Here is a 60948-nt window from a genome sequence, read left to right on the forward strand (position 1 = left end):
ACCTCTGACTTTTTCTCCCAACCTGAGCTAACCCTCGAATGAATTTGTTCCTAATCCTATCCATCCTTGTCACACACAATTTAAACCTTAACATCTTTAACTCTGCCACTTTAAGCTCGGTCTCGTTTTTTGGGCAGTGCCACCATAAGTCTATACAAACCTATTAAATAGATATAACTAGTACTGGAATAGCCTCCTTATACACAATATCATGATTTAAGTCTCTAAAGAGGACTCCAGTAATAAGGTCAGATGACAGGAAAAACAAAAAATTCCGGTTAGGTTAGGAGGGGAACCTGCAGGAGTTCCAAGGCCAAAAGACCACCCAGTTCCCACTGGGCATTCTACCCAACATAAATCTTGTTAAATCATTTGTCTATTTCCAGGCTTCATATGAGAGGATTCAATGAAGTCTGTCTTGTGGACAGCTGGGGCACCTACTTTCATTCTAGCATAACAGGTGGCTGCACGCTGATCAGATGGTGATGGCGATACTGAAGTCCTAGAAAAGACAGGAGAAGAAAGTAGTGTTCACTATCAATGAGAACATTGAACAAGTCCATACCAAGATTCTGATGAAGATTTTGGGCCCCTGGTACATTTTCAGGCAATAGAAACGGGGGTCACTGTTTGCTGTTCTTTGGTGCAAATGGAGAGAAGGTGACCATGCTTACTCCTAGAAAACAACAAGAGAAAGTGAACGAGCAAGATCGATACATTACCACTATGACCACAGACACCACACGTTTCCACATGTGCACAACCCACCCAAACACACTTATACCAAAAGTACACTTAATTCACTTACCCGCATGTATACTGATGGCCAATGAATTGTTCCTCCTAAACCACTTCCACCTAGAGGTCCTCCCTTGGGTGTCTGTGATAATTCTGAAGGCTTTTATCTTTTGTGGGTCTGTGATACCCAGGAAGCTTAATTTCTTACCGAGGGACTTACCAGCAAATTCCCCTGCATCACACTTTAATAAGCAGGCACTGTGCATGCCCCCTAACTGTGGCTTTCTTTTACCAATTTCTGGTACCTTGTTCTTTTTCTCTCAAAGGCATCCTCCATCCATTCTCCCCCGAGTTCTGTGAACTCTTAACAAAACTCTTGGTGCTTCGGACAGCAGGCCGTTGTCTGTTGAGTGTGTTGTGCTGGTGATACAGTCTGATGCCCTCCAGAGGATTTTTGCTGTTACCTTTGATTATGGCTTCTTCCCAGGCCTAATAAAGCTTACACATGGTTGCCCTGGGTGGTGGTACCTATACTGGGAAACATCATTTAAACTGCATGTTCTGTTTCAGTTAATGCATTATGGAAACAGGCCACCATGACCGTTTTTGTGTTATTATACTGCTTCCCCAATTAAAAATCACATTATGGTTTAACATGTTGACTGCTAAATACAATTCAACTCATAGTAAGAAATCTATACATGGGACACCACCTGTTAGTTATCCTGTAAACTGTCTTTAGGACTGTAGTTCCAAACGCAAGCATATTCATGTAAATAGAAGATGGTGGTTGTCTGAAATAAGAAAAATAAATGTATCATCAGGTCAGGGACCATGTACTGGAACAGAATGCAGCCGTACCCATCACACGACGAAACAGCTCAGGATGCTGGTTGGCAACCACCAGGCAGACATGTGATCCAGTCCCAGCCTATGGAAATGATCATCTGTTAAGTGGGCGTCCCCTTGGCCTGGTAAAGCCGCTAGGGTCCTCAACGAGGATCCTGTTAGCCAGATTACCCTCCGGTGACATGACTGCAGTGTGGTAACCGACGCTCCCTACAAACGTAGGCAATGTGTCACATTCAGGACTCAATGAGCAACTCCAAGTCTCACAAACATATAGCAAAACAGGGAGCACCAGGACCTTCATCCTTTTGCACAAATATCAGGAGCGCCACACACCACTTTCCAGCGACCTCATGAACGCTCTCCCAATCCATCTACTGACTACATAGGAAGAGTCACCGCCAAGGTAAGTAAGCCTGTCGACGTGGTCGACACTCTCTTAAATACCTGGATCTTAGTGTAGCATCACAGAACATATTTCACTTTCCGTTTTTTTCTTATTTGCCTTTACTTTAGATATTTTTCAAAAAAAGAAATTTCCATATGTAGAACCACAACCTTCTGGATCTCTTACCAATTAGCATCTCACCACTACAAAGTTGAAATGGAAGCCGCGAGATTCAATTGCAATGAATTGTGCAAGATCCAACTTATTGGACACAGTAAGTAATCACGGACCTGAAATGCACAGATGTCCAACCCATGCAACAACTACGAGAAGTCCAGTAGACTTTTTAGACAGATTTAAAAAAAAAAAAAAAAGGTTTGCGAGTTTTGTTTCAGTAACAAAATGGATCTAATCCACCTTAATAAAGGGGTGTTTGTGTATCCTCCCGGTTTCTATGTCTCTGTCATTCTAAAGGCACCACAGACCTTTTTAAAATCAATAAAATGCATTGCATTTGCAATCTCAACAGATGGCAAATCTTAAACATTAACATTACTACTACGAATCCCATACCAAAAGGCATATAAAAAGACACAAGGCTAGCATGGCATACTGCAAAAAGTAAAGCGGAGGTCTGCGTTGGATTATTTACATTTCAATCTGTCATAGACAGTCAGCACTGCTGATTTTAGACTGGCGTCAGGAACAAATTTATTTTTCACTGTGGAAGTTAACCTATTACTTGGAATATAATTTTTATTCTGAAGGGCCGGTTTATTTTTGTCACACCTGTTGTGCCTCATGAACTTATTTGTTAGGCTATTACACAGTACCTATTAAAAGTATTCATCCCTTGGAAGCTTTTACATTTTGTTATGTTAAATTGAATCTCAGTTAATTTACTTTGGACTTTTTTGGTACAGATAAACAGAAAAAGACCTTTAATGTCAAAGTAAAACTGACCTGTGCAAAGTGATCTAAATTACAAATATGAAGCAAAAATTGATGGCTTATGTACGTTTTTAAATGTATAGTATTGCAATATTCTGAGCACATACTCTGTACTTGCTCTTAAGAAAAAAAATAATAAAAAATAAGCTGTGATTGGTAAGCTTAGAGCACATACTGGGAACACGCTTGAGTGTTGTTAACAAAAAAAAGCAAGGAGATATGGGAAGAACTGAGAAACACAGACACAAAAGTTTAGGAAATAAGGCCCTGGATTGGTTGGGTGGACACAGCAGAAAAGGAAGGTTCTAGTAAAGTTAAAAGCCCACATTCAAACAGGAGATGGGTCATCTTTATCCTCTTTACAGATACAGCAACAGAATTAAGATTAAAACAAATCTGTCCACAAGAGGAGGAATAGAGGTTATAACCAAAAATTAAAGAAGCTAAAAGAAAACTGGAAGAGCTTAAAAAATGAAATACCAGAAATAATGTGAGGAGTATGGAGGACAAGTTCTTCCCATCTTGCAGAAATAAGGTAGGCATAAGTTACAAGGTAAGGTTGTCTCATTAATCATGGTGCCTGAGTGTGGGGACACGTTCCATACAAGTTATTCCATGCAAATGAGAATTTCACTGGATTCTGTACATGCGACAAAAATGATCCTGTAAAAAAATAAATACTGTAAAATTTAAAAGACCCGTGAGAGCAGATTCAGTTGGTTATGGAGAGGAGAGGAATGCAGAAGTAGAAAGGTTGACCTTTAACAAAGACATCAACTAAGAGGAGCAAAGAGCTCATTCCAGATGGATGTGTATTGGTGGCATTGTAATCTTGAGAAAGTTTATAAGGAATACTGAGAAGAAACCATTTTACAATAGGGGACAGAACAGTAAAAACAGACCATATTTCACTTTCTTGGTACACAAGGAATACAAACAATGAGGAAGAAGAAATTCCAAATTTGAATAGATAATAAGAGCTCTGACAGTTGAAAGTATCCATTAAGAGAAGGACCAGCAGTCATTGTGGACTCATCACTATCTACATCCAGAAAGTGTACAGTAAAGTAGTGATTTATAAGGTTAATAGGATGTTTGGGTTATACAAAATGGCATGGAGTACTAGAGTTTCATTTAATTAAGCCCCATATTTTTAAAATTATCATTACGTTTTGGATACACAATGGGAGGTCTAAAGCTTGACAGAACCCCTCAGGAAAAACCATTATGTACATCAACACAGTGGACAGAAACAATCAAGTAAACTACTGTTAGGTTTTATATCACAATGTGTGAGGTACAAGCCGAGAGGTAATGTTTAAGTTAAACAACAAGACTTAGCTGAAGTACTACATTTCATTTTGGTTTCTATATTACAAAAAAAGAAAGCAGTGCTAGAGAAAGACCAGAGAACAGCAACTATGTTGATTCCAGGACTGAGAGACATGAACTATTGAGGAAAAATTGAAGAAGCTGAACCTTTTCAGTTTAAGTAAAAAGAAATCAGGCGGTGACATGATTGAAGTACCTAAAATTATGACAGAAATTAGTACAAAGGATCTCAGCAATTTATTATGAAATAAATTCTTCAACAAGAGCACAGGGAGACAGTTGGAAACTTGCTAGGAGGCAGATTTCTCCCTTTTATTACAAAGTTTCTCTTACACCAAATACATGGAACAAATGATCAAGTAGTGTATTGAAGATAAGGACTTCAAATCTGAACTTGGTCATTTCAGAGAATCAAATGATTAGGATCTTTTTGAGATGAATGCTCTGTTCTCATCACAACTGTTTTAATGTTCTAAAAACCGAGTGTGAAACCCAACCCCACTTTCTTCAGAGACTATTTTAAGTTAAGGGCAGAAATAAAGAGTCACCGACAGCAGGGAGTGTAAAAGGCAAATGTAAAATTGTCAGAGGACGACAAAGTGATGTTGAAGTGAAGTGCATGAAGAGTGGGAGAGCATAAAAGACTGCAGGGAAATTGGAGGTAAGAGTGGGCAGTGACAAAGGAGAAAACAAAAGCATTCTTTTCAGAAAGCAGGGAAACAATGTGGGAGGAGGGACAGCTCAGCAGCAGACAAAGCTGGAATGAGCTCCTAGTGTGGAAAGACAGAGGAAATTAAAAATAAAGAACATATGGAGAAGTGGTTTGATAAGGAGGAAGAGACAGTAATCGTCAGGAGTGAAGTGAAAGAAGTCGTAACCAATGAGAAGTGCACCAGTTAAAAAAAAAAAAAAAAAAAAAAATTTATATAGTATAAATAAATAAATAAAAAATATATATATTTTGTGTGTGTGTATGTATATATATGTGTGCATGTGTGTGTGTGTATATACAAACCGGATTCCAAAAAAGTTGGGACACTAAACAAATTGTGAATAAAAACTGAATGCAATGATGTGGAGATGGCAAATGTCAATATTTTATTTGTAATAGAACGTAGATGACAGATCAAACGTTTAATCCGAGTAAATGTATCATTTTAAAGGAAAAATGTTGATTCAAAATTTCACGGTGTCAACAAATCCCAAAAAAGTTGGGACAAGTAGCAATAAGAGGCTGGAAAAAGTAAATTTGAGCATAACGAAGAGCTGGAAGACCAATAAACACTAATTAGGTCAATTGGCAACATGATTGGGTATAAAAAGAGCTTCTCAGAGTGGCAGTGTCTCTCAGAAGCCAAGATGGGTAGAGGATCACCAATTCCCACAATGTTGCGCAGAAAGATAGTGGAGCAATATCAGAAAGGTGTTACCCAGCTTAAAAATTGCAAAGACTTTGCATCTATCATCATCAACTGTGCATAACATCATCCGAAGATTCAGAGAATCTGGAACAATCTCTGTGCGTAAGGGTCAAGGCCATAAAACCATACTGGATGCCCGTGATCTCCGGGCCCTTAAACGACACCGCACCACAAACAGGAATGCTACTGTAAAGGAAATCACAGAATGGGCTCAGGAATACTTCCAGAAACCATTGTCAGTGAACACAATCCACCGTGCCATCCGCCGTTGCCAGCTGAAACTCTACAGTGCAAAGAAGAAGCCATTTCTAAGCAAGATCCACAAGCTCAGGCGTTGTCACTGGGCCAGGGATCATTTAAAATGGAGTGTGGCAAAATGGAAGACTGTTCTGTGGTCAGACGACTCACGATTCGAAGTTCTTTTTGGAAATCTGGGACGCCATGTCATCCGGACCAAAGAGGACAAGGACAACCCAAATTGTTATCAACGCTCAGTTCAGAAGCCTGCATCTCTGATGGTATGGGGTTGCATGAGTGCGTGTGGCATGGGCAGCTTGCATGTCTGGAAAGGCACCATCAATGCAGAAAAATATATTCAGGTTCTAGAACAACATATGCTCCCATCCAGACGTCATCTCTTTCAGGGAAGACCCTGCATTTTTCAACAAGATAATGCCAGACCACATTCTGCATCAATCACAACATCATGGCTGCGTAGGAGAAGGATCCGGGTACTGAAATGGCCAGTCTGCAGTCCAGATCTTTCACCTATAGAGAACATTTGGCGCATCATAAAGAGGAAGGTGCGACAAAGAAGGCCCAAGACGATTGAACAGTTAGAGGCCTTTATTAGACAAGAATGGGAGAGCATTCCTATTTCTAAACTTGTGAAACTGGTCTATTCGGTCCCCAGACGTTTTTTGAGTGTTGTAAGAAGGGGAAATGCCACACAGTGGTGAAAATGGCCTTGTCCCAACTTTTTTGGGATTTGTTGACACCATGAAATTCTGAATCAACATATTTTTCCCTTAAAATGATACATTTTCTCAGTTTAAACTTTTGTTCCGTGATTTCTGTTCTATTCTGAATAAAATATTAGAAGTTGGCACCTCCACATCATTGCATTCAGTTTTTATTCACGATTTGTATAGCGTCCCAACTTTTTTGGAATCCGACACATACACATACACAGAAAGAAAAGGGAAACAATACAGGATGAAATGAAACTAGGAAAAATAGAATTCTATCATACATGTACTATGAAGGGTAGGGCAGGGCAATATGGCCAAAAATATTTATCACGATATATATTTGCACATTTGAGATAACGATATAACTGATGATATGATTGATGCGAGACAAAATACTTTACAACTCCACAACGTTTAGTGCAAAAAAATCCCTTCAATTTATTTTCACTTAAACAAATAGCTATTTTTATGTGCATTAAAGCTATATAAAAATTAAACAGTGCAAATGTAGTACTAGGGTGTTGTACTGTGTACTTCTTCACAAGGGGCCTTAGTTGCCTCGAAAGCTTGCATATTGTAATCTTTTTAGTTAGCCAATAAAAGGTGTCATTTTGCTTGGCTTTTCTCTACAGTGCAAATTCCTTGCTGACAGTTTAACCAAAAGGCATTTCCAGTGGAAATGGGCTGACATATCCTGAGCATAACCATGTATAATATCCACAAAACTTAGAGTTGCTTTGCAACATAAAACATAACATAAAATGCAAGCCTAGAGTGTTCATAGTCTCACTCAGTGTGTTGGTTATAGTCTCCACTATGCAGTCAATCATATTACGGGTTGATACAAAACTAACTCTGACCTCTTTAGTGACCTAACAAACATTTAATGTAAACAATTGTTTTACATCTGAGATCTGTGCTTTCGTCACACAAAATACTGAAAAACTTGTGTATATTTTTCAGTATGTTAGATTTTATTTCTGATGCTAAGACACCCAGCAGCTCTTGCATTATTCTTTCAGGGGTGTACATTTTTACCAACATTAAGACTTTTGAGTGGGAAAGGGGGAGCCTGTTGGATATTCAGTTCACACTTGCACTACGGCAGGTACTCATTCTCGACATTTCCACTTTAATCTCGACATTTCTACATTATTCTCGCCGTTTATCTCGAGATTAAATTCGACGTGTTGACTTTATTCTCGTAGTTTGTCATTGAAGTAGATCATAAACTAAACCATCTTAAAATGAATGTTTCATTTACTAGATTTTCTCAAACCCCCGTCAAATTATGTAGTAACATGTCGACTTTATTTTCGTCATTAAGCGTCAAGATTAAAGTGGGAATGTCGAGAATAAAGTCAACATCTCAACTTTATTCTCGACATATAGTTTTTTTTTCTTCACTTTGTCCGTATTTTTTTTTTTCCTTCACTGTGGCCCTAATACGCTTCCGTACAAAACCCTCAGCAATTTAGTGACAAAACTTTTGCTCAGGACACTCTGTGCTGCAGGGGTTTCTGCATACTTTTTGCAATATGAACGCAGGTCCAAATATGAGCAAATATAAGAATGGCAGATGGGGTCACTTTAAACAGGAACCACAGTGAGTGCTACAAGGATTTTTTCACACAGAACACACCTAATGCTTAAACAACTGTATGTGTATATATTGGTTTGCTATGTACTTTACAAGAAGAGAGCTGCTGTATGCTCAGCTGCACGATACAGACTGCACTGACGCTGAGAACAGAGATATCACTTCCTGACGCCTTAACCCCCCCCGATATCTGACAGGCTGGTTTCACTAGACTTATTTTATCAGACCTCCTCTTGCCCGCCCACCTCCACATCCTCTTTGCTTGTAAACTGGCGCTTCGCTCCCGCTATTAGCATGTACAGCCCCCTCTCGCCCGCCCTCCTCTCCATACTCCTTGCAATTGTATTAAGCTGCTACACCCCCGCTATTACCATGTACAGCCCGCTCTCGAAACTCCTCCTCCCTATAGTCTTTGCTTGTGAACTCTGCTCTGCCTTGACACCCACTATTAGCTTTAGCAGTATTTGCCCACCCGCCCGCTCGTCCCTTGCCATCTCTGCAGATCATTAGATCTGCCTGTGCCTGCAGATCTTCGGTTGTCATCAAGATGACAGCCGGGCGCTGAACTAAATTAGTTAAAACACTGCGTTATAATTTACTTACCTATTGCAATGTGCAGGCGATGTCTGAAGCATGAAAGTCTGGTCCAGCTGTTGAGTGCGACGGCTTTCACAACGTTGGCCCTGTTGTCGGTCGTCACACACACTTGTTTTTCCTCCTGAAGATTCCATGAACTGAGGAACTCTTAAGCCTTTGGCTATATTTTCCCCCGTATGGTCCTCCGGGGGTCGGGGGGAACTTGTTTCAAGGCACTTGTTTTGTAGCTTCCAGTCTTTGTCCACGTAGTGTATTGTGAGGCTCATGTGGGGATCTGATATTCGGCTTGACTATATGTCCATGGTGGACGCAAAAAACTCCATCGAAGATAATGCATTAGACACCTCAGTGCGGACCTCTTCATATAAAGCAGGCAAGGCAACTTTAGAGAAGTATTTCTTGGTGGGCAGCTTGTAGCGTGGATCGAACTTAAGCATCTTTGTGAAACCTTCTCTTTCCACACTCTGAATGGGCATCATATCCCTGGCTAAACAATGCGTCACTGCATTAGTTAGTTCCCCCCAGCGTTTGCTACTTTTGTCATAAGTCATGCAGCTATTTAAAGCCATGCCGACTGTTTGTTGAGACAGCTTCTTTGGTTTCACCACCACGCTAGTTGAAGCGGACACCTCTTCACGTGCTTTAACAGCTTTGTTGTACTCCAAGTGCTTCTGCTTCAAATGATGAAATAGGTTTGTGGTGTTTCCTCCCTTCACCACGACGGCCCGCATGCATGTTCTACAAAAAACTGTGCTTTGTTGGGTATCTGATGGGCGAAAACCAAACCAGTTCCACACCAGTGAAGTTGCACCATTTTTACAAACCAATTCTGGTTCATCTGTGTTAATCAATGATCCACTTTCGCCCTTCTCATTCTCCATCGCCGCCATGTTTTTTTCCGCCATGCGCATATGAAAACAAAGGCACTGCGCATGCGCATTTTACCCAAATTCTATCGCGATATTTCATTTTCTTATCATTGTCTAACATTGTACCGGTATTACCGTGAAAGGTATAATATGTCCCAGCCCTAATGAAGGGCACAGGAGGCTACACCACAAGGATAATTTAAAAGAGATTTAAGCGAAGATGTGCCGATGGACAAAATAAGGTTTTTAAACATGTTTTGGGAACCATTAAAACTGGTCTTCAAGAAAAAACAAACCAAAGCAGCAACACCTTCTTCAAGTGTCTCCCAGATAATTAGAGAACCAATGTTTTATCCTTTAAGGTCCTTTTTACATTGGTGGTCACGTTAATATTGTAAATGTCTAAATTAGCATTTTGTGTACATTATGCAGTACTTGCCTATTTAACATTCACTGAGTCATGTCTCAAGCACAAGAGTGGCCAAGGACCTGTCTGTACACCTGCTGGGTTACAGATAGATCTGTCTGCTCTTCAATCAATTCTCTTGATAGGGGATACAAATCAGAATACTTTATGAAAGTCCTGTAGCCCTTTCAAAAGGCCGCTAAAAGAAGCAAAGGCCTTGCCTGAAAGCCTCCCCTTCCCAAATTGTCAGTATGCACTCTAATCACTACCTCTGCAAAATCTAAACTAGACTTTAATTGTTAGTTATAATCATCAAAATTAAAAGAAATAAACATTTGAAATACATCAGTCTGTGTGTAATGAATGAATCTAATATATACAAGTTTCACTTTTTGAATGAATTAAATAAATCTACTTTGTCATGATATTCTAAATTTTATGACCGGCACCTACCCATACATACATATACACATACATATATATACATATATACACACACACACACACACTTATGTTCCCAAATTTCTTCAGTATTTTTGCATGCATTTCAAACTCTTATTGTATCTTCTGAAAAACATCCTACTAGTCATTAGCTCTGCAGCTCCCTTCTGATCTATGTACAAATGCTAGCTTCCGATAGGAGTACTGGGCACACACTTCATTCACTTAAAAGCTACATCTATTCAAATAATCCTATACAAAACATTAAAACACCACACAAATTAAATATTCAGTGGTGTAATTGGCAAACTGTAAATTTGTATCCTTGTTACAACCCCTTTTGACATTTTAAGTTATGTATATAACCCTTTTCACATGAAGGTAATAAAGGAATAGCACGAACACTATTACTTTATCTAAAGTAGAGCAATTACTGTATTACTTCATTCAAAACAAATACATGTATACTATATTTTATACATTAAATTGATACATTAATATTAAAAATGTGTTTACATTTATAAAAAATATGAAATGGAATTGCTTGGGTTGTGATGAAATTAGTATCCAGACATCCCATGAATACGTTTGTCATTTTTAGACACTAGTGCAGCTCCACATCAAGTCATTTTTCTTTTGTTTCATGCCAACAGTACAGAAAGTCCAACTTTGCTCAAATGTAAGAAACGGAAGATAAAGGACAGCTTTATCCATTACACTCAAAAAGAGAATGTTTAAATGAAAACAGTATGGGAAGACAAGGCTGTTCTTTAAATTGACATTGTTTATTTGGAGTCTCAAAACCATTTAGAAATGAGATTTAAAAAAAATCCACACTAATAAAAAATGGAGCAAAATAATCCCTAAACAATGAAATGTTTGAATGAGTGTGGGAAACCGAGGAAAGAAAAAAAACAAACACATATGGAATGAAAAAGAATATACATGAATAAAAAGTGCTGGAAATTAAACTTGAAACACAATGGCTGTAACAAAACACAAACATAAGGGGATGGAAGTTGTTTAAACCATGGACTAGAAAAACAAATAATGGCTCCCAGTGGAATTAAATTTAGTAGTAATTGCAAATAAATACTATATAGTGTTTTTATTAACAGCAACCTATGAAATGAGTAGAAGAGGGCATTAAGCACACAAATACACACACACAGTACATGCATACACGTACACCTACAAATACACACATACATACATACATATAAACTTGTGAGAGAGAAGCAACTTGGTTTGGGGATCTTAGTGCAATGAAAAAACAAAATGAAAAATGTCTAACTGGAAAAAGAACAAAACAAGGATGCCTGAGACAGCTGGAGAAAAGTTACAAAAAGAAATGCAGGCAGCATCTATAAAACATTTTTTACTTTTAAACACATTTGCAAAGATACAGGGTATGAGGCAGTAACAGAAGTGAAGTTAAAAAGGAGCACAAAGATAAGGTGGAGGAGCATACAAGCGGCACTGCCAGCTCACTTAGTGTTACGCAAGAGAAGGCCTATCAGGCGCTCTCTGCCCTAAAGAGGAAGAGTCAGCAGAACAGTTCTTCTCGGAGTGTACAAGTACTAGCAACAAAATGTGACAGAGAAATTAGTACTACCAAAAAAAAAAAAAAAAAAAAGACCCACACTGACAAAGTAAAACTTAAGGGAAATTAAAAGAAAACCCGTATATCACTTTTTTTTCACATTTTAAAAACTGTATACATTCTGCAGTAAACGTAGATTCGTAAACTGCATGGCCTGTGCCAAGTTAATTGCACACAGACTTTTAGATGCATTTGAGATTGTTTTGTTGTGGATACTTTGGTTTCCCATCAAACTGTGACTGTCTCTATTTGTTGCTCCTTCCACCTCTTGACAGTATTTCAACTTGATGTCAACCTTCCTCATTCTTGCCAAGAGCAGGCAATGTCTCACCTATCCTTCCTGAATTAATCAGTTTGCCAAAACCTCCTTCCAGACACCTGAAAATCTTTCTTCATTGCATTATAAACAGCCCCCCCCACTGCAGCTGGCCCTGACAGCATAGTTCATCTATGCACTAACAGCCTCTCATTTTAAAGCAATGCTGTGAATTAAAAATGCAATACATTTTTTAGCCTCTCCAATTTTGAAAACATTCCAAGGGTAAACAAATTTATAGTTCAAGGCTCATGACAGCCCTGCAATATAATCATGCTTACCAGTACATACAAGTCCTTCTCCAAAGTGAATCACAATCTTTTGAAGGCATTAAAACCCTAGAGCTTCACAAATAGAGGCAGAATATTTTACACACACAAAATAAATCGGTATATTTTAGATGCAATTAGTTTTCATTTTACATTTACCACATGCACAGAACTTGCTTGAACAGGACTCTGTGTTGTAGCAAATTGTATTACAGGTTGAGCATCCTTAATCTGAAATGTAAGACCGTGATAGTATGATATCCTGAGGATGGAACCCAAGCCTAAACATGAAAATTTGCTTCACAGACACCTTATACAAATAACCTGAAGATAATTTTTCTCAACATTTAATACATTTTTCAGAACAGCATCAGCCAAAATATTTCAGTTTCTACCTATGAGGTGTTTTGAGTAAAACGTTACTGTAAACGGAGAACAGTAAAAATGTACATACAAGTAGGTCTGGTGGTGTTATGTTCCTGCAAGTGGTGTATGTGCATGGCCACACACCTTTTGTCCGTATGCTGCTTACTCCTCCTCACGTGCAACAGCTTTAAAGTGCTGAGGAGCTGTACATGTGTTGGTGCTTCCTGGCACGCTATACTATACTTCGAGGGGAACCTGCTTGTGTGGTGATGCTTCATGCCACTACAAACTCAAAGGAGAATTGAAGATATCAGTCATAAACCACAGGAAACAGCTAAAGTGTTATTCATACCTTGTCAGCGGTTTTGCTCCATATGGGCAAGCGAGGTCAGGTGTGGAATTTGCCACTTGTCACATCTAGATGCCACTCAACATTTAGGATTTTGGATTAGGGAGTCTCAAACTGTACGGAGAACTAATTTTTATGCACATACAAGACTTTAGTCTCGCATCACACAAGACTGGTTGTATTCAAGAATTTTGATTAAGCCTGTTTTATGCTTTACTTTTTTGGTACATCACTTGTACTGTATATGAAACTTTTTTTTTTTTTTTTTTAAGTGTGCTATATTGCCTTGGCCAACATGTACAGCATTTATATTTCCACAGATGTTCCTTAAAGAAGCTCAGAATACTATAGGAAGAAAATGATTTTCCGTAATACTGCTATTCATTTATTTGTAGATTACTTTGAACATGTACAACAAAACCCTTGAAGAATTTTACTTTATAAAAGTAACAAGATGTTTGATTTTGTAGCCAAGTGCTTCGTTTTACTATGGCTTAGTGTTTAAAAAGGCAAGAACTCCAGAGAGGATACCCATACCCATTAAGACCTTTAAAGTACTTTTAAGTTCAGAAAATGTCCAAGATTAAGTGCTACTTGGCCACAAGATTCCAGACTGTCCAACTTTTTTTAGAAGTAGAAATTAGTGCAATTTTTCAAACTTTGCTAAGTATTTCATATTTTATAATGTAACTACATTTATTCTCCACGTTGGCAAATGAAGTATTAAAATTCAGTCAGGTGGACGGAGACAATACCCAAAAACTTTAAATCTCCATTAAAGCATTATATTTAAAAGGACCTTCAAAAGAGGCTTTTCTCTTGTCATTGAACTGAAATCCAGTACTTAAACAAAACTGAGTCAATATAGATTTAATTTATAATAAACTTTATTATTAGGTTGTTAAGAACATTATCTACAGTATACAGGAATTTAAAATATTTGAAAGTATTAGCCTGAATTGACAAACGACAGATTGGAAAACAAGCATACACTGCTAAAATAAAACTGCCAAATGACAAGGAATTTTAGATTGTGGAAGGTTCATTATACAAACCAGGATTCAAATATTTTCAGTCTGCATATCTAAATCCAATTGTAGGCAAATGCTTTAAATATTTCATGGACAAATCAGGTACCTGCAGCAGCTCAGTTGTGTATATTTGAGTTTCACCTTGTAGCCCAAAATCCATCAGCAGTACATTTGCATGAACATGTACAGTTTATGAAATGTAACAAACCATTATACAGAGTATATAAAGTTCCTGAGAGAGGAGATTTTACAGTCTACAACCTTGCCATCAAGATGCAATTAGTGTTCCAGTTCAACACAAACTAGATCTAATCAGAGTAAAAACAATCCTTAAATTTGGTTTGGAGAGGCACTTAATTCTTTGAAGCTTATAACACAAGGTTCCTCTTTCTTAATGCTTCAAGTTTAAAAAAAAAAAATTGAATAAAGCGGACCCTACCACATAAATACCAAAAATTACTTTTGACAATATTGTAAAACTTCAGGAACAATGCCTAGGACAAAAACTCTACAAATAAAACCTTCTGTTTAAATGTACTGGTGAGCATAATGATGCTATACAAAAAGAATGATCATTTGCAATTAATTGTTTACTGTAGGTTTATGAACACAAGCAGTAAATTTCCTTCAAATACAGTCTTAACTAAGTAGGCAAATAAAAAAAAGGATTCTCTCTCTACGGAGAACATGAGCTTGTGAGTCTTGAGGCTTATTAATTTTATTTTATTTATTTTTTTAAAAAGGTGTCTACAGTAAAAAAAAAACCTGACAATGTGAGGCTTAGTGCAACACTGCTCAGATACAGCCGTTCTTCCCTGCAGTAACCCAATTTAGAATACAGACAAAAAATAAAAACTGTCTTAAAGATTTTTAGATAATTTAAAATGACAAGTTGTAATACCAAATTAAACAAGCAACATTTGCATTGTACACACACACACGAGATGTGGTGTGATTTGCTAGTTTAAATGTTGAGGACCACTAGATTTTTGGGGGCCAAATACAGCTTCAAGACTGTGCATAAAGAAAAAACAAAAGGATGCAAGGTAAGAAGGGGAAGACAAATCTCAGGCTCCTTTACCCCAAACATTCAAGTCCACCAGAATAGGCAACATCACTGATAAAGTAGGTAGTTCTTAAGTGAAGCTGGAAGGGGCAGGGAGTGGATTTCATCCAAGCGTTCCTTCCCTAAGGCAACCCGAACTGCACGCCGACACAAGTCCATCAACGGGAGAGGTTCAGCTGCAGAGAGAAAAAGGAAAATTAGTGACTCATATTACTACTGTATTGAAAGGAGTAAATCTGACTACTATACTATACTGCTGTAGAGTCCCTAGATGCAATTCATAAAACTTCAAATCAAAAGAATGATGAACAGATGTTAATACGTTCTTGATGTTGTATTGGATGTATTTTTTCTAAAGACTTAATTCTGTAAATGGCCACATTAAAACTCAGAAATCTAAATCTACACAGCTTTAGTTTTAAGTCAACATTAGTAAAATTAGACAAGCATTTCACTCAGCCTGTAAACAAAAAACTTACAAAAATATATAGGTAACCCTAGTGTAAAATTTGACTCTGAGCAAAACAGATTGGAATCACCTAGAGATGCCCTATTTTAGGCACATCTTAAATGCCACTTTTAGAGAGACTTGAATGTAGCTCATTAATTGGAGCTCATAATCCTAGGGGTCTGTGTTAAAAGGATTACAATTTGTAGCAGGAATGAAAAATCTCAAGGCTGTTGCATAGGTGGTAACACGACCTTCTTGTTCTTTAGAAACAATCTCTAACCTGCTCTGCATAAGTATAGTGCCAACGTCCGGATTGGACGTGCTTCCCCCGCATTCCACTTGTTCCGGGCTGATAATTACTTTCCTTATTTGCACCTAGATTTTCTTCTTTTGTCTCTCCAATGCTTGAGTCTTTCCTCCGTGCTGCTTTCTTCTTCGCTTAGTCGTCTACGTTTCATTTATAATGCATTGTCCTAATACGCTTTATATGCGCCGAGAGCCCTGGATCCGTGTGCGCTCAAAGCCAAAACAACACAACTGAGTGTTGCTGCCTGTGCTTTTATTTGGTTGCAAGTAAGGCGTGTCTTGTAAGAATCTCATGTTATATGTCATCGTGAGATGGTCCTGGGTCAATCTCTTGGCACTAGGTCTGATGTTCAAGGTCCCCACAAGATGCTCCGGGGCAAATCTCTTTAGTCTCTTCTGTGATCATATCTATCTACATACATACCTATGATTAATTCTGTAAGAGTAAAATTCATTTATCATTCAAGCTTTTAGCTTTATGTAACAGTAAATGTATCATTCAGAACTTGTTCTTTACTGTAAAATGAGCATGCAGATTTGAGCATGTTCCATGTTGGCCATACATGCACAAAAGTTTCATTGAACTGTATGTATGTAGATACATATACACACACACATATAATGTGTGTGTGTATATATATGAGACAGTATATAATGAGACATTGCATTCAGCTAAAGTACAACCAAATATGCCTATGGCATGCAGGCTATATTGTAGTTTGCTATATCATATACTAAGAAACCTTGGGAACTAACTGCACAGGTTCCTACAAGGTAACAAGTGTATCTCTAACATTTCTATCTACTATGGGTTGCAAGAGAGTAGTGTAAACAGACTGGTACAAGAGCTAAACACTTCAAGATAATCTAAAAACCCAACACTGCGGTCTGTTAAAAGAGCTTTCTTTAATAAATCCCCATACAACAGAAAAGATACAAACCAAGACAAGAAACTACACAATTAGGGGGTTTAAAACTGCATACAGGAATACTGTAGTAACCAATTGAAAAGCACACCAAATATGCTTAATAGGTTTAAAATGGAAAATTCCAGAAAAACCCTGCAACTATCACACGTAGAGAGTTCAATGAAACTTATGTGCATGTATGGCCAACATGGAACATGCTCAAATCTGCATGGTCACTGCTAAATAGTTCTCATTTTACAGCAAAGAACAACTTCTGAATGATACATTTACTGTTACATAAAGCTAAAAGCTTGAATGATAAATGAATTTTACTCTTACAGAATTAATCATTAAAAGAAAAAAATAATCCCAGCTCACCTGGGAAAAAATGTCAGTCAGTTGCAAGTAAAGATGTTTAAGCATTTAATTTGTCACCAAGTAGCAGAGGACAAGTATTTTGTGAATTTTGGATGGGAGAAGGGGGTTGTTGAAGGCTAAAGGACTGGATAATGAATTATGTAGAATCAGCCAAATTGGACAAAAAGCTCCAGGATACTAAACTTCTCCATGCCATTCTACAGCTCTCATTGGCAGCAAATAGCATTAGATGCAATCCTTAAAGTATTCAAGCAAAACCTAAAAAATACATTCTATCAAACAGCTATTGCCAGACACCAGGGGCTTGTACAAAACTATGCAAACCATGTTATATGGAAGCCCTACACCAGTTAAAATAATTTGTTAACAGCAAAACTTCTTTAATATTTCAGACTTGCTTTCCATATAGCTTGTCTTCTTCGTCCTCTATCTGCCTAAACAATAAAACCATGCAATGCTGAAAAACAGGTTTCAAGACTCCTTGTAGGTTCCAAACAAATATTCATATTATATGGACTGAAGCAAGCATTAAATTGCTGTAGCAGAATGAAGAATCCATAATGTTTGTACACATCTGCACAAATCTGTTAAATGTTAATCAATTATAACTTAAGTCTGTTAAAAGGGAATACATAAACACCAGAGAATATACAATAATCTGCTGTGAAGCTTTATCATCAGTTACTGCTTCCATGCAAGAAAGAGGTGTTGTACAGTTTTCTTCTAGGGGAAGGGGGAGAAAAAAAACACCCAGACATACACTAGCTTTTTTGTTTTGTCTAGGTGGAAAGGAGAACGGGGGTTCAAGTCCTACAGCATCCCTGCATGGAATTTAAATGTTCTCCTCGTGTCTGTGGGTTTCCTCTTGGTACTCTGGCTTACTCCCACAGTTTAGACATGTAGTTTGCTGGCTGTCACCTCCAGTTCACCCTCGTGTTTTTATTTATTTAAATTGTTCGAGAGAAACAATTAAAAAAACAACGTTAAAAATAAAGAAACAGACTCACTAATGTTGTCTTGCAGTCTTGTATGTATGTTATCTAGTTGACACTCTGAACTGGCCAACTCTAATTTGAAAAGCAACAGGGGCGTGGTGCTGCTCAAAAATAAAGAATGCTGGCAGTTGCCTGGTATACAGTAATCCCTTCTTGATCGCGGGGGTTGCGTTCCAGAACTCTCGCAATAGGTGAAAATCCGCAAAGTACAAACCATATGTATGGTTATATATTTTAAGCCCTTATAAAACTCCCACACTTATTAGAGCCCTCTAGACATAAATTAACACCCTTTACTCAAAAGTTTAAACTGTGCTCCATGACAAAACAGATGACAGTTCTTTCTCACAATTAAAAGAATGCAAACATATCTTCCTCTTCAAAGGAATGCGTGTCAGGAGGAGAGAGAGAGAGAGAGAGAGAGAGAGAGAGAGAGAGAGAGAGAGAGAGAGAGAGAGAGAGAAGCAATGTGAAGGTAGTCTTTCTGCATTTTTTAGAGGAACGTCCGTATCTTCTGTGCAAACAGCCCCTCTGCAACCCCCAACCGTCAGGTGCAGAGAATGTCAGAGAGTGAGAGAGACAGTAAAGCAAACAAACAATCAAGCACCGAGCGGGAAGCATATCGTATATCATTGAGTTTTATTTAATACATAATACATGCTCCGATTGGGTGGCTTCTAAGCCATCCACCAATAGTGTCCCTTGTATGAAATCAACTGGGCAAACAAACTGAGGAAGCATGTACCATAAATTAAAAGACCCATTGTCCGCAGAAATCCGCGATCCAGCGAAAAATCCGTGATATATATTTAGAAATGCTTACATTTAAAATCCGCGATGGAGTGAAGCCGCGAAAGTCGAAGCGCAATATAGCGAGGGATCACTGCATACTAACTGTGTAAGCCCGTACTGTTAAAAACACAGGATCCTACAAAGAATTTAAATCGTTAGAACTACTGTGGGCATCTCTCTGCTAGAAGGATGCATGTTGCCAAAGTGCTTGCATCATTTGTACATTAGCAGCTAAGCGACTTTCTTAGGAGGTTTCCTTTTGCTGGTGTACTGAGCTCACTTACATATCCTCTGATCTGGAGCCCTCACCCCAACTCTACGTCTCACTTCCGGGCCGGACTGACAGACACACACTTCCACGCATAGAACTCTACTTAATTTCAAAAGCAACAGGGGTGCAGTGGCACTCAGAGAATGCTGGCAGTTGCCTCCAGTTTGCCCTCTGGTGGTCGTTCCAAGTGTCAACTGGATGATAACATGCTTATACACACACACACACACAAAAAACACACACATATATATATTATAGAGAGAAGATGATTGTATAACAAAAAGTTCTGTTTTACAAGTTTCTGCAATTTCTTCAGAAGAATCCATATACAATGTATAAAGCCAGCTACGGTAGAAGCTTTTGACCTGGAAAATCCTTTTTGGATAACAAGATTTTACTGTTGAAATTGAGTCTCCTGAATTAAGCTTAAATTATACACATTTCTAAAAATCTACTTTTGTGACACTAAGAGTTCTATAGGCGTTTAAAATCATTAGTTCCTGTTCAGTGTTTCCATATTCATATACTAAAAATAGGTTGAAACAACCCTTTATCTAAACTGCATTTTATTTAGTAAAAATGCTTTCTAGAGTCTTACGTAGTTAAGTTCAACTTAACTGTGAGATCAAAGTTTCTTCAAATAAAAACTACAAGTTGACATCACTGTTGCCTTGTGAAACAACTACCGAGTTATACTTAATCATTCAAGCAGCTTGTCAGACGATACTTTGAAGCCATGGGTACCATTTAATGTAAAACACATACCCTTGAAAATTGTTTTAAAGCTCAAGTTAACACAGGGTTTTCATACTTTATCCTTCTTGCATTTTACTTAGCAAATACTACCTGCAGGTGCTGTTTAGCAGAGGCGAACCACAAAAAAAAGGTCAAAACAGATACCTTACCCTTGAACTTTCATTGTACTTCCTTGGGCTCTGCATAGTCTCTTACAGCAACAGTCTACACTGACAAGCAAAAACGCAACCAACCATCAATTATGTGAATGGCATGACCTTGCAACTTTTATATCTGCACTGGCTATTATGCAACTTGAACCAACACCACAAATCAAGTCAAACCAACTTTGATTTAAAAAATGAGTTCCTTAAGGGGAGGAAAAAAAAACACAACAACATACTATAAATATGTCAAACAGTCAGATTGTTACTATACAATACAAAGGACTGTTGGTGACCACAAAACAAACTTCCTTTTTACTGACCTTGATGCATAATTTATACATTTATTTTTTCTAAAAGCTCCCATGTTAACAAATTCAAAATAAAAATAAAATGTAGAAGTTTAAGTTTGGAGGTGTGGAATTACCACCAACGTATTTGGGAATTAATTCTGCTCACGGGCTAACCGGTACAGAAAAGTGCCTGAAAACATGCAGCTATTGCATGGTAGCGCAAAAAAAAAAAAAAAAATCCCATTCACAAATAGATGCCACACAATCTGTTTCTTTGGAAACCATACTCAAATTGCAATGACTAAGCTTTTCCTCACAACAGTAATATCAAATACACTAAGAATTTTAGCCCTTCACACTTTCATGAATAGCTAGGCTAGCTAGCAGTATTGTTGACAATTCTTCAAGATGGTAACTGTTAGCTATTTATGGCAATTGTTTTCTAATCAAGTTACTACTGTTTAAAGAATTCTTTAAAAAAAAATAAAGTATTCAAACACAGGAGGATATCATTATAGGCTTGATAACAATCCAGAGTCTGCCCTGGTAGGAAACAAGGATATCTCCTAAAAATGTGCATATTTGGTTAAAACTGATCCAGTATGGGAAAGTAAAAGGGAGTGCATCAGAGTGCTCAATGGCAAATCAACATCCAACACATCAAAAGTTTGTAACATTCACCTGCTACAACAATCACGCTAGGATCATAAGAAGCTTAAAGCATAAAAGGGCAGGATATTTAAAACAGAGGAGGAAAAGTGAAAAAGCTGTAAGAGTGGTGCTTACGGGGCAGTTAACAGAATTTTTAAAGCAGTATAAATTAAAACATCTAACATTTTATAGCTGGGGAGTAGGATTACACTTAATTTTTTTGTAAAACAAAAAGCACTGTTTCACATTTCTTGAAACAAAATATGCACCTAAAATATCTGGCTTTTCCATATTGCACTTGCTTTCAATTTCAGGACATCTCAAAATTAGAATGATTACAGTCACTTCAGATAGGCACTCAGATTATTCTGAGCTGCAAGAGGCTTCCAGAGAGGTTAATTATTTATTGAATTGTGGGAGTAAGCAGGCTACACATTAAAATTTAACTATTCTAAATGTTGTGATAAAAAAAAAAAAAACACACAAACACACACACACACACACACACCATACATAAGTCAAAGAACATATCTAAAACCTATTATACAAATACTTCTCTGTATGGACTCAAACTTTTGTAAGGACCCTTATGACTTACCATTATAAAAAAAATACAGAAGAGCCTAAAAGACGACGACACTTCATATTGTCTGCAGTTTTCCAAGATCAGCTTACAGTAGTATTACGTTAATATTCAATTCATAAATGTATTAAAAACAATGCTGCTTGAGCTAACTGTACAAGATTCAGGGTAAAAGAAAAAACAATGTAAGCCAGTAAGAAAGGTTATTGGAAAAACACTTAGTTTTAAATATTTTCATAAACAAGTTTGAATACAAATATGCAGTACATTAAGCAATCTCAACACAACAGCAAAAAGCTTTCTCCTATACTACTTTATATCCTTAAATATACCAAAACTGAGCTTCCGTCAAGGCAAGAACAAGGCATACAAACTGCATCCTAAAAGGCCAAGTTTTCATAAAACCTAAAGATTTAAAAAGCAATCAAAAAATAAACTTCATTGTAAGAAAGCAACTTCATCAACTGATACGTCTGAGGCCAATGTTACACTGAAACATTCATCCACAATCCCCTTCCACATCAAGATATAACCAGCTTTATTTGTATTAAAACAACAATTTAATCTCTTAAGTGTAGTGAGCTCTTAATATTAACAGCTCGAAACACTTAGTTTTTACAGAAGTTCCCATATTTGACAGAATACTAAATAAAGGTACATTGCTCAAAAACAAAAATTAAGGGGACACTTAAATCACATCAGATCTTGATGAATGAACTATTCAAGTGTAAAATCTTTACTGAGTGACACTAATTCATTGAGAACAAAATGTAACAGTCAATGAAAACCAAAATCACCAATCCACTGAGGGCTGGATTCAACATCACAATGAAAAACAAAGTCGAAAATTGAAATCACAGGCTGGTTCAACTTGTATGAATTTCAGCATGGCAACTCAATGGATTTGGTACTGTGCATTCCCAACAATGTCTGAGCATGTTACTTATGAGATTGCGCATGGTATCCTGGAGGACCTCCTCCCAGACATGAATCAGAACATCAGTGAGCTACTGGACAGGCTGTGGTGCTACTTGGGGGTGTCGGAAGCACCTATACATAACGTCCCAAAGGTTTTAAATTAGATTCAGGTCTGGGGAATGTGCCAGCCAGTCAATGGCATCAATGCCTCAGTCATCCAGAAACTGCCTACACACTCTGGCCACATGAGGCTGGGTATTGTCCTGGTGGAGCCTTGGGCCAGTGCACTGCACCACCACAAAATCTGACAATGGCTCGGACAATTTTATCCTGGTACCAAAACAGCAGTCAGGACACTGTTGCCTAAGACTTGGAAGTCTGTGCAACCCTCCAAGGATATGCTTCTCCAGACCATCATGCAAAAACAGTCATGCTGGATGATGTTGCAGGCAGCATAATGTTCACCATGGCATCTTCCATTTCTTTCCCCATGTGCTCAGTAAGTCATCTCAGTACAGAGAATAGAATGCCAGTGACAGAGGTGCCAATTGTGGTATTCTCTTGCAAATGCAAATCGAGCTGTACGGGGATGGGCTGTGAGCACAGGTCCCACTAAAGGACATTGGGCTCTCATGCCAGGTTGGAACCATGCACACTAGTAGCCAGCTAGAGGTTATTTTGTAGGGCTCTGGCAGTGCTCCTCCTGTTCCTCCTCACACAAAGGAGCGGATACTGGTCCTGTTGCTGGGTTGAAGCCCTTCTTTGGCCCTGCCAAGCTCTCCTTGTGTAGCTGCCCATCTACTGGAGACACAGAAAACCTTGTGACAGTACTTATGAATGTGCCATCCTGGAGCAGCTAGACTGCCCGTGCAGCCTGAATTGGCTCCACATACCACCTCATGCTGCCAGCAGTGACAAGGGCACTAATAAAATTGAAGAATCAGTTAGGAAGGATAAGGAGAGTGTACCTTGTTGTTCAACACAGAAGCAAATTTCTATTCTGCACAGCACTGAATAATTGGCAAAAAACCATCACATTTTAAGTGCATGTTGCAATGACTACACTAATAAAATAGCTACATTATAAAGAGATAAATGACATTTTCTTTCAGTCCCAAAGGCCAATAACAAATGGCCATTTCACCCACAGAGGATATAAGTCAAATGTAAGTCACGTCACCATTCTGGGAATAACGGTGACTAGGCTAAGACTTAATATGTGAAGTAACCGAGAACTAGGCTGTTAATTTAGTACCTACTCACTTCACATTGCCATGATTTTTCATTTAAAAAAAAAACACCCTCGAGGCCAGCAATTTTATTGTCCGGTAAACCTATCCGGCCACTAAAAATGCTCAACTATTAGGGCTAATTTTTTTTGTTAGTTTTTTCTTCCAGAGTTGAATTTTTTCAAAAGCACACTTTTTTTTTTTTTAATATAAAAACACAAAGCAATGTTTTAACATATTAACTCAACAAAAAAATATTTGACAAATGTTACTGTCTTGCATGTTGTATGAGCCTGCATACTATATGATTTCACATACATGTTATACAGCAAAGTCCTGCAAAGGATGATAATCGCTCAAAGCAGCCAATTGCATGCATTACCACATTGTACTGCTTACAATATGTGTTGCACTAGCGTCTCCTTTCTTAACTGTCTGTTTCTGCACACAACAGTCAGGTTTGTATTTTGTCCTCATTTGTTGCAGGAAAATGGTGCTCAGTCAGCCGGTCTGGCACTGTTCTTTGTGATGTCCTTTCCGCCAGCATGAAAACTACATTGTCACCACTTTTCATTTTCAGCCTGTCTGGCTTCAACTGTGAAGGAATGTGTCTCCTGTTCGCCCTCACTGTGCCACAAACTCCAATTCCCTGCTCTGTAGCTCCACAAACAATTCTGGTGATGTATAAAAATTGTCCATGTGCACAACATGATCCAAAAGTTCATAGCCCAGAAGCAGCGCCAGCACAGCCCGACTTGTCAAGGGACAGTTTTCTCTTTGAAAGGAATACTTTCCTGTATATGCAATTACTTTCAGGCAGTAACCAGTGTTTGCTTCTAGCAGTAGAAAATCCTTTATGCCATACTTTGTGGGCTTGTCTGGCATATACTGGTGAAAAAAAATAGGTGTCCCTTGTATTTTCTCATTTATTCATCCACAGACAAATCACGGCCAGGCTGATAAAATTGTTTATATGTTGGTTCCACAATGTCAAGCAGGGGCTGAACTTTATACATGGGGTTATAGCCTGACTCGCACCTTGGGATTTGCTTCAGTTTATCACAGAAGTGAATAAAACTTTGCAGGAGCATGTACCTATCGCGCAGCATAACCTGTCCAAAGCCACCAGGGGACAAAGTACGTTTGGACCAATGCACCCTGAAGTTGCATCGCCAATCTACTCCCATCTCTCTTTGTAATGCCATAAAGCCTTTCATCTTGTGTGGGTTTCCACTTTGGGAAAAAAAAAAAAACACAAGAGGCCGGTGCAAGCGCAGCCTGCGATTCAAAAGCATACGTATTTGTCTCGTCTGACAGTAGCTGAAAGGCAGTCTCAGAAAAGAGCAGCCTGAAGTAGTCCAGCGGCTGGTAATGTGTTGTGTCCAACAGCAAGCCATGCCGTCTTGTAAAGTCCGGTACCCAGTTTGGCTCCCACAGATCAATGTCTGGGTATTCCTGCCACACGGACCTTGCCATAGGTGCATTGGCTGTGCGAATGCGCTCAGCTGGCAGCTGATCAACTGGGCCAGCATCGGCTGTTGTCCGATAGCGGATGCCAGTTCCTCACTCTTGCTTGATCTTCCGATCATTCTCAACAAAATCAGAGTCCAAGTCAGTGATGATGCGCAAAACATTGTCGGCCGAGTATTTTGTTTTCTGTACTCGCTTCACTCCCTTGTGAGATGTTGATGCCTTTGTTTACATTTCATAACTCACACACACGTAAGGATTAGATGCCGAGTCAATGAGTAACATTCCTCATAAATAGGGAATGCCTTTAACGTAAAAGTGAGTTTTGTCGCCATTAACGGCTGATTGTCACCCTCTATCCCTGGATGTCGACATGCACCCTAAACCCCTCCTGACAACAAAAGTCAACATCAACCCAAAGAGTTAAAAAGTGTTACTCATTGATTCACTGCTAGGCAGGCACCAATAGCCATTTTGACTGCTGTACTGATATGGAGTACTAACTAAACAGCACATACCGATAAAAGTACTCTTTCAGTATTCTCAATCAGAAAAGACGCTACCTTTTGAAAAGTGTAATTTAAGAAGCCACAGTGAATAAAACACTAATATTTATTAAAACAGTAACTCTTGTAAATGTATAACATTAAGCCAACAATTGAAAAACAAAAAACACGTAGCTTAACTGAAATTCTTGACATCTGACAAATATCTGGCTCAACTGAGCTTTCAATCGTTAACAGGTTTTTTAAAAATCTGCCCTATTGCAGATTCTTTTTGTTCTCTTACCTACAACTGATAGCTGAACTAAAAGGCATTCAGTTTTTAAATCTGGTACAAAGAGCTTTCATTCAAGGAAGCTAGTCTGATTGTAGTGCTTGGTCTGGGAACAAGCTCGACTGTTTAGCCAATGGTTAATCTGTTCTAGTATCTTTTCAAGATAGTTCTTAAAAGGTTGTTGTGGTTTCAGCTTCAACTACTTGGCTCATAGTTTTGTTTGAGATTCCCACACCCCTTCACATGAACAAGTGCTTTCTGGCTTCAGCCCCAAATGTACTTCCCCTCAAAATTCCACTGACTTAAAAAGGCGACTCATGTTCTTGAGTATTCTTGATTCTGCTGGATCTACATTATCAATACTCTTCCTCAGTTTCAAAAGTCAACTTTTAAAAACATACAAATGATGCATTGGCAAAGCTGCTTTTTTTCCAATGCCAATTGGTAGGATTGTAGGAGCCAGCACATTACTCTGAGCAATATTCCTAAAAGGTGTATACACTGTTCAAAACAGACTCAAGTACAAAATTACCCTTTAATATACCAACATAAAAATTGCATTTCCCACATGCAAATTCAGGTTGTGATAGGACATATTTTACATTTAAAAGGTTTTTGCAAATTTACCATTTTTATCATAATAGTGGAAGACAAAGATGCAAACAAACATTGCAACTGCCGTGTAATACAGCTGTCAAACTGAACTTCGCCATTTAAATTTAATTGGAATGCATTTTAAAAAGGCCTTCATTGAAGGCAAAAGCGGACATTCAATTGTATGAGAACAGTGGTTTGTGTTACTGGGACTAACTTTGGCATCAAGTTACTCAAGACAAACTATGCAATAAGGCTCAGCCAATAGTCGATGAGATAATCCATTGATGTAAAAAAAAAAAAAATAGAAATTTCAGAAATTTAGTGGCAAACTGTAGCTTTTTCTTCTCTTTTTTTAAATCTTGCACACCTCAAGAAAGATGACAGGGTTCCTGTGCTAAGCTAGTATAGCTAGATTAACTCCTTGTTGTGCAAGGGAAAGCAGCATGATTAATAGTACAATCGCGCACACACACAGCACAAATGGGAAGTGCGCACATGTGTAGCATCACACCACGGCACTGCTTGTAGACCCAAGTGCCTATGGTTTCTCACACTTCACACAACATTTACGTGATTCAAAATTCTTCAAATGAATGTGGCCACACAAGTTGAAATTCTCTTGCAACTTCAGCAAGTTTGCCCATTTTAAAGGATCTCCTGAAGACACTCATTTGTGCAATATAATGTCAGTTCATATTGCGAGTGACTGATACCCAGGCTAACACAACTTGTCACAACGTTAGAATATTTCATTCACCATCCGTTTTCGTTGGACAGGGTCATAGAGGAGCTGGAGCCTCTCTGTGTAGAATTATATTTTACACAAGTTATGCAGTGAGATTCAAGACCAGACAAGGAAAGTGGAACCATGGTGGTGGCATATATACAGAAAAGTACTTACAGTACCATTGGTTAATTGGAAATATCAGAAGTACTAAGGCCCATTAACTCAGAAAGTTTTCTGGGTAAAGGCAGGTAACACAGCTAGTCACAATCTATACTTGACATAATATCAAAGATTTTTGTGCATTTTCCATTGCCCCATGCGTCTAAATTACTCTTCATTGTTGCTTTAAACTAACAATTCCTAACCCATAAAGAAAGCGTCTTTTTTTCACCCACTCGATATTCTGTAATTAGTTGTCAAACTTTAGTTAAGGTGAGTCTCGTTTAAAGTTACTTGTAACTTTCTCCTTGAAAAGCACAAATGTTTATGCATATCTTTGCAGTATTTTTGTACATGAATTAACAAAAACACACACTGTAGATACTGAGGATATGTTGTATACACACAGCTCACTGAAATTTCTTCTTAACAACCTCTCCAGATAAATCTTTAAAGGTAAAATTAAAAAAAAAAAAAATACTTCGAACAGGAGGTACAAAACATAAAACAAAAACAGTCAACCCAAAAATCTGGCAGTCCTTGGAAATCCTAGAGAGCATATTCTGTAACTATACCTCACTCAAGGCGAGACAGCTAATACTCAAGTCTAGACTGTGGCTTCACCTTTCCATGAGGAAAGCAAGCTAAAGGGCTGTGGCAACCTCTCCAAAGCTTATTATAGTATAGGTCAAGGCCACACAAGTAACTGTTTTTCACTCAGAATCGTAGAGGAACTGAAAATGAAACAACTTGTTTGTGAAAGATTTCCCAGGCACTTGGGTTTGACCTTATAAGTATATACCAGCAAACATTTAAGAAATAAAAGCCTAGAACACTAAAATATTAAAGGCGGCTACTGCATTTGTACTGCTGGTACAAAATTACTACAGAAGCCAAACGAAACATTATAGTTGAATGTCTAACCTGATCTATAAACAAACTAACCAAGATCAAAATACTCAGGGCAAACAAAAAAAATATTTAAATCTGCAGTACTTTATAAAGTTAAATTCAGAATAAATATCTGATCTTCAAAAGTAAACAAGCCACAGTGAAAAGAATGGTTGCGGCACAGTGGTTCGGTTGTCAGAGCTGTTGCCTTAAAGCTCCAGATTCCTGTGACTGAATCTTGGCCTGGCATCAACTGTATGGAGTCTGCACACTCTCCTAGTTTGCGCTGGGTTTTTGTAAAGCATGCCAGTTTTCCAAGCATTCCAAAGACTATTGGAATAGTCACAGATTATGTTAACTGGCTACTCTAAATTGACTATATGAGAAGGTATTAAGAATATGCATATTAATGCTCCATGGACTGGCACACTTTCTAAATCCTGCCTTGCGTCTAATGCTGACAAGATGGGTATTAGCCTTCTCCAACTTGAAGTGAATTTTGCAGGACTGATATTTATGGAATAATCAAGTACTATACTTTGATCTCATGTACTCCAAAAATTGCCACTTGATCATGTTAATATAGGCTTATTAAGGGGAGAAAGCTTATTTTCCAATAAAATTGTCAGTCACACTTACAGTATACAGTTTTAAAATTTGAAATTAAAAAAGTTATTTTTATTCAGCTTTACATTATGACAATATTTTTACTGTTGCCAGACTGCAAATCTAAGAGATTAAAGTCATATCTATCTCCTTTGCTCCACCACTGCAGGATATTACTACTGTATGTTTTACCAATTTTAAGTGTCCCATTGACTAATGTCAGATTTAGAAACAGAGTTGGAGTTCATATAAACAAGGGGTGGGGTTGCACAAAACCCCATAAATGTGTGAAGCTGGCACAGTGATCACTACAAAATTATTCTATGTAATATTGCAGCTTTTTTTTGCACATCAATTATAAAGATCAGCTTTTGGATTATTGAATTTTTAGTTTCTTAATTAGTAAAGCTAACAGCCACACCCCATCACACCATAGTTTGGGTGATTTTTCGGACCCCACTGTTCTTAAACAGAACATTAACTTCTGTCATGAATTCAAAAGGAAAGTAACTGACCTAAATCTGATTTTCTCTTTATTACGATTTAAACCTCCACTTTCTTGCCAACACAAAAGCTTTTTACATTTAGCTACATCCACAAGCATGCAGTGTCATAATTGGTCTCAATCTTACGTGGCTGCTGGCTTGATCCATAATTCATCAGAGCAATGCATAATTCATACATTTAGGCCACCATCAGTACATTATTGCTTCATCTGTTTTAAGAGACACCCCCCACCCCATTTAGTTTAATCCACCTATTATGGTTCACTATCCTGAAATGGCCGATTATGTAGCCATTCGTTCAAGACCAAAAAAAACAAAAAACACACACACACACACACACACGACAGCCATGAAGATGCTTCCTTTATAGGTTACATCTACTGTACATGGGATTTTAAATGCTGTTATATTGACATAACAGTTGCTAACTAGAGCTATTTTTTCTGATGGCCTGAATTGTGTTCCTGTTCATGTTACTGCCATTGCCAATATTTCTGTGCAAGTATAATAAATGTGTAACACACAGAATAGTTAACCTTCCCTACATATAACTAGTCAAAATATTTACAAATCTTTAAATTTATATTCAATCCTTACTTCTGGCCAATTTCAAACTATTAAATATACGCAATCTAATCTACATGCTAGAGATACTTTGCACTGCCAATAAAGAACACAAAAGAGCTCATAACTGTTCAAATACATTAACATTGCTTCTGATAGCTAAGCTTTCTTTTGCCCCTAGGTGGTCAGAAGCGAAAGGATTCCCCATCTCTTGTTAATCTGAGGCACCGCGAGGCTGCACATTTCAAAAATGAAATAAGTACTTAATGTTAATGGTCTAAGTATTTATGGCACATTTAAGCAAAGCTTACAAAGTTTATTAAAAAAATAAAAAAATTGAGTGTTTCAGACTAATGGCTACCTTACACAATAGTGAACACAACTGTAAACAAAAGTATGAGAAGCTGCCTAGGTTGTAGACCTGGTGAACACAGTTTGATACTTCAGAAGGGAAGACAAGTTTAGTACTACAGGCGGGAGCAATCAGTCAAAGAATACATTTTTCTCCTTTACAGTTGCAGCAAAATTGTAATGAGGGCAACCAAATTTGCTTAATTATGCCACTACATTTTAAACCAAGTAAAGCGGTGTTACCTGTGGTGGCTAAATAAGCATTGCTGACATTAAAAAGGCTCTTTAAAAAGGATTTTTATAAAAAAAAAAAAAACCTGAAATATGATCTTCATTTTCCAGTGTCATTAAAGAAGGAAACTACCGTTTGCTGGATATAATGGATCCTTAATAGTTCAAGCATCAGTAAGACAGGAATGTCAGGTACAGGAGTGAATCTGAACGGAATCACTAGCTAAAGGTTTAATAGTACTGGGAAGTTTTTAGAAATCTGCTCATAATACTAATGTATTTTCAAGAGCAGCATAGTGAGGAGTAAAAAACTGCATTTTGAAGGGATGTATTTAAAAAACCGAAATCTGTTTTATGAATGACACCACCACTTAAACTAAAAAAAGGGACAGTCAATCAGAAAGCCTCAATGTCAATAGAAGTAGAAAGGATATTAAAAGGAATTGGGGTGAGAGCACACAAAATAAAACACAGTTCGGGCATGGTAAAGACAGCTATCAAATTCTAGAGTATGAAGTGCTATCTTAAACAAAATTTGATAATTTAAGTTAAACGAGCAAATACAACTTACTCTAACCTATGTAGCAGTTCAGGTCTAACTGCATGTTCTCAACATGCAGTGGGGATATTGAACTTATTATACAAGAGAACAAGCATTCAATTAAAAGCATGGCTCCATTACACAAAGATCACTATATAAAACAGCATGTGCAAAAATACTTCTAAATGTTTGTGAAATTATGTCCAACAACAAATATTGTACAGTCTTACTCCAAGAATATAGCTATCTGCTGTATGAAACAATTTAAAAATAAAAATGCACTCATGTACTGGTAGACCAATAAGGATTTCCTTTTCTTGCTTAACACTAGAATTACCAGAGCCTACGAAAAAACTCGTAGATCCATTCCACCTTAAATCGCTTCTTAAAACCGTTCTCACCTCTCCACCAGCTACTTTTGTTAATCTAAATGTGCTGATAAAATCAGGCTGCAAGCAGCTGGCTATTCCATCCCCCACTGACTTAAAACGTGCACAAACTTTTCCCAGCTCATGCCTTGATTGATTATCTGGGAGTGAAGTGGAGTTTTAGAGAGGAAATAATAGATCATCATCATTTGGAATACACGCATTTCAGTAATCCGTGTAAACACATTTTTAAAACAATTTTCACATTGTAGTAGTAAATGACAAAATGTAGGCATAAACTATATAATGTATGAAGCCTGAAGTCCAAATATCAAAGAAACACTTTCACAAAAAGGTACAAATATAACAGAACAAGTATGCTTTTATTCAAAAATATAACTGCAGAAAAAAAAGCCGCCTTAGCATGCCACATTGACACATTCTTAATACAACTGCCATGGTAGCGTAATAGTATCAGTTGCGGACTAGTAATCAAAAGTTCACGAGTTTGATCCTGCACGACTCAGTTTTGAGAAGTAAACTGCTCTTATTCTTACCATTTTAGAATAAAAACATACTTTTGATTTCAGTGTGTAACAGCCAGTGTAATTTATGATACTTGTAAAGGTTTTTTTTTTTTCCCCCCCTGACAATGCTGTTTTCACATAAAGAAGCGCTATAGCTCTGCAGCGTACTTGTGACTGCATTCTCGTACCAATGCTTGCGAACTGAAGTGCCTGCGTGCACTTTTTGTGGCATTACACGTCTATTTTTTGAGGATGCCCGTGTTGCTCAAACACAGGAACATATGTTGGTATACAAGTATAACAAAACAAATGCACTTTTATTCTAGACTATAAGTGAAGAAAAAATAAAGTTACAGTAGGGGGTTGATATGACAGCTTGCGTGATGCAATGCTAAGAACTGCCAATTTCCGATCCATGCTATATAAAATCACCACATTCAAATATTAACAATTCCCACACACCCTTCCTACATTTACGACGTGTACTTGTTGCAGTGTACACATCTCTCTGTGCTATGGTTTCTATTACACTTAATGAGCACATGACACTGTACTTTCTTCCCTATATAAATAACATTCGAGCTATAGCGCGTCTCCAAATAACTCACATTTCAGCTATAGCGCGTCTATCTGAAAACAGCAGTGTCAAATGGGGAGGGTGGGATTGCGAACGTGACAGAGAATGGAACCGAATAAAAAAAAAAAAAAAGCTAACCTTTACAATCATGATGCATTTACACTGGCTCTTACAGACTGACTGAAATCAAATGTATGTTTTTATTCTAAAACAGAACAGTACATACAATATTTGAAAACGAACAGAGACAGATCGGGCTTGAATACACGCCGACGCTGTTACAGAAGGCGTCAGATTATTCAGTGCAGCAGTTTCAACGCACAGTACATGCAATTATTATTTGAAAACGAACAGCGTCAGATCGGCCGCATATTCAAACACGATCTGACGCTGTTCATTTTCAAATAATATTGCATTAGTGTGATGTTTTTACATATATTGTCTCTTTCATTAATCTTGCGGTTTGTAATCAGTGACCACATGTTTTTATCCCCGATCTTGGCAGTTCGCACATGTTGCTGTATGGTGGTGTTTCTTTTGTACTCCAGGACATGCAGAGGACAGAATAGTACAAAGCAGTAAGTTCAACGCTATATGCAATCAGACAGAGACAGGCAGAGAAGGCACTAGATATATAAACCGGGAAGGCACTGTATAATACATATATAAAAAAACAGCTAAGGGGATAGATATATAGATAGATAGGAAGGAAAGGCACTATATGATAGGCAGACAGGGAAGCTTCTATATAATAATAAAAATTACTGTTATTACTATATAGATAGACAGGGAGTTCAGGTAGGCAGAACGGCAAAGGTTAAAAATAAATAAATTTTCCCAACTCTGATCTCTTGAGGTACACCAAGTCTGCTGCACTCTAAGTGTCGAAATTTTACCAGTACGCCACGGAAGCGGTTGTAAAACTTTGGCCTTCAGGCTTCACACATTTTATAGTTTATGTCTACATTTTGTAACATTTATTACTAAAATATAAAAAAGTTTCTGTTTTAACTTTGTGTTCACACAGATTACTGTAGAAACGGAACACACATGAAATGCGTGTGTTCCAAATAATCGATTATTTCTACTCTAAAACTCCACTTCACTCCCAGATAATCGAGGCATGAGCTAGGAGAAGTTCGTGCACGTTCTAAGTCGGTGGGGGAGTGGAATAGCCGGCTGCATGCAGGTTTTTTTTTATAAAATCGGCACATTTACAGGACAAAGGAGGCAGGTGGTGAGGTGAGAACAGTTTTAAGAAGCGATTTAAGGTGGGACTGATCTACGAGTTTTCGTAGACAAATGCAGACAGCAAACTATCACTCATCTCAGCTTTACAATTACTTGATGGAAAGAGAACTGAGGAGTGACATTAAAACTAAAACATTAACACCTTGTCAAACAACAAAAACACCCACACATTTTGTTTCTGATCATAATTCAATTAGCTGCTTTCTTGATTGCCATCCTGGAAGAGTAAAACGCAGAATATTTGAAATCCTTTGTTTTGTATTTAGCTTCACTATTCTTAAACTTCTCAATGCAATGTGCAGTTTGTCATATATAATACAGCAAACTGTCATTGGACATTCCCAGTTTTAAAATGTAGAAAAGAAATTGAGAAATTCTAAACAAAAACAATACTTACGATCAAGTCCATTGATATATCGGATACGAATTTCACAGTGTCCCCAGACAGCACTGACTACAGGATGAAGTTTTTTGCCTTTCAAACCCCTAAATGCTACTCCCAAATACTGTCCATCAACAATAAAGCTCAGGGTTCCTTCATCCATGTCCAAAACTACAAATAAAGAGTCTGGTACTATAAATGTTTCATCTGGCTCCAAGAAAGCTGGATAGGTCCTACTGGGCTGATTTTTCCCATCGTGATAAAGTTTGTTCCGTCCAAGGTCCCAGCCCCAAGATTCATGGTTATTTCCAACTAAGGCAGTATATCCTACAGAATGTAAAGGAGCATCTGCTGTCGCAACACCTACAACTGCATGTGTTCCTCTCTGCCGCATGGCCCAGCTGATCTCCCAAACATGGAGTCCACGGGTATATCCTACTTTACCTCTAATTGCATCTGTGCTCTGTGCCACCGGATGCCGGTGAAATATTAACTTATTGTCATCTTTAACAAAAATGTTTAATGAACGGTCATCATTGTTCCAAGAATGTTGTATCTGGATTTCATATGGTGCAGGCGGCATGTCTAAAAGCATGTCCAACCGGGCAGGTTTACTGCTATCCAGAGCTTGTAGCTCATATTTCAGCGGTCTAAAAGCAGGGTCTCTCATATCAACTGTTTTTATCCCACCAGGAACTTTCTGTCCCATGTTGAATTCTTCAGTGGTTAAAGTTAAAAAAAAAATATATATATCCAACTCCGCCTTTACTGTACCACCAATTAATGAAATTCTTGGAATAGGCAGCTAGGATTCAAGGTTAACATCTGCACCAATCAAAGGAACCTAAAAAACAAAACAAAAAAAAAAAGTAATTATTAAGCTAATAACCATGATCTTTAAACTTTGCATATAGATAAGACCTTGGTTGGGGGGTTTCAGGAGTTATCAGGCAGGGAATGAATTAAATCTAGAGGACACCAACATTTCATAAATTCATTCATTTTTTGAGAACATTTTCTAAAGAAATACAGCGATACTTGAAAGTTAGTGAACTCTCTACAGAGGGCATTAACAGATATCACATATTAGGAATTACCATTAAAGTCTTAATGAATAGAATTATCCTAAATAATGGAATTTGAACACTTAGACCAATATTAGACTCTAAAGCCATTGAAGCAATAATTTCAACGTCACCTTCCAAGACCAGTTATCACTTGGACATCTTGATGGAAGTCACACAAAAAAAAAAAAAAAAAGACCTGAAAGTAGCACCACGTCATTGAAACAGAATTTAGGTCAGGGCTTTGTCTTGGCTATTCAAGGACAATTAACCTCTTATTTTCTAAGCCAGTCTTGACTTAAATGTTTAGGACTGTAGTCTTGCTGAAAGCACCAACCTTGTGCCCAGATTAAAATTTTCAAACTCAGGGCCCGACAGTGAAGATTTCCTTGATTTCTCAGAATTCACAACTCCCTCAACAAGGCCAATATAAAGGATAGTTAGACAAATAACTGTAATCATGTTGATAAAGAGGATAAATGTGAATCATCTGTTCCTTTATAATCCCAACTGTATATTGTGCTGTACTGTATTAAAGAGAATCTCACTCACACTAATAATCACAATATTGCACTCTCAAAGCATGCATTAATCATGTATTAATTTTATAACCAATTATATAATGGCATAGAGGTAGCAATGCTGTACACTTCTTGACTTGAAAGAGCTGCAGGACATCCCCACTTTACCAAGTTAAATAATCCATCCATTTTCTAAACACCTTTTTACCCTGAGCAGGGTTGCAGGGAAGCAGGAGTCTATCCCAGCAAGCACATGGCTTAAGACCGTGACGATCTGATAGGGTGCCATCCCATCACAGAGCGAGCATTCAGACACACACAGACCAATTTAGCATTGCAAATCCCACTAACTAGACTGTGGAAGGAAACACGTGTAGTCACAGAAAGAACATGGAGACTCCATGCGCCACCCCAATAGTTTAACTGGAAGGCAATTCTTACCAATAATGAAACTTGCAAGTGATTGTTTTTGCCTTGTTCAAATGATGTGCAAAACTGGAGAAAGTTAGTAATAGGTTGTTACTTTGTCTTCCTTTTCTTTCTAATTTATTAAACCAGATACCATTTGTTTATATAGCGCCTTTCCCTTGCTCAAGGCACTTACAGAATATAAGAAAGAACGGCAGGGTATATAGTATATAGCATTGTACAAACCAAATGAAGATTAAGACAGTAAATTCAGAGAAAGCCTAACAGACAACAAATGGTCTAGCACACACATACAGGTTACACGAGCATCTTGACAGAGAGGTAAACAGAGAAGGGTAATAAAGTCAAGTAGAGCTAAAAGCCTTCCTGAACAGATGAGTTTTGAGTTGTTTTTTAAAAGAATTCATGGAGTCAGCTGACTGGATTAATTTTGGTAGGTCATTCCAGAGTCTGGGTGCTATACAGCTGAAGGCCCTGTCACCCATGGAGTGTAGATTAGTGTGGGCACAACAAGATTGCCAGAATCAGAGAACCTTAGTGGGCAGGCAGGCACATAGTGATGAAGATCACTGATGTAGTTTGGTGCAAGGTTATTTAAGGCTTTGTAGGTTATTAGTAGGATTTTACATTCGATTCTGTAAGAGAAAGGGAGCCAGTGAAGGTGGAGCAGGATGGGTGTGATGTGCTCGCTGCTGCTGGTTTGAGTAAGGACTCTTGCAGCTGAGTTCTGAATAAGCTGGAGCTGTGATATAAAATTAGAAGGGGCACCTGCCAGCAGTGAGTTACAACAATAGATGCAGGATGCGATAAAAGCATGGACAAGTTTCTCAGCATTAGAAAAGGAGAGGAAGGAGCGAACACGGAATATGTTATGGAGTTGAAAGAAAGAATCTATCTTAATGTGGTTTATGTGGGTGGAATAAGAGGGAGTAATCAAAAATGACACCAAGATTCTTTGCAGGAGAGGCAGGTCTGATGAGATCACCGCCAAGATCGACTGGGAAGGAGCTCATTTTATTAAGTTGCATTTAGTCCCAATTTGCATTTTCTCTTACTAATTTCTCACTGTTTACTTAGCTGACCTTTTTCTCTTCCGAGATGCGCTCAAAATAGCACAGTATCGGAATACTTATCTTTGTATTTTTACCATAGTCTTAAATGCTAAACATTTGCCCACCCTTTGAAAACCACTGAAACTCTCTAAATTAGGTTTCCTAACTATTGTAGCAAACAGCCAGCCTGTTAGTTACCTAAATTAATGAGACCAACCAGGATTTTTAAAAGTGTGTTCACTGTCCTTCATGAAGTCACCAGCAGCACTGATACTATTGTGACAATATTCTTATATTGAATGTATTGAAAGGTTTAACATGTATAATTTCGGGGTCATTATTGTCCCTGGCTTATGGATATTTCCAATTCAGCATAAATGACTGAAATTAATAAATAATTGCCAATACTGAAAAAATAATATTTTAAAAAATAAACCATAGTATGCATACCACTCAAAGCTTTAAATGTGTATCCTGTTAAATGCTTACAGCGAAGATAAAACTTAATGTTTTGTCTGGATATTAAATAATTAACAATAAAATAAAAAAAAAACCTACCAAAATCATTAAGTGGAGATATTTGCTCAGTGATATTTGGGGACAAAATGTACTTTGTTAAACCATGCAAAACAACTAAAATATGAGCATCCACAATTGTTTTTCCAATTTTTGTATCACCACATTTAATTACCACCACCCTCCAATAAAGCTTTTACCACTCTTTTACCTAACTGGTCTAAATCATACCATCTTGATAATTTTAGATGCAACATAAATTGTCATGGTTTTACAGAAGCAATTTGACTACAGGAAACCCAACTACAAATGAAAAATAACTAGTACAGTAATTGAGCAAAAGCAATCAAACTGCACACTAGCCCAGAAGTTATGAAATTCTATTTGTATCGCTAGATTAAGATATCAAATAATTGACTACAGAACCAGGATTTTCTCTAATAATGTCTAAGATTGTTTTTAATACCTTCTGAGCACTTAGACTCATACCTTCTTGCTGTTGGTTTTGAAGCCATGTTGCCCAGATAAACAGATGCACAACAGATCATTCTCTTCCCACTCACTACAGAGGGAAAACTTGCATTTACTTATTTGAAACATGCATTAAAAGAGGGGAAAACTGATCTTTTAAACTGATCAATTTTCCGAGTGTATTACATCTAATTTCATGACCACAAGCTGCAGCACCAGACAATACAAATTTACTCTAGACACCTGTGCACTTAAAGACACACTTTCAGAAGGTATGAATGACTGTTAAGAGCCAAAATATGTTAAACCCACCCTTACTGGTTTTGGGGCTGGGAGGGGAGTGCCATGGGTAGGAAAAAGTGGAAGGGATTTGCAATGCAAGCCCTCAGTAAAAGACAAATTAATAAATGTTTAATGTAAATATGGCTTCAAATGGTGAAAAGAAAAAAAATCATAAATTACATAAGTCATGTAAGTTTAAAAATAAAACATTAAACAAGGTTTTACTGAAAAATGGCTATATTTTTAATGACTTTAACAGTGGTACTTTGCCATATGGTACTTTTAAAGGCAATTGCAATTTACAGTATTTCAACATGCTTTGTCCAGCTGGTTTGAAGACATTTAAATTATGCATCTTTTTCACAACTAGTACTGTATACTCTACACACTTAAGTTTAACAACTGGGTTGAGAAAAGCAAAGCCAAGACACAGGACGTTAAACGTTGGGGAGAGAAAAAAAAAAAAAAATGAAAAACCACAGGTTGAGATTTCAAAATTTTAAATATGATAAGCAACCCATTAAAAAATACATTATAGCAAAAAATACATTACAGCAAAGAATTTTAGCCCATTTTTAGCCAAAAGTAAAAAATAAAACTGGTGTTCTGACCTTTTAATGCAAGACATTAGAACAATTTCAGTAGCAACTGAAGCCCTCGTTCTAGGAATGGATTTAATTTTCTACAGCTCTGGGGGGGAGAATACCAAGATTTATTGAACCGCTGTATGAAAAAGAGGAGCCGATGATGATAAATTTCATCTCACACACTTATGAAGTCAGGCATTTATACCTGTGCTGGAATTACATAATTGCAATTCTCTCCCCAAAACAAACAGTTAAAAACTCTTTGCCAGCTCCATAAACTTAGACATCTTTTGTTCCTTCACTCAATGTAGTGTTACAAATATCCTACATTAATTATATGAAATATTTGGTTTGTGAAGCATTCTCTTTTTTGGAAACTAGTTTTGTTAAACTTACACAAACAATTTAATCAAGAAATAAGGAAACACTGAGGACACAGGTATCTCAAAATAATACGGTGCAGAGTCACAATTACCATGACAGTATTAACATATCGTACTGGCATTTCATTTGAATCATGTAAACCAGTAGAGGGTTATGAGGTCTGGTACGTATACTATATAAATTATTGGACTGGTTTCTGACTTAAAACCATCACAGTGTACATTCAAGCACACACTGCCCCTTCTCAAACTTGAAACATTTAGAGCCACAAGAAGAAAGGGAAAAAAAAAAAAAACAAAAAAAAAACTGGACTTTACTAAAGGAGGATTAAACTAATTGCAAATGTAGGTCATGCAACTTGTGCAAACAAGTGGAATAGGCATAAAATTAGGCACTTTGTAGAAAATGGTGCTAAATTTTAATAGCTGCAGTTCAAAAATTCTTACTTTTGAAGAATGAGGTCACCATAAGACTTAAATCTAACCAAGTGTTTAATTAACCCCTTATGCCCCAATGGGTTTTTTGCCATTATTGCACCTATATTATATACCAAAAATAAATTGGTATTATTCTGCTAACATAATAAAAGGAGCCACAAAGGGAAGCAGAATATCGAGCATACTACTCCAATCTCTTTTAAATAAATAATTTGTCTGTTTAGAAATCTTTAATGCCAATACCAACTTTAAAAAAAAGTGCTTTAGGTATTTCTCTCCAGAACAATTGGATTTTACAGTACATATCCAAGACATTTTATGATGCACAACCCTGGAATCAAGTTTCTTTTGTTCTTCAATATGTCAGCTCTCATTGTATAAAGTTTAGATGTCGTATCGTTTAGCACTGCCAAGTTTTACTATGAGACACAAGGTGTCCCCTCAAACTTGTGTCCCTTTTTGGGAATATTCTGTGTCTTGCACACAAATAGTTACTCAACAAGTAATCCAGTAATATAATTTTTGAAGGGAAAAAAAAAAAAAAACCCTCACTGCAAACAACTAAACAATTTGAAACTATGTATAATACTCATCCAAACTTTCTTTTAAAATTTTACAGTCCTTGAAACAATTTCCGTTTATTACTAGACTAAACATTACATTTTGTACACTAGATTGGGTTTTCTGTGCCGCAATTCACAGATCTTCTGCCTTCTGTTGCAGTTGCCCCAAAAACTTTTAGTGGATTTTTATTTGTCTTTAGAGATTACTTGCCTTTTATCTCTGGAATAAAGCGTGGTGATAATTACTTTCCTGGAAGTCCAGAGCACAGGGCAGGAAACAGTTCTGGACAAGGCCATAGAGCTCCTGTAGATATACAATACAAATACACCTAAACCAGTGTTTCTCAGGCACTTTTGGGTTACAAGTGGTGTCACTAGGAAATAAGCATATGAGATTTAAGTGAAAGGGATGGATTAGCTGTGCAAGACTATCTAGTTTCACTCTTCAAACCCCCTGAATCACCATAGCCACTCTTTGATTTTATTTCCCCATTCATAATCATTCATTTCTGCATGCATGTGGGGTTGTGAAGCGAGAATTACCAACAAGATTTCAAAAGTTCAGTAGCCGAAATGCCTTTTTTGCGATTACAAAAGTGGCATGATACAGTGATCAAAGAAAGGGTCCTTGTGAAAATTCAATCAGCGTAGGTACAGTGTAATAGTGCTTGGTAGCGTGTGCAGAAATGCTGCCAGTACTCAAAGGTAGAACTAAAGGAGCACTGTTCAGAAAACTAACAGAGGAAGAACATGCAGAAGACAGTGTCCGAGTATGGTGACTGAATGCAGGACACTCAAAACTGCATTCCTCAAGGCTTCAAAAGTATACTTATAAATCAAGCATAGTGTTGATGCAATCACCAAATGAGTCACTCTCAATAAGGTCAAAACTGATCAGAGTCTCACTTCAAGCCTAAATATTCTGTAGCACAAGCATTCTGTAACTTTTCTAGGACTTCAAATGTATGCCATTATTTTCCAAAAACATTGCTAGAATATAAAGTTCAAGTCTCATCGCACATTAACCAAATACGAACGGTCAGAAGCTTTGTGCTTAACAGTGAGTTGTTGCACTTGCAATTTGCTGCCTATTACACTCAGCTGTGACTTAATATGAATGATCAATCATAGACAATTATACATCATTGGAATTCTCTGAACCTTTAGTTTACAATGGTAATCAACCTTTCACTTTGTGGTTTGACTTAGGACAGAAGAGATTTACTTTGCTGTGACACTCTGCTCATCTTGGCATATACATGTGTAAATCATATTTTATTACTGAAAAAGTGCAGACAACATGGAAAAGTATGATTTGAGACAATTAGGTATGTAAAAATATCATTATTGGTTTTCATTGACTTAATAGGTTTTTGCAACATTCATAAAACTACTTTGAAATATGGTGCTGTCTAGCACTGAAGGAGACTTAATGTCGTAGTGTTATTCTCTCTCTCTCTCCTACAATAAGGTTCACTGAAAACTGAAGTTGTGAAAATGCTTTTAAAGTAACACAAAGCATGCAGGGAAATGTAACTAAAATATTAAATATCCTAAATTACACCACTTTTGCTCATGTATAAAGATGTACTTTGACAGTATAAAAGGTTAATCAAGTATAATGCATGTATTGAGCCCTTTAAGTGATACAAGTGAGCAACCAGTTTGGAGAGAGTTGGGGGGTTGGGCCTATGCAGAAAAGAGGAGAACTGTGGTTCCCCCCCCCCCAAAAAGTACTTCCAGTCTAGTAATATCCAGTGCTTCAAGTCTGAAAACATGATAAGTAGTCACACAAGCAAGCCATACAACAATATGACTGAAACATACCTCCTACTGCAAGAATGACCGAGACCGTAATAGTAGCACTGACACCCAATCATGCTGGGCGCTTACAGTCACCACTTCAGTTTCACAGTTGTGAAAAGTCGCACCTAAAAAATTTGTTTTTATATTTATATGTGCCTTCTCTAAAGTGTGAAAACCATACATGCTCACCTACACTTATAACCATTTTGAATATAGGAGGAAAACCAGGAAGACGCAGGAAGAATGTTGAGTGAAATCTGCATATCTGAGGATATAATTTAAACTCGGCATGAGGATCAAAGCACAATTTTGTTCACCGTTTGGATGGTGTGTAACACACTTTTCAGATCATTTAATACTTCTGCCAATTTTAAAATAACTGAGTAATAAACACGCAAGGGAAAGGTCTTGAAGAGATCCCTAAACAAAAAAAAAAAAAAAAAGATTCAGAATTTACTATATTAACACTAGAATCCCTGAAGGGTACGAAAAAAAAAAAACTCCTAATCCCAGCCCACCACTGAATTCAACTCGGGCAAAGTTATCCCAGCTCAAGCCAAGGCTACTTATCTGCATGCGAGGTGCCTTGAGTTGTACAAGGTAAATACAGTATATCATTATTAGGAACACGTGCACTTTGTATGTTCCGTGTCTACAAAGATCTGGGTAAGTGTAGGATGAAAGGAAATGAGGCAAGAAATGCTGAACACATACAGTGGTGTAAAAAACTATTTGCCCCCTTCCTGATTTCTTATTCTTTTGCATGTTTGTCACACAAAATGTTTCTGATCATCAAACACATTTAACCTTTACTCAAATATAACACAAGTAAACACAAAATGCAGTTTTTAAATGATGGTTTTTATTATTTAGGGAGGAAAAAAAAAAACCAAACCTACATGGCCCTGTGTGAAAAAGTAATTGCCCCTTGTTAAAAATAACCTAACTGTGGTGTATCACACCGGAGTTCAATTTCCGTAGCCATCCCCCAGGCCTGATTACTGCCACACCTGTTTCAATCAAGAAATCACTTAAATAGGAGCTGCCTGACACAGAGAAGTAGATCAAAAGCACCTCAAAAGCTAGACATCATGCCAAGATCCAAAGAAATTCAGGAACAAATGAGAACAGAAGTAATTGAGATCTATCAGTCTGGTAAAGGTTATAAAGCCATTTCTAAGGCTTTGGGACTCCAGCGAACCACAGTGAGAGCCATTATCCACAAATGGCAAAAACATGGAACAGTGGTGAACCTTCCCAGGAGTGGCCGGCCGACCAAAATTACCCCAAGAGCGCAGACACGACTCATCCGAGAGGTCACAAAAGACCCCAAGACGTCTAAAGAACTGCAGGCCTCACTTGCCTCAATTAAGGTCAGTGTTCACGACTCCACCATAAGAAAGAGACTGGGCAAAAACGGCCTGCATGGCAGATTTCCAAGACGCAAACCACTGTTAAGCAAAAAGAACATTAGGGCTCGTCTCAATTTTGCTAAGAAACATCAATGATTGCCAAGACTTTTGGGAAAATACCTTGTGGACCGATGAGACAAAAGTTGAACTTTTTGGAAGGCAAATGTCCCGTTACATCTGGCGTAAAAGGAACACAGCATTTCAGAAAAAGAACATCATACCAACAGTAAAATATGGTGGTGGTAGTGTGATGGTCTGGGGTTGTTTTGCTGCTTCAGGACCTGCAAGGCTTGCTGTGATAGATGGAACCATGAATTCTACTGTTTACCAAAAAATCCTGAAGGAGAATGTCCGGCCATCTGTTTGTCAACTCAAGCTGAAGCGATCTTGGGTGCTGCAACAGGACAATGACCCAAAACACACCAGCAAATCCACCTCTGAATGGCTGAAGAAAAACAAAATGAAGACTTTGGAGTGGCCTAGTCAAAGTCCTGACCTGAATCCAATTGAGATGCTATAGCATGACCTTAAAAAGGTGGTTCATGCTATAAAACCCTCAAATAAAGCTGAATTACAACAATTCTGCAAAGATGAGTGGGCCAAAATTCCTCCAGAGCGCTGTAAAAGACTCATTGCAAGTTATCGCAAACGCTTGATTGCAGTTATTGCTGCTAAGGGTGGCCCAACCAGTTATTAGGTTCAGGAGGCAATTACTTTTTCCACACAGGGCCATGTAGGTTTGGATTTTTTTTTCTTCCTAAATAATAAAAACCATTATTTAAAAAATACATTTTGTGTTTACTTCTGTTATATATGACTAATGGTTAAATGTGTTTGATAATCAGAAACATTTTGTGTGACAAACATGCAAAAGAATAAGAAATCAGGAAGGGGGCAAATAGTTTTTCACACCACTGTACCTAAAGCACATTTTTCTAGGTTATACTAAATGACGTGAAGTGTATAGTATGTGAAGACTTCAGCCCAAATATCAAATACACATGTGCTTCTATTGAATATAACCAAAGTGGGAAAAAAACAAAAAGCATATGATCTACAGTGCATCCGGAAAGTATTCACAGTGCATCACTTTTTCCACATTTTGTTATGTTACAGCCTTATTCCAAAATGGATTAAATTCATTTTTTTCCCTCATAATTCTACACACAACACCCCATAATGACAACATGAAAAAAGTTTACTTGATTTTTGCAAATGTATTAAAAATAAAACAATTGAGAAAGCACATGTACATAAGTATTCACAGCCTTTGTCATGAAACTCAAATTTGAGCTCAGGTGCATCCTGTTTCCCCTGATCATCCTTGAGATGTTTCTGCAGCTTCATTGGAGTCCACCTGTGGTAAATTCAGTTGACTGGACATGATTTGGAAAGGCACACACCTGTCTAGAGAAGGTCCCACAGTTGACAGTTCATGTCAGAGCACAAACCAAGCATGAAGTCAAAGGAATTGTCTGTAGACCTCCGAGACAGGATTGTCTCGAGGCACAAATCTGGGGATGGTTACAGAAAAATTTTTGCTGCTTTGAAGGTCCCAATGAGCACAGTGGCCTCCATCATCCGTAAGTGGAAGAAGTTCGAAACCACCAGGACTCTTCCTAGAGCTGGCTGGCCATCTAAACTGAGTGATTGGGAGAGAAGGGCCTTATTCAGGGAGGTGACCAAGAACCCGATGGTCACTCTGCGAGAGCTCCATAGGTCCTCTATGAAAAGAGAATCTTCCAGAAGGACAACCATCTCTGCAGCAATCCACCAATCAGGCCTGTATGGTAGAGTGGCCAGACGGAAGCCACTCCTTAGTAAAAGGCACATGGCAGCCCGCCTGGAGTTTGCCAAAAGGCACCTGAAGGACTCTCAGACCATGAGAAACAAAATTCTTTAGTCTGATGAGACAAAGATTGAACTCTTTGGTGTGAATGCCAGGCGTCACGTTGGGGGAAACCAGGCACCGCTCATCACCAGGCCAATGCCATCCCTACAGTGAAGCATGGTGGTGGCAGCATCATGCTGTGGGGAGGTTTTTCAGTGACAGGAACTGGGAGACTAGTTAGGAGAAAGGGAAAGATGACTGCAGCAATGTACAGAAACATCCTGGATAAAAACCTGCATCAGAGCGCTCTGGACCACAGACTGAGGAGACAGTTTATCTTTCAGAAGGACAACGACCCTAAGCACACAGCCAAGATATCAAAGGAGTGGCTTCAGGACAACTCTGTGAATGTCCTTGAGTGGCCCAGCCAGAGCCCAGACTTGAATCCGATTGAACATCTCTGGAAAGATTTTAAAATGGCTGTGCACCGACACTTCCCATCCAACCTGATGGAGCTTGAGAGGTGCTGCAAAGACGAATGGGCGAAACTGGCCAAGGATAGGTGTGCCAAGCTTGTGGCATCATATTCAAAAAGACTTGAGGCTGTAATTGCTGCCAAAAGTGCATCAACAAAAGTATTGAGCAAACGCTGTGAATACTTATGTACATGTGATTTCTCAGTTTTTTTATTTTTAATAAATTTGCAAAAACCTTAAGTAGACTTTTTTCATGTTGTCATTATGGGGTGTTGAGTGTAGAATTCTGAGAAAAAAAATGAATTTAATCCATTTTGGAATAAGGCTGTAACAAAATGCGGGAAAAAGTGATGCGCTGTGAATACTTTCTGGATGCACTGTACATGTTGCTGTCAATAAATTAAAATCCAAACTCAAATGTTAATTGACAGGAAGTTGATATGTATTCTTGAATGGTGCAGAGGTAATAACTGTTGCCTTATAACTCAAAAGGTATCGGATTCAAGACTGGGCGCTCCGTGTTTTGAGTAGTGAGCTGTAATTATCATTATTACTATAATAAAAACACACATATGATTTGAGTCTATAACACCTAGTGTAAATTTTTACTGCTTGTAGAAGTTAGCGCTTGTTTTATTCAGTTTTATTCTCTCAGTGATATTCACATGGTACAACGAACTTTGCCCTCCCTCTCCGAGCTGATGGCATTTATCTCTATTCTTTTCACAAGAGCAGTGCTGTGGCTGATGCCTGCTCAGAACGATTAGCTGCAATGGCAATCAAAGATATGATGCCCCATGACCACTATCAGACTGGACAAGGGCAGAACCGTAACAGAAAGCTTCTTCACAGCACTTTCGCTGGCTAATAGATTACTGCACCGCAATACAACTCTGCTTGGCACCATAAGTAAAATGGGACTTCAACCAGCAGCTATAGTCACTTTAGTATGCAAGCAATTTGCCACACTAGCGTTTAGATCTGGCAGTGTTATGCCAACTGTGTACCAAGTATACAAACTTAAGTCTGTCTGCATGGTCATTACCATGCACCATAACACAGAAAGCAGGGAAGATCGAATGTTCAAAAAGCATAGTGTTTTCAAATAGTGATGCTTTCATGTATGAATGTGTGTGTGCATGAGATGCACCATCATAATGGCAAAAAAGCAGCTATTAGCCAACAGAGTAGGTGTGTAAGACCAGATTCAACTTGATACTCCTCAGCAAGGGATGTCAATTCAGCACTGCAGGCTGGAGCTGGCGATCAATGAACAGATGGAAAGAACACCACCTTAGTTTTTCTCCCCTATTTACAGTTGCACCAAATTATGCAGTATAGGTGAGCCTAAAATTCTGAGTGCTACATGCTTTTAATATTCATGTGCAAAATGTTTTTTTCATGATATGTTTGTAAAGCATTACAGGCTTATAAATTGTGAACTACTGCTTAAAAGATGCATGTGAAGACTCTATTTTAATTAGTTATTTAGGAGGTGTCCAATGGGCAACTTCAGGGTACAGTTAATATCACAGCACTCAATTAAAAGCATGTCAGTACCTGTAGCATCATCCAGAAAAGCAGCTCCTGTGCCCCTTACGAAGTTAACCCAGTAAAAAGTCAGGTTCCTCATAATTTGTATACCTTTCTCTCCTTTACAGATGCAGTTGACACTTTAAGGTGTAATTAAAAAAATACCCTGGCCACATGTCTTAATGTTTTAGGCATTGTGCGTCAAACCGGAAGCTACATAAAAACGGAAACATTGCAGGACACAGCGTGTTGGCTCTTTACAGTGGGAATTCTAAAGCACAGAAACAGATAGAAAGCCAGAATTGAGAATCCGGACAAGGCTCTTTAAAATGTAATTTGCTACAACAAAAGGAAAATCTGAAATATGGAAGTTGTGTTTCATTATTATTAATGAAAAGGTAAACCAGCATTTGCTTGGCAAGTCAAATGATTAACAGTTTTATCAAAGCAGCAGTAACACATTGGATCTCAGATTCATGAGTAAATTGGGAACAAAAAACAACAGCAGGAGAACACATTTATAGCACCAGAAGAGTTTTCAAAATCTGTTCTTTGAACAACTATAAAAATCAAAGAGCAGATGAGTGTAGCAGAGTGTAGTGTAGTGTCTGGAGTCACACTATGCTGAAATTTGAGTGGTGAAACAAAAAACTCATTCTACACAAAAATTCATCTAATCTATAGATATCAATTTAGCCCACCCCCCTATATGTTAGAAATAAAAAGGTGCCTTTTTAATACGAAAGATGTAGACGGGCTATTAAAATGTTTCTTATAGCTCACAAGTTCAATTAAAAGTATAGCAGCAAGGATCACAGAAGCCACAAAACTCTTAAACTGCTATATTGGCTTTCAAGTAACAGATTTTAAAAGTTTCCTTTTTACTTATAAGTCATAAAATGATTAGTCACTCCTTATCTTAAAATATTAATGCTTACAGTATTGTATACACTTAAAGTGCAGAGCTCCTTAAAATTCCAAGGAATAAAACTCTTGAAAGCAAAATTAATTGGCAGCAACTCTGGAATAATTTACCTGCCAATATTAGAGTTATCTTTCTTGGTATTCTAAAAATGTCTAAAAAACTATTCTAGCATGTTATACTCAGCTCCAAGTTCTTATTTAAGTGTTTCTCCTACTTTTGCCCAGCCTTAACAATCATGACCGACTGCAACCAATAAATGTAGCTAATCACATGGGGCTATATCCGGAGAAATAGGTGGGTGACTTGCCTCTGAATGTTCACCCAGCAGCAACACAGTTGTAAAGCTGAAGGATTGTGGTCAATCGTTTTCACATTTAGGACAGTCAAATGAGGCTAATATTGCATAATAATGAAAATGGATTACATTCTCACATCAGAACTCTACACATGCTCTTGCTGGCACTGCCTTGAACCTTTATTCTAGTATTGAAGATTGGCCATGCCTAAATTATTGCACATATTGACATCAAAATTTCATCCCCAGTTATGCAGTAAGTCTTAAATTTCCTCAAATTAGGGTTCTTTAGCTAAGGATTCACCTTGAAACACTGGATACGAGCATGCTTTATGGAATCAACAACCAGGGCATCCAACATACACTTGTTTATGCTGAAAGGATTCCGAACCCATGGTGCTCTAATGCAACATAACCATCAACACTCCCCAGCTGTCCATGAAAATTTTTCATAAGTGGCTTATTAAAAGAATATTTTAAGCAAACATACACAATTAGGAAATTATAAGCATACCACTGGATTTTGAACATATAATACAAGTAAACTAAGATATCATACTCAACAGGAAACTGATATTCTTTAGTTTCACACTGATCCCCTTACAAAACCACTGTGACAAAAATAAAAAAAAAAACCCACAACCACTAAAAATTGTCTCAACCATTACTACAAGCATGGAGTAAGTAACAAATGTATATAAAAAAAAAAGTGGAAGTACTCCTTTAATCAACTCCATACACACAGATCAAAGCATGCTCCTACTAATATTACAAGGGTAGAGGGGATCCATATCAAACAAATGGGAGTGAAAAAGCAAGCATAACACAAACCAAGAGTCGTCACCAGCAAAGAATTATTCTAGGTAAAACGAGCGTTATTTTTAAAAAAAAAAAAAAAAGGTTTCTGTAACTATTTCAGGCAGACAGAAGAGGTGGAGTAATGAGGAGTACTTGAATGTATAGTCTCTGCTGTGTTACCATCACAGATGCAAGTATATAAATCTCATTCTATAAGCATAACCTGAGAAGACACTGACAATTCTAAAGTGAAGAGCTACATGTCTGCAAAACATTAGACAAAATAAGATGCACTGCATTTAACTGAATGGCAACATTAGAAATCCTGTCTGTGGCATGACAGACTGCATGTACAGAAATTTAAATACTACTTGGTTAAGTTTCATTTAGCAAAGATACAGTAATGTGGAATCATAGAAAACACACTATTAAATAACAGGAGTCTCTAAAGACCAGCATCACAAAAGGAGACCACAGGCAAAGAAATGCCTTAAAACATTGACATGGCTCTGTATTAGAAAGCACTAATGACTTTAGAGACTAAACTAAACTGCTTAAAAAAAAAAAAAAAGTGTTTTCTTGTTGAAATCTGTGGACATAAAACGAACATAGGTGTCGATTTTAAATATTAGCAGGCATATACATTCAAAGCAGCACACCAGCCTGGAATGAAACTTCATTAAAACATTAGCTTTAAGTGAATATGCACTCTTGAAAAAGATCTGTTAATATGCCATCAATATACAGTCTACTGATGTCAAAGAAAGACAAATAGACGTTCGACATTTGTTCTGCAAAGAACTGTTCATTGACTCAATAGAAATTTCATAATTAAACTTTGTTGTATGGAAGTACTTTAAAAATATTTTAGATGTTAAGCAATTCCATTTTATCTTTTAAATACCATAGTGGTGCATTACATGATTCAACTTAGGTGGTTTTATACCTCACCATTAAGCAAAAAGTCCAAATGCAAGTTCAGGTTCTGAAGATAGAAAACAAAGTAGTCCAGATCCTGAAAAAACAGCTGCAGAACATTATCCCACCTACACCAAACTTTATAGTGGGTACTACGCAGTCTGGCATCCACCAAATCAAGGTTTAACCAGCAGACTGCCAGATAGTGAAGTGTGATTCATCATTTCAAGAAGTCTTTAGTACTGCTTCAGAGGCCAATGACAGCAAGGTGTACACCACTCCAGCCAATGCTTGGCATTGGGCATAGTGATCCAAGTGTTGAGTGCATTTGCTCAAAAATGAAAATCCATTTCATGAAGCTCCCAACACACACTTCTTAGGCCGAGGTCGCATCCAGAGTAGGTTTGTAACTCGGTTGTGAATGATGCAACAGACATGATTTATACACAATTTAGCACTTTGCAGTCTGGCCCTGCCCTAAGAGTTTATGTAGTCTACCACCTCATAGTTGAGCTGTTGCTCCTAGATGCTGCATCCATTAGGATGAAATTCCCCAATGTTGAGTAATAAACTGTTAGCTCGCCAACTGTAAGGCTGGCAGCACTTGATGTATTATCTGATCACACATATTTGTGCGATGTCCACACTAATAAATAGTGACTATACAGCATTTAAATTCCATAATGGTCACTCACTTTCAAGATACAAAATAAAATTCAACAGTAAGTTGCATTTTAGAATATCACAGCATCAAGAATACTGAAAAAGCATCAAATAACTGCTTGTAAAGTACAGTAGCCTCCCTGGTTTGTAGGGCAATGGAAGTTTAATATCTGAATACCTACAGCAATGCAGAAGCAGAAATAACCCATGTTAACTTTGCTGAAAATTAAATGGATTTTTAAAAAGGTGCTCCATATAAAGCAGAAGCATCAGCTTGAACAGGATCATGCTGATCAAAGGTCTCTTCAAGGAGCACACTGCTTTAGGTAGTTATAAGGTAGCCTCTTGAAGTAAATAACGACTAAAAATGTCAATTATGAAAACCCTGACACTATCTGCATAATTGATGTCAAGAAACTAAACTAGAATATGCAACTTAACCGGTATATTGCCACCTTTAAATACCCTACAATTTCTTCCAGCACTCAGATTTTATGAACACCTGTGATGCGTTTCTGAAAAACAACCTGAACAATATGGGGTTCATGAGCCTAACACAAGATAACCAGTTACAAATGTATACAGGTTTGAAAAATGGCACTTTTAAACATGCAGTTTAACACCTACGCTAGTTGGATTTTGACCCCAGTTAACATTGCCCCACAGTATTAATGGATTCCTAGCATATAATACACTTCTAGATGCAGCTGGTGAAGCAGGGCACATAATGTATTGTTCATCGAATGACCTTAGATCGATAGCAAAAAGAAAAACATAGGAATGCTATGCCGATACCAACTGTTTGCACTATGCTTTAAACATATTCTTCACTGTTGTACCAAGAAAATAACTAAAAAAGGTGAAAGGAAAAATTACACATAAATACAAACATAGGGTATAGGATGCCTTTCTATTGCTTCAAGAGGATATCTAACTCAGGCTGCTAACATAGGTCATTTCATTTTTAATAATTTCTCTGGTAATATATTTGTTAAATAAAGGATTAAATCACATATGTGCAACACAAAAGAATATTATAAAAAAAAGTGTGCTTGTTAGAATGACAAGAGGGAAAACAATTCCACATAGGGCTGGGTGATTAATTGAAAAGTAATTGAAATCGACATTCAGAACCTATAATCGATCAAATTTTTCCAGGTCGATTATTTCGATTACTTTCCCTTTAAAAACACTACCGCGTGTGGAGTCACGTTACGTTATTCCGCTGACATTTCAAGCATGGAGAGCTTAAATACCGACACAACTGAGCAACAAGAGCAGTACGAGAACAGTATGAGAAGAGTTCAAGAAAATGGAAAGAAATAACTGACGCTATTTGTTATTACATCGCAAAGGATACGACTCCCTTGGCTACAGTGGAGCGAAGCGGGTTTAAACACCTCGTTAAAACTCTCGACAGAAGATACACTGTACCATCGCGATCACATTTTTCTAAATCTGTGCTGCCAGACATGTACAAGACATGTTGTAAAAATGTAGCTGCTGAACTGAAAAATGTTCAACACTTTGCAGCCACATCTGATCTCTGGTCAAGTAGGACGATGCACCCATTCTTGAGCCTTACTTTGCACTACATTGACGACGATTGGAAGCTGCGCCAGAGATGCCTTGAGACGGCATATTTTCCAGCCGATCACATGGCAGATATGATTGCACAAGATCTGAAAGATATGCTTTCTGAATGGGACCTCGCGGAAGAAAAACTTTCAGCCATTACAACAGACAACGGTGCTAATGTTGTCAAAGCTGCTGCGCTTAATGGATGGTTACGGCAGCAGTGTTTTGGACACCGACTACACCTTGCAATTGGTAAATACACGTCAGCTTAATTAAATATAATAGCATTGGGATGTTATCAAATTGGGCATATCTGGCGTTTACTATATTCTGGCTACGCTAAATTTGTTCATAAAGCACCTTTATAAATGTTACAATATGCTTGATATTACAGTGTTACAACGTTAAGTTCACATTACAATGTAACAGAACACTACATCATTAAAATAAAAATCATTGTTTTGTAAAAATGTGTTGTTAATCTGATATTATTTAAGAAATATAAGAGGCTCATTAATTTTGGTACTGTTAAAGCTTCAGGTATAAATAAAATATTGTCAATAATAAAAAAATTATTAATTGTGTATTTCAGAAAATGGATTGAAAGATCAATGTGTGACATGTGCAGTGAGGGTGTGCAAAAACAGTCAGTGTTTTTTCCTATAGCTGGAAAAAAAAGAAGGCATTAATGAAGTTGCAACAAGAACTGAACCTGCCACAACACAAGCTGAAAACAGCATGCGTTACCAGATGGGGACTGATGCAAATGATGATTGCAAGAGTCCTCGAACAAAGGAAAGCTATTACACAGGTCCTTTCTGAAGACAAAAAATCCAGGCACCTTGTTCCATCGTGGGCTGACCTGGATGTCTTAGAGGCTGTCAGCAAGGCTCTTTCCCCCTTGATAGAGTTCACAGACGCCCTATCAGGGGAAGAGTATGTGACCATTTCATTTGTAAAGCCTGTACTGCACATCCTCAATTCACGAGTGCTTGCTGAGGAGGAAGATGATGTGGAGCGGACTAAAACTATCAAAACCAGCATCCTCAGGCACCTTAAGGAGAAGTACTCAGATCCTATCACAGAAGAGCTACTGGACACAGCCAGCTTTGTTGATCCCAGATTTAAAGCTACATACATTTCTGCTCACAATGTCCCCACCATTCAGGAGAAAGTGAAAACAGAGATGGAGAAGATGTCAGAAGCTGAAGTCTGCAGAGAAAGTCAGATTACAGAGACTGCAGAACCAACAACTTCATCAGCAGTAGCAAAAAAGAGGTCATTAGGAAGCTTTTTTAAAGGGAGTGAGGCAACACCTTCAGCAAGTTCAGCTACACCCACTCTGTCACTTCAGCAATCGCTAGAAGCAGAGATGAGCAGCTATTTGGTGTCCCCCATGCTGGATAGTGAGGCAAATCCACTGGACTGGTGGAGGAAGCATCATGTACACTTTCCCACTCTAAGTAAATTGGCAAAAAAGTATCTCTGCATACCAGCTACTAGCTCCCCATCAGAGCGGGTTTTCAGTTCGGGCGGAAACATTGTTACATGCCTCGGGTCCTGCCTGAAACCTGAAAAGGTTAACATGCTCGTGTTTCTTAGTAAGAACTTAGAGTAAATTCATGTTCATATAGTGACATGACAAGATCGCCAAGATCACCTCATGCAACAGTGTTTAGAGAGTTCTATTTTCATTACAACAATCTGTTTACATTGATACATTGCACATTAAAATATCTGTTTACAGAAGATGCAAGAAATGCACTGTTTAAAATATTTACAGGATATATAAGTTTTTATTTAGAAGAGATTCTGCTTATTTTCTACTTTTAATAAGAAAAACATTGAAAATAATTTATTTTGTTTCCAAATATGCAAGTTACTTTTACTTTTTTTATAAGAACAAAGTGACTGTTCATTTTAGGCAATGTGTGATTTAATTTCAGTTCAACATTGATGTTCAATAAATAATCACAGATAGTGTGTTTCCTTCAATTATTTTAAAATCAAGTAATACACCATTCAAAAAATCTCTCACTTATAATATGTGAGCATTTTCATTGTACAAAACTTGTCAATGAACTATGAGGGCAAAAAAATTAAAAAATAAAATAAATCGTTCATTAATCATAAAATGTTAAAATGTTCAATTAATCGAGATTTTGATTTTAGGCCAAATCGCCCAGCCCTAATTCCGCATAATAAAATTTGAAATCTTTGATCAAAAGTGCAACTGAAAAAAAAAAAATCATTTATTTATATAGCACATTTTCATACAAAAAAAATGTAGCTCAAAGTGCTGAAAATGCTGCAAGCAAACTGGATGTCCAATTCATAGTACACCTCCAGTTTAAGTATTGCGTGAAATTCTAACCATTACACTTAACAAGTGTACACGAGTGGTTAAAAAAGGACTTAATGAAGCAGTGGGGTAACAGATGTACCCACACTTTCTATACATCATAACCTGGAACGCAGCCTGTCTTGTCCAATAAAAAACTGGATAGTTTAATTTGATGGATCTAGAGTTGCATGCCCACATAACTGAATAAAACTTAAAAAAACCACACACAATTGAAAAAAGTGTGATCATCATGAGCTACTGCACCATTTCTTCTTGGAATTATCTATACCATAAAAAGCAAGTCAGCACCCCCTTGAGGACTATAGGGCTAGAAACTTTCTTGAAGCATTCTACAAAAAAATTACTGCAATGTTAAATGTCTCCTCTGGGTGAGACCTGCTGAGCGCCATACTATTTATAGTGTCAGAGATAATAAAAAGAAGACACAGCAAAAGGAGAGCCCGTTTTTAAAAAGGTGCTTTTTTTAAACATCTTGCTGCCTCAACGGCAAAAAAAAAACTGATGAAATGGCTGCAACTCAAACCCCAGAGGCTAGTTACTACCTTACTCCCGATGCAGTCATACCCAAACCTCTGAACTAGACTGGGTTTCATAAATGATTAGGAATTACATATAGAGTGTTCAAACGTGGATGTTCAAAGGGAATTATAGAAAAACCACACACATCACTGCTTGTGCCAATTCATGCATCTTCTGCGACGTCTCCACTTATACACACTAACAGACATAACCTTAATTATAATGAAAACTAATTTAGATGCACAAGCTTGGGGAACAGAAGGAGGGCAGACCAAGCAAACAGGAGACAGTCTAAGGGCTGATATTAAAGCAATCCACATGGCTGAATCACTGGGGCCAACAACATGAGTCATTTCCCTAGACAACCAGTCCAGTGCATTTCATCTGAAAAGGTGTAAACTGTGGGACCACACCATAAGACTAATCAAATTTCACTCACATCACCAACATGCATTTACAAATATGAATGCTGTTTCAAAGCACCAAACGAGTCCCTCACATAAACATTCTATACATCATTGTGAGCGATCTGCATGCAAAGCATTGCTTAACGACATACAAAGACCAGAAACCCATGGAAGAAAAACCTTACATTTTATGGGATCTACTGGGAATGTTCAACTAAATATGGTATGTGAGGCTGTAATCCATTCAATTTATATTAAAAAAAAAAAATTCATGGCCCATCTAATTCTTTTCCACTTGTTTTCTAGGTACTACTGTGAAGTCAAATGCACTCTTACACTACTATTTTGGATTCAGAAGTCTATATTTCTGTCACAGTTTCAGACATCAGGTCTTCAAGTGTTTTTCTAAACTTCAGTTTTGCTTCTGTTTGTATGTTCATAAATTTCACTCACTGCATTATAATCATGTTTTCTCTGTAAAGGTATCTAGGATATAAGCATATGGTTATATTTAAAAAAGACTGATAAGTTAACAGCTGATAACAGAAATCAATGCAAACCAATACATTTCACAATCCCATAGCATGGAAGTCTGCAGTGCTTCATGGTGGTGCTACTTTTAATACAACCCGCTCTGTGGACTTTGGTGTTCCTTCTCATGTCCATGTGGGATTTCTTAGCACATCCCAAAAACAACACTCACTGGAGGAGAATCACTTTATCAGGAGAGAACCCATATACTTAAGTGGAATCTGACTTGGTGGTTGCGGACACTGGCTCACTCAACACAAATTTTAAATTGTTGTGTTCAGATTTAAGTAACAAGTTTATAGTTACAGTAACGTATTAAATACCAACAATTCATAACCATAGCAACTTTGATTGTTAGTAATGAAAAAACGTCAGTAAGGCTTACGCTTAAGATATGTCCTGTTTTAACTTTCACTATGACTGAAACTAGTGGGAACATAACGTACTCCAGTCACTCACAGGTTAAGCAATTTCACACATACGATAAAAGAATTAGTACAGTCACAAAAATACGTCGTTTGCGGAATTCAAATGGCTGGCGTCATTGGAATCGAGTCCCTAGCAGCAGTCTTTCTGCTATCTTATTAAATATTGATGGTCGCTCAATAACGAATAAAGACGAAGAACCAAAATTAAACTTGGAAGAGTTCACTGAAATTCCTTAACTTTAAAAGACACGATAACATCCAAGTAAAGCTTACCACATTAGACATTAAATGAATTAGTGTAATACGTCCTCAAAACCAAACAAGGATCTTCATAACATGTTCGCAACTATCGAAAAAGTTGATCATCCAAAGAGCAGAGACGATCAGAGACAACTGCACTACATCCCATCCAGAACATTAGTAAAGAAAAAATGCTAGTATCGGAATAAATGTAAAATATCTAAAACAAGGAATGCAGAGTGTTTCAAACAGCTCGGACTAGTTTGCTAGCAGACAAGTGTGTGCCCGGGATCCGCTCTCGAAAACCAGTGAATGCGGCGCTAATAGGCGAGCACGCGCTCCCCAACCCTTTCAATAAAAAACAATTTTACAAGGTACGCTGACATAACAACCGCAACACTACCCAACCCTACGGAGCGAGTTATTACTGCAGCCAAAGATGCGACTACAAGTTGAAGTCGCCTAAGCAGATGTCAACTTTGTCCCTTCATAGGTATTATTTCTGAAGCCTTCTAGCGACCGTATCCCTTAAGAGTATTTAGCGCGTTGGGTTCTGTTTTACAACGCACCATGAAGGCTCTACGTGTGTAATTTTACTGCATTAGGCAGCTGTCTTTCACATCTCTACTTATTATTATCCATTTGTCCGGGGCGTTGGTGCAGAAACTACCGAATGGGGCCGAAGAGCGCCGCAGTCCAGAAGCCAACAGTTCACCGCCTGCCTTTTCCGCACAAAGTGGACGCGGTCCCGCCAATAATGTCCAAACTTATACAGCCCATACTCTGTGTCTTACGGTCTTCGAACTCGTTACAACTTACCTACTCTGGTCGACGACTAGGAGGCCCCCAATAAAATGCGTTACGCCCCACAAATAAATCCTCTCCGACAAGAAAGCAAGAGAGCTCCTCTCACGTCCTCCTTATAAAAAAAAAAAAAAAAAGAAAACAAAAAACGACTTGAGCCAAAAAAAGAAAATAACACGGTGACAGTTATGGGTTTAAACAGTGCGGATGCCACCGAGCCGCGCAGTCGTCGTCACCATCATCACCATTTGTCGCGGCTTCGCTCCATCGGAGCTGAAAGCAACGCTGCGAGGATGACAGCGATGGCCGCTGATATTACTGCTAAGAGTGAGAAGAGAAACTGTAGCTTCCGCTTGTCACGTGGTACAAATAGCCGTCAGCTGCGCGCTCTGCCCGCCCATCTCGATGGTTGTGCGCTCTCTCTTAAAGACACAGCAGTGATCCTCTCTCTCTCTCTCTCTCTCTCTCTCTCACTCTCTCACTCACTCTGCCAGTAAGTTCATGTCCTCCAAATGGAAAACAAAAGGGTTATAACTAAAACTCTTTATTGATTCCTTAAAGGACGCAATTAGATTTGAATTCTAAACGAGTTGTTGGGTCATCGTCACCTTGTTTCAACAAGAAAGATTATTGACCCAAAAACAAATGAACAATTTAAATGAAGAATAATAGTAAAATCGATATACATTTTTTATTTTGTATACGATTGTTCACTTATGATTTCTACTCTAGCACCTATACTGCGTAATGATGCGGCCTATACCGCTTTACCGCGTAATGACACGGATCTGCGGAATAGGTGCTATATCAGAAATCTGTGGCATAGGTGCTAGATTAGAAATCGTCAGTGAAAAAAACGTATACACAATATAAAAATACATTGATTTACTATTATTCTTCATCAATGTATTTTCTGATTCCACTTTGTTGGACAAAGCTGCGTTATAAAGTCTGTTTAACTCAGTAGTGGTCAAATCAGCATTGGCTATTCTCTTGTGCTAGGAGGAGAGAGAGGTTGAGATTCGGGTTAACATCATTCCTAGGATGAAGCTGTTAAGGGCCTTGCTCAAGGGCCCAACGGAGTAGAGCCACTTCTGGAGTTTACAATTGGTAGTGTAGATCTCTAACTCAGAGCACCACTTCCGCCCGAAAAAACGTGTTATTCCATCTGCATGTACAAGATGTTGAAGCAAGTGCACCCCCAAAATGCAAGTGCACCCTCCGGAAATAACCCTCTATCTGCCACAGCCAGGTGTTAAGTGGGCGACCCCTTGGCCTGGTCCAGCAACTCGGGTCCCCAACAATGAGGATCTTATGAGCTGGATCATCCTCGGGGAAACGCACCACATGGCCATAGTGCCGTAACTGACGCTCCCTCACAATGCAGGTAATGTACCTCATTCAGGACTCCATGAGCAACACAAAGTCAAACCAATGGTACCCAAGGATTTTCTGGAGAGATACAGCACCAAAGGAGTCCAGTCTTCGTCTTAGGTCACTGGATAGCGTCCATGTCTCAAAACCATATAGCAAGACAGGAAGCACCAGGATTCTAAAGACTTGGACCTTCATCCTTTTGCATAGATATCGGGAGCACCACAAACCCCTTTCCAGCGACCTCATGACCACCCATGCTCTCCCAATCCATCTACTGACTTCACAGGAAGAGTCATCAGAGACATGAATGTCACTGCCACAGTAAGTAAACCTCTAGACAAGGTCGACACTCTCTCCACAAACAGACACACTGCTGATGGCTGTGCCCAAGAGGTCATTAAAGGCCTGGATCTTAGTTTTTATCCAGGACACTCGCAAGCCCAGACACTCAGACTCCTCACTCAGTCTCTCGAGCACCCCGATCAGAGCCTCCATTGACTCTGCAAAGATCACAGCATCATCAGCAAAGTCAAGATCTGTGAATCTTTCTTCACCAACAGATGCCCCACAGCCGCTGGACCCCACGACCTTGCCCAACACCCAGTCCAAACAAGCATTGAACAGAGTAGGTGCAAGAACACACCCCTGATGAACCCCAGAATCAACTGGGAAAACTCCACTCTTCACAGCACTTACAGTACCAGTGTACAGGCCAGCTATGATATCCAGCAACCTCGAGGGGATCCCGTGAACCCTCAGGATGTCCCACAGAGCAATCGACAAAGGCTGCAAAGAAACTCTGCCGATATTCGCGTTTGTACTCCATGAGAGCCCTCAGTGCCAGGATGCAGTCGATGGTAGACTTCTTAGGCGTAAAACCAGACTGTTCCAGTTGCTGGTAGGTAAGCAAGTGATCACAGATCCTATTGAGGACAACCCTAGCAAGGACCTTACCAGGCACAGAGAGTAGTGTT

General features: G+C 38.1%; 1 protein-coding gene across 1 annotated transcript; it reads right to left on the minus strand.

The window, feature by feature from the left end:
• Positions 1-14331: 14331 nt before the first annotated feature.
• Positions 14332-58941, minus strand: spsb1 (splA/ryanodine receptor domain and SOCS box containing 1). Its single transcript, XM_039755519.1, has 3 exons — positions 58613-58941; positions 34778-35606; positions 14332-15739 (listed from the first exon to the last, which is right to left on the minus strand). The coding sequence occupies exons 2-3, from the start codon at positions 35469-35471 to the stop codon at positions 15612-15614; spliced, it is 822 nt and encodes a 273-aa protein (XP_039611453.1). The 5' UTR covers positions 35472-35606; positions 58613-58941; the 3' UTR covers positions 14332-15611.
• Between the last annotated feature and the right edge of the window lie 2007 nt (positions 58942-60948).

The sequence above is a fragment of the Polypterus senegalus genome, chromosome 6, assembly GCF_016835505.1.
Source record: "Polypterus senegalus isolate Bchr_013 chromosome 6, ASM1683550v1, whole genome shotgun sequence".
NCBI classification, from domain to species: Eukaryota; Metazoa; Chordata; class Cladistia; order Polypteriformes; family Polypteridae; genus Polypterus; species Polypterus senegalus.

Coding starts and splice junctions, on each gene's coding strand:
- spsb1 (XM_039755519.1), bottom strand. CDS start 35,471: ATGGGACAGAAAGTTCCTGGTGGGATAAAAACAGTTGATATGAGAGAC. Junction 15,740..34,777: donor ATATATCAATGGACTTGATC/GTAAGTATTGTT, acceptor TTCTCTCTGCAG/CTGAACCTCTCCCGTTGATG.